At 44.5% G+C, this 59,757-nt stretch overlaps 2 protein-coding genes across 3 annotated transcripts in view; both read left to right on the top strand.

Moving 5' to 3' along the window:
* The window catches only part of LOC119457775 (aprataxin and PNK-like factor), a 31,177-nt gene extending 23,105 nt beyond the window's left edge, over nt 1-8,072 (top strand). The window contains 1 exon segment of the mRNA XM_037719472.2: nt 1,094-8,072. Coding sequence (XP_037575400.1) covers nt 1,094-1,302 — 209 coding nt within the window. The 3' untranslated portion in view covers nt 1,303-8,072.
* A 4,186-nt stretch (nt 8,073-12,258) lies between these two features.
* Nucleotides 12,259-57,318, top strand: LOC119457773 (calcium-independent protein kinase C). 2 transcript variants are annotated; one of them, XM_037719467.2, is made up of 16 exons: nt 12,259-12,983; nt 17,739-17,790; nt 22,557-22,722; nt 24,242-24,273; nt 25,115-25,197; nt 26,204-26,336; nt 28,117-28,250; nt 34,627-34,662; nt 37,654-37,756; nt 38,904-39,103; nt 41,149-41,322; nt 42,125-42,279; nt 42,389-42,527; nt 43,150-43,338; nt 45,173-45,319; nt 47,715-57,318. In XM_037719467.2, the coding sequence occupies exons 1-16, from the start codon at nt 12,621-12,623 to the stop codon at nt 47,892-47,894; spliced, it is 2,286 nt and encodes a 761-aa protein (XP_037575395.1). In that variant the 5' UTR covers nt 12,259-12,620; the 3' UTR covers nt 47,895-57,318. The 2 variants fall into 2 exon arrangements, with proteins under 2 accessions (XP_037575395.1, XP_037575396.1); XM_037719468.2 differs by lacking the exon at nt 34,627-34,662.
* The last annotated feature ends 2,439 nt before the right edge of the window (nt 57,319-59,757 follow it).

Raw genomic sequence — 59,757 nt, forward strand, 5'->3', positions numbered from 1 at the left:
GTTGCTTTGGATACACTATGTTTATTCCACATTTTTAAAAACATTTTGTTGTACAGATCTATTACGCTGTCTAAAAGACTTTTAGTTTTACAGGAGCAAAAGCTGCCAAAATGTGAGCAATATCGCATTGGATTCCTCCAGTTACCTGCACGGTGCAATATATATTCGACCACTACTCCAAACTATTGGAAATCCAACGTTTGAAAATGGAGATTCCTGACATTGCTGTCCCGAAGCAAAGCCAACCTACCTCTGGGCACTTGCTTTCCTGAAATAACGAACCTATCGCCGTTAATTATGGCATTGGCTTACTATTATCACCTGCCTTCCATGCAATACCTCCATTCTACTCTCACGGCCGTACTATGCAATATACACTGTGCATCACTTTGGAACTATTGGAAATATCACAATTCGAAGGATAGAGCACCCTTATATGGCTCTTCTAAAGAAAGGCCTTTGAACTTTGCACGCCTCCATTTCTTGGCCTCCAACCTGTGGCCATTGACAGTGCAAACAGGTTATCGTTATCTGGATCCATGCGGAGTACGAATGCTTAAGAAAAAATATTGCACGAAACAGACGAAGGCAAGAAGGGAGAGACACAGACTAGCACTAACTTACTTACGGCTTAATCGGTCGGAGGTCGTCAATTTAAGCACGTTACCGCACATGCCCAATGAGGCAGGGCCAACTCACTATGAGAGAATAAAAACTGAAATATGTAGAAAATGATAGTGCCACTGCAGCAGTACCGTTCAAGAACCTCGCCTCACTACCAAAGCATCACAACACAACTAGCCCAGTGAAAAGTTTTTCCAAGTACTAACCTCTAGTGTTGTTTTGTGGTGCACAATACATCCACAATTGGCTCGAAACTTGATGACATTTTTTGTTTCAAAATGAAGCCTCCTAACATCGATGACCTAAGGCAAAGCTACTGCACTCAACAACACACTTTATTTGCTGGGAGAACAGACCTTGTTGGCATTGATGGCATGTTGCTTTGTCATCAACAGCCTCTAGTGCATCAGCATGACTTTATAGAGCCGGATTGCTTAATGCCAGAGTGTGCACCTTTTGCCTTTGGCAGCTAAGTCCCGAGGAAAAACCAAAGGCTCGTCTGAAGATGAAGAGGCGGAAGAGGAAGCAGCATCGGGCGACGAGTACGAATGGAAAGATGATGACGATGCCGCCAAGAAAAGCAACGAAGAAGGCAGCAGCAGCGAACAAAAGAAAGCAACGCCTACCAAGCGGAAACGTGCCGCAGAGCGCCTGGCCGCTTCCGCGGCTGACGACTGAGAGTGCCCCGGATACACTGTTGTGGTGTGAGTGGTGTGCCCCTGTGTGTAGCTCCGCAGTGTTCTCTTGCAGTTACTTTTTTTTTTTTTTTCCCCGCCTTGCTTCCTTTTTTTTGTTCATCCAATGAAGTCCTGCGACAGTCACGCTTCTTCAGTGGTGGTGTAACGTGCTTCTAATGTCTGCCTGCCCTGTCTACCTTACCTGCCTTCACGGTCTTGCGTAACGGAACTTGTCGAAGTTAGTCCTTTGCAAAGTTTGGACCAAGGAAGTGCCCCCTGCATGGTTGATGAACTTGTGCTTCGGAAGAAGAAGAAAATGATGCAAGCATTCAAGCGGTAACATTGTTCACATCTGTCTATGCTTTTTTTTTTTTATCATTTTCATGCCCTTGCTTGTATCATAGCTCACCATTTTCTATCCTCTTTATTTTTTTAGGTTCGAGTTATCATCCGATTTGTTTTGCTCACCCATTGGTGTTTCTAAGTTCACATCAATAAAAGTTTATTATAACTTTAGAAGGCCATCATGACTGTTCAAGGTTTGCTCGCAGTCAGCTAGTAATGGAACCATTGTGCGATTGCTTGCCAGGGTGGTTGTGGCTAGCCTGGTTGCATAGGCAGGGGTCTTCTAAAGTCAAACCTTGATATAACGAGTCCGGATATATATAATGAATTATGTAATGATATAGGTAAATAAAAATGTTTTTTCCCAATATGAGCATATAACAAATACAGTGTAGACCACTTATAACGTAACCGCTTATAGTGCAGGACCGGATATAGTGCGGTCTTTTCAGACTCCCATTAATTTTCCCATAGCACTCCATGTATACACATATCGCTTATAGTGCAGTTGCGGGAAACGAAATACCGGTTACAGTGCGGCTGCCTGGGAGTACGGAAGTCAGCGGAGACTGCGAATGCTCCCCTCAAACGGGCGCCCCAAGGAGTGCTCGAGCAAGAAAGAGAGATGAAGTGGAGGAGAAGGGCACGTAGTGCGAACGAACAGCCAGTGAGGCTGAAACCAGAATCTTGAGTGCGAGTCGTGAAATATCACGGCGCGCATAGCGAGCGAGCGCCACGAAACTGCCAACGCCGGCCAACGCTCGCTTCACGATAACGGCAGTAAACGAAACTTCAGGGGGTGGGCGGCGCCGGCACATCACGGCGAAGGGCGCACGCAGACACCGTGGAATGCGAGGGAGGAGGGTGGCAGGGAAGCGGATTTCGCCTCCCTCGTAGCTCCCTCACTTTCGACTGTCACCGTGCGCGCCCGCCGCCGTCGCGCGTGTAGGCGCCGCCGCTCCAGCCGGCCCGGCGCCAGCTCCCCGAAGTTTCGTTGGCCGGCCTGGGAGAGCGCCGCTGCTTCCCTCTGCGCCGTAGCCGCAGCGAGCAAGGTCAACACGTGACTAGAAAGTAGAGGAAGCATAAAGGAGAAAAAAGGGTTCACTGCCATTTTGTACGCGTGGCTACGGTAGTGTGGCTGAGACGCGCGCGACATTGAGGGGTCTCTCCTAAGCTTTTACTCTATGGCGGTGCCAGAGCAATTGCCGGTCGGAGGTGCCGCCGCGTGGATTATTTCGAATTAGCGAGATTTGACTGTAAATTGAATGCAAACGTTCTAGCCGCATTCCTCGACTGTCGCATACGCGTGGCGGCTCGGTGCACATGTTTTGCATATGTGCGGGCCTTGAAAATTGTTGCTTTGGTTATAGTGCGGTACCGCTTATAGTACGGATATTCGCGACTCCGGCGACTTACGTTATAAGCGGTCTACACTTTATTAGATATGATAACCGTATTTCCATGTCGGATGTACCAGCCCTGTGGAATACAAATCTCTTCATGTCTGCAGCCATCATTAACATGACAAACAAGGCTAGTTAGTCTTTGTGTTTCAAACTTCACTGCTCAGCATTTGCACATAAAGCAACTGTTACAATCAAGGATGACAGACGTCTTTTAGCAGAGAGTTTCAGCCAATATGCTGCGTACATCTCATCATTACTGTTTTACTGGTATACTGGGACAGATTTGCAGACAGCAGTGTGGGTGGTGACACCTTGTGGCACCTTGCTCAGCTAAACTGGATGGGAATGGGTGCATCCTATATCAGCGTACTCTTGTCTGGCGGTGTAAAGGTTCTCGTGGTGATGCAAGCTTCCCAATATCGTACTTTTCCCTCCCAAGAACCATCGTACAACAGAACAGTGCAGTCAATTCTGGTTTGCACACACTGGCACTACATGTCATCACCACCACTACTGTTCACGTTCGCATCTTAAAACTGCAACACTAACACGTATAACCTTCTGGCTGAAACTCCCTGTGGTAACCCTTGCTTTACGTTTAATTCTGACATGCACAGTGAACTTTTAGAAATAGGTGGATCTTCAAAGTTATAGGATGTTCTATGACGTCAAATGTGATGCCTTGTAGCCTTGCGGGCTGGTCAGTCTTTCTAAAAGGGTCCATCCTGAGAGCAGGTTTGCCACATTTTCCGAATTCCAAGGTTGAGAATGGGAATCGCTGTGGTCAAATTTGAAATATGAAAAGCATTACAGGAGCAGACAAGTTCAATAAGTGTTCCATGAGGATGGACAGCTGTCATGCTCGGCAGGCAGTAAATATATATATATATATATGATTTTTTGAAGCTCCCGCTTTTGCATGTGTTGACTGTTCTTTCATGTAGGCCTGTTGTTTTGCTGAAGAGGGTTGAACCTTGTCATGTGGGATTCATTTGTACCATGTGGCCATTTATGGCATCAACCTTGAGGAAAACATTAAAAACCTAATTTGTCTATGTAGGTGGATATTAAAGGTATTAGCTGTGATAGAGCTATGCCTTTTTGGAACCAGACCCTTTGCGAGAACTTGGCTCAATCTTATCAATCTTTTTTTTTTTTTTTCCCTTTGGGACAGTAGCTCCATTGAAGTACCAAGCCAGATATCGCTTGATTGAGGGGAAATGTCTAAAATGTCAACGAGCAAGATCATAAAAAAAAAAAAATACTATATTGGATTTTTAGCAGGTCTTTCACTTGACAAATCAAGCGTTTTTTTAGCGTTGTAAGTCATCGTTTCCCACTAAATTGCTCTTTTATTGTTAAAACTTGTCCATTAGCACGTTAGTGCTAACACAATGATAAATTCACACAAACATGACACAGATGTCTGTGTGAAATATTATAAGCCAGTACTTGGCAGGGCAGACCAGATTCAAGTGGCAAACATGGAAGTAGTACATGGCACTAAGAAAAACTTGTGGACGCTTTGCATCTTTGCATTTCTTAGTACTTGGAAAGTGCTAAGTACTAACCAGTTAGCCAAACTATGTACTATCGACCAAAGAAGTTTGCGGACCAATGGATCTGACAAAAAGCTGAATATCTCTGCAGCCTCAAAAAGCAACCTGGTATTCCCATTTCCAGCCTCTACTGGTATATGCAAACAACATTGTGATGTACGGTTTTACTGGCTACTTTTAAAGGCTGCTCGGATATTTAGCGTTTTCCGAGATCTCGTGGTCCGTAAACTTTTTTGGCCGATAGTACATCGAGGTCTGACAAGCATTCGTATTTCCTTGAAATCGTCCTGCTTGACTCATTTTGGTTTCATTGTTAGCTGACTGTCATCAACCCATTCTAGCACCAACTTAGTGACAAAAAAAAAAAAAAAATGCGCACAAAGCAGCGACAAATTTGTATGTAGATAGTGTGGACTGGACCATATGTGAAGTGGCACAAGTGAGCACCGTGTGCACGCAGCGCAACTTCCGTTGCCAAAAGAGTCACGCTGTCCGCATCATAGAAGGAATCACTTTTCACAATTTTTATCCACGTGGAAGTGGGAGTGATGTAAATAAGTCATGGGGTGATGCAAACACTTGTCTGTAAAGAAGGCATAGTGAAATAGTTTTTATTTATTCTAATGTTTCACAGGCTGCTTTTTTTTTTTTTTTTTTGCTTTCTTGGCGAATCTGCGCACAATTTTTTTTTTTTCTTCCTATAATATCGTTTTTTGAGAGAGGCATTGAGGAAGTGTTTTAGAAAATGGAATGTTTGTGTGTTCACTTGTCCGAAAATTCCGAGTGACTGTCAAGCCATTGACTATTACCATTCACCACTGTTACCATGAAGCTTTCCGTACAGGAGGAACTTGATACGAGTCTCTTGGGTACCTCAGGACTTCATGTCAACCAAAATTTGTGGTCTAAAAAAAATGTTTGCCAAGCTAAATACAAAATGCTCAGGTATTTGCTTTCTAATTGGGACGAGAGAATTAGTATAATTCAGTCTTTTTGGGTATCTTGATGCTTAACACCATTTAACTGCACTAGGAACAGCATTGGTGCAGTCACTACTGTAGTTGTGGCTTTGCAAATATTTTTAATCAGTAGAAAACATTGAAAGCTTCTTGTATGTATATAAAACTGGGGCATTCATTATTTGAGTTAAAACAATTACTAGATAACTTGTGGTGATTTTTTGCCATCCAGCACAGCCCTGTATAACATATTCACTGCATCCCAAAATGTGACCTTTCGGGCGAAAGATATCTTGGCCAAGGTTAAGAAAATATCAGCATTGATTGTGTCATTGTGAATCTATTATTCATTGCACTATTTCATTGACGTATTTCTCCCCAAATTGAGAGTACCTGTGCCTGCTTTTGATCATATGCATTGCTAGAAGCCAACATTGGTTACGTAACTTGGCTCCTTTCACACCACGCCTGCTTCTAGGGTGCTTGAATGACGGGACAGCTTGCACAGGTGCCCCCTTTGTGTCATTTTCATCTATCTAGTTGCAAGGGTAACAGACAGCATCATGCACCTGATGACAATGCCGCTCTCTAGTTGTTTGCGGCATGTTTCATGTCCATGAAATTTCTGAGGGAAGAGCGTTTTACAGACTTTTTATCTTTTTTAATGTGTGTATATATGTGACATGGGTAACCAGCAACATTGGATTGTTTTTGTTCTTGTGCAATTCTGTCAGAGATGGCAGATTTAAGTTCAATGCAAAAAGTGTCTGGAGACCTCAAATGTGACTACAGTAACTGTAGAAAGTATATGCTTGATGGCCCATAAACAAGGAAGACAAGTCTATGCAGTCGACAAAGTCGCACGGGATGACTACAAGGCATGTAGCATTAGTGAGTGCCTAAAGGATAGTAACACTGCTTCTTGTTAAGCATGTAGCCTTTTCCAAATCAGTGTGTGAGTGTCAGCTGGAAGTGTGCTGCATTTTCGGCTCCTGTGTTGTCACAGAGCTATAAAATCGAATGTGCAGTCTGTTCTACTTGTGAACAGAGACCCAACTAAGTAACTTGCCACCTTCTGGCCAGCCTTGGGCTAGTCTGCCATAAAGACATATGGGTTGGTTGACATGGTAACGAAAAATAACTTGGAAGGCACACACTCGACAATAAAAGCGAGATGGCATTCGTGTCATGCCTTCATTTTTTGTCTCCACCCCTTCCCCGTTTCTTTTGGACGCGACAGTTTACCTTACTACTACCATGAGGTGCATGTATTGCACTTAATGGATGATGAATTCGAAATATGCATGCCTGTTGCGCTTTTTTCATGATAATGCAATGTTCGTAACAATCACTGCAAAGTTATTTCTCTTGAAATTGGTACCTGGATGCCTCTGCAGCTAGCTTCGCTATGCATTATTTACTCTAAGGAAATGGCCGCTTGTAAAAGCATGAGATTGAGGATGCCCTAGAGACCACAAATGTTTCTCTTTGCAATTTTTTTTTTTTCTTGCTGTCACTTATGCGCTATATTCACTGGCATCAAAGGCAACGCAGCTTCTTTCTAAGGGTGTACAACACCGCTGCTGTTGTAGAGAGTAGCATAGTTGATGAGGATGTAACTTTGAAAAATAAAGTGCGGGCAACCACAGTGCGTGGTTGGGACATGTCGTTCTGTCTCGCATGGCACAGGAATACTGCTCGCGAAATGTCATATTTTGTGGTTTGTACCAAACTTGACTGGGTGGCTACGAGCAAACATGTTGATAACATTACGATGTGAGGTTTCGAGAGGACACCAAACTGTTCGCATTGTGCATGAGCGTCGTAGGCACATCTGGTCACTATCGAAGCCTGGCAAGGCCATTCCAATACCTGCTGTAAGAGTTTCAGTAGTTTTGGTTGGTGGCTAGAGTACACAATGAGCCAGTGTGAAAGGGAACACAAGATTTGCTTTCAACACCTGTTTTTCTTTTACGTTGAAGCCACTGAAGTGCCACAGCACAGATTCTTCATCACATTACCTGTGTTGCTGGTAGTGGCAAGTGACGTTTGAACTTACTTGACTGTAGGAATCATTATTTGATCTTGGATTCAGTGTTCCTGTTCATTTTGCATTGGTGCAAAATGTACAAACTGCCATATGCAGTGTTGGAGGGACACAACCTCTGGCTTTTAGCAGCCATCAGCAGCACAAAACAAAGATTACACTTTATTCAACCTGTAGACGTGTTGAAGTGTTTATTTGATTGCCCATTTCAAGTGGCTCTCTATGGTTCATATGTTAGTGCTGCAAAGTTGACGTCATCGTCCTCATTTTGTTTTTGGTTCCTTATTGAGTGTGAAGGGTGCTTTCTGTGGCACTTGAGAGCTGTTCATCATTGCTTCTCTCCCGGTTCTCCCGATGTTGAACACTCACCTGTAGCTTATATACTGGCAGTAGTGGCCCACTGTGACGACCAAGTGATGTGCGCTATATGTGTTTGTTTTTTTTGTTTTTTTTTTGGCACTGACAAAAACTTGGTAGAACTTCCCTTACACCCTGCAATTGGTAGTTGAATCTCCATTCTATATATATATATATACATATATATAGAGAGGGGGCATGTTCAAATGCCACTTAGCGCTTATGCAAATGGTGAGTGCATGTATGTCTGTGCGTGTGTGTGTGTGCGTGCATCATGCATTTGTGAGATGTTGCACTTCCCGGGACATTGGTGGTGTTATGTATAGCGCGACTCGTACCCACACGCATGTTTGCTTTGTGAGGATGAATCGAAGCAAGTGCATTGCTGCCGCAAACTCGCGTGTGTGTCTCTTGGACAGCACGTGCAGTGGTATGGAATAAAGATATTTCTGCATCCAAAACTAAACTGGCAATCAATGTCTTGCTGTCGTCTACTTCGTTTCCAGGTAGGCATTTGGCCTTTTCTCTAATGACTTGTCACGTGTAGCAGTTTCAGATAGAGAAGGTACGCCACCTGGCCAGTACGTCTTGGTAAGACGTACTGGCCAGGTGGCGTTCCGGCTATTTCAGCAACGTCGAGGAGGACGCTGTGATAACTAGAAAAGTGTGTATGCGCGTGTGTATGCGTGCATCAGTGGCCCACCGACGGGGAGGGTTTCGGGTGTTGTTAACCCCCCCTTGAGGCCGAGTTAACCCCCCCCCCCCCACACACACACACACGCACGCGTCCGGGCAGCCCCACCAGTCGAACATGTACCTTCAGCCCTCTGTTCACATTGTCCTTACAATCCAGGAGGTGGCTTGAGGTCGAATTTTCCTGATTAACAAAAACACTCTATCACTGTCTCGTATTTATTCATTCACTCTTAAATTACTTTGAGCATTTTGATGGGGGCGAAATGCAAAAACATCCGTGTGCTTAGATTTAGGTGCACGTTAAAAGATCCCCAGGTGGTCCAAATCTCCGGAGTCCCCCACTACGGCGTGCCTCATAATTAGATCGTGGTTTTGGCACGTAAAACCCCATAAAACATTGCAAATTACTTTGAGTTAAACACTGAAGAAATAAACATCGTCATCATCCTTGGTGTCATTATTAGGCATTTTAGTTGCTGTGGAATTCCTCTGGCTAAAGCAAGGAAATCGCATATTATGCAAAGTGCTTGCTTCACCCCCCCACCCCCCCTCCTCTCTGGCAGAAATCCTGGGTGCGCTACTGGCGTGCGTGTGTGTGTGTGTGAGGGGGGGGATTAACGCTGGTTAGAGCATCGTGAACTCGCGTAATGTTTGTTTTCTGCAAGATATGATTCCGCCGCTCGCTAGGCTATGTGACCTGGTGCTGCTGTCGGCATGGAAATTTAGCGTGTGCGTCTGGTGCCCATGTGGATGGGGGAATGCATCATTTTACTACCCTACACCAAACCTCGAAGAGTTGGATCGGTAAAAGTAATTTACGTATTGAAGTGAACCTTCATACATGCCACAGCGCTGCCGATATAAGCAGTGATTGAACTGCAGCTTTTCGAGGTGCTTGTGATGCTTCAAAATGGCGCGTCCGCGACATATCGCGTGCCATTCGGCTACACAATTCGGCAGCGTGTGCGATACACATTGCAGTAGGAGGAGCCAAAACTATCTGCACCGATCCTTAAGGTTTGATTTCTAGTGCTGCCCAAATCGTAGGTTTTTTAACTCGGCGCATAAGCGGTATAAATTCGTAGCCGTGCGGCGGGATTACGGCGGTCGCATACGCTGCGCCAACGCATGGGTGCGCGTACGTCGCCCTGACGCTCGCATCTGCTCAGTTGCGGTTTCGGGCGTTAAACGAAACAGACTCATCGGACCGCAACTGCACAACACAACCTTCAGACGCCACCTCCACACGTGTCCCATTATAGCGATGCCGCCAGCCCCGGTCAACTGGCCTCGTCTCTTTATTGTGTTGTGGCGCTTTAACGTGCCTGCAAGGTCGTCTATGAAACCACGTAACGCGTCCAGCGACGAAACAGGAAACGGGCACAATTGGCGCCACGATGTCGCCGCACGCTCGACGCCAGGACACCAATTGTTTTAACACAATTGCTGTGAGAGTCGAGACAGATTTGACCCTCGCGGACGCAAATTACATCGGTGCGTTCAGGGGAGAGCTTGTTTTAAGCTGCAGCGTACAGCGGCACTTTCAACCAGAAGGCACGCTAGCTGTATATGTGTCCAAGATATCGCGTTCGCGCGTACCAAATCATGATAATTGCGCAACCGCTTCGCACCTCCGTCATTTGTCGATCCCAAATTACATAGCTTGACCGCACCGTGCGCTATCTTCCATATCGATGCAAGCGCCTAAGCCAACAGTAGCCACCTACGATGGCAATTGTGAGTCAACCGTGGCCAAATGTCTAGACGACGCAACAACGCGGGAACGCGTTGACGCGCCCTAACATTGGAAGGCTCGTATTGTAGAAATATTAAAACGGTATAACTCATGTGGTCATTGTAGGGAATGATCTAAGCGTACGCCAAAGAGAATGCGTGAATTCGCTTTCGCTAAGCTGCCATGACGGCGCTGCTCGGTCTAGGAATGCACTCGACTAGTACGCCCGGGCGATCTTTCCGCGCTTATTTGTAACGTTTATCGACCTCGAATAAAAATATGGTTCACTCACTCTAAATATAGATGTATTATTTCTTTCGTGTGGCATTTTACCTGGAAGCGCGCGTATTGTCCGTGAGGCAATTGTTACATTTATTTCCGGTGGTGAAGTCACCACTTTCTTGATAACGTGCGCGTGCGTCATCTTTCACACTTCCTCGGCTATGACTCGACGGTGCAAACATCCTCTGCGTGTTCTGCTAGATCGCGTTTTTTACCAACATTCGTGCTTGCGAACAGGCGCGTGTTTTTTTACCAGTAATGTATATTTTCTGGTGTTAATTATATATACCTTATAATTCCAAGGTACCGAAAACAATTAAGTCAGTTTGAATTATTCGATTACCACCCTGTAGCTGACTTTTTGCTGGTTTATAATAACTTCAAATGGTACGAATGTGTGTGTGGGACGATGATTCGCCTAATTAGACAGGTTGGAAAGTTTGCAGTGCCAATTAAATGTATTCGAATATTCGACACGCAGTGTTTTTCTGTATAGGAAAGAAGAAAAAAAGTACTGAGATCACGTTTCCTTTTCTTTTTCCTCGTTCGATTCCAAATTTCAAGCACGCTCATATATGTTCGGTTTATTGAGCGACGGTTTATTGTTGCTTCCAATTGCTTGCACGTACCAGACGCGCGATATAATTAAGCAGATATACGTTCCTCTTAAAAATAGTTGTAATAAAGTTTTATGCAGTCTTATTTGAGTACGTTTCATACAGGCCTGTGTTCGTCTTCCTATTTTAAATGTCGGCTTATTGTCGTTTTAATTACGTTGCGTGCAGTCGCTGTACAGCCAAACAGCTCGCGCGAAAATAAGATGAGCTCCCGCGGTACCGCTTTCCCGCACAGTTCCGGCGTCACGCGGGGCAACTCGCTTTGGCGAGCGCCGATGTACTACGCTTGTTGATAGCTTGTCGATCACCGGCCGAAAACCCAACAGGTATATCACTGTCGCGCGCGTAAATCGGTCTTGCAAAGGCGCAGAAACCGATGACAACGCCACGGCTGCCGCTCGCCTTTGTTGCGGTTGATAAAAAGGCGGCGACCCGGCTTGTAATGAGCAGCCGTGCCTAAAGAGTTGACGAGCAGCAGACGGCTCAAGCGAAACGAGGCCTAACGGCGAGATCGGCGCTTTCTCTCTCCCTCGAACAACGGCGGACGCGTTCCGTTCTTCGCGCACCTTCGAGCGCGGCACATCACAAAAACATCGGGACTGACGTCACCACCATAACGGGTCTTAAGAACGCTTCAAACGTAATAGTTGCAGACACCTTCGCTATTTCACCCCTCAAAACACAACCTAAATTTCTTACTTAAAAAAGTAACTCAGAGACTGTAGCGACATCTAGTGTTACAAAAGAAAGGTAATTTAATTGTATACACAAAGTAATGTTAAAATAAGGTTGTTTAATGCGTTCATAGGTGGCGCGATAACGCCTAAGCTTTTAAAGTTTGGGCGCAAGAGAGTGTAATTTATGGCAGAGTTTCGCGGCTGTTATTTCAGCAGAACGCCGAAGGTTGCGAGAGCGCGACTCCGCCGCACGGTTTTCTTGGACGAAGTGCGCGGCGGTGCGCTGTCAAAATAAAGGAGCGCGCCCGACGACTGCGGCTTCGCGGACACATTGCGCGTGCGCCGCGGCCGTTTTTTCGCGCATTGTGGGATAGCTGGCTTGACCCGCATAATTAGTCCTCGCGAAATCGGCCGTTTCGTGGGGGCCGGGAAACGAAGTAATTCGGCGGCGGTCTTTGCCGATTTCGGGTGAGGCCGCGGGGACGTCCGAGCCGCGCAGCGGACGACGAGCCGGGCGTCGGTATGCGCGGATCGCGGCGCTACGAGGGCCACTGAGCCCTGCGGGAGAAGAACCCACCGCCGGCGCGCAGAGAGGCCAACCGAAGAGCTCCGGAGAGAGAGCGAGTACTCCCCGCAGACATGCCAAGCTTTACGGGCACCGTCAAGCTGAAGATATGCGAAGCCGTGGAACTCAAGCCGACAGACTTGACCACGCGGCACGCGAATGTGGTCGGCTCGAAGCCTCAACTGATGCTGATAGACCCGTACGTGTCCATCAATGTCGATGATATCCTCATCAGCCGATCCAGCACCAAGCAGCGGACCTTCAAGCCCGTCTGGAACGAGTACTTCACGGCCGAGGTGCACGGCGCCCAGAACCTGGGCTTCACCGTGTTCCACGCGGCGCTGCCTTCGGACGACTTCGTCGCCAACTGCAGCGTCTCCTTCGACGAGCTGGTCAACTCGGCCAAGGAGCAAGGCAGCAACGAGAACGACATTTGGGTGAGCGCCATTCCGGGGGGCTCTTTTTCAATCGCTCTCCTCCCCTTCCCACCCACCCCCCACCACCGCTGGCCGCGCGGCCGCTCCGATCCCCGGCGCCGGCGGATAAATCGGGAAACGTTTCGGAACGCCCATTCACCGCTGCGATGTCCACCCGCACCGTGGTCTCTGGCCGATCGCGCGATACGTGTTTGTGTGTGTTTGTGCACCGCGATATATCGGCCGCCGCGCTACGCGTTGTGGAGTGCGGTCCTCGGTGCGAGCGATCGGCTCGTCGCTCACCGCCGCACGGACCCAAAATCGCGAGATTATTGTTTACCTTTGCGACGTCGAGCGTCTCAAGGTCTCTCCCGTGCTCGAGGCGGCAGCGGCTTCTTGTGAAATCGCCGCCAGCCCTTCCCCCGTCCCCCCTTTTCTGCCCCGTGTTTATATACTCCTCGCAAGGCACCGAGGCCGTTCTGCAACGGGCGGCCGCAATTAAGAGCGCGGTGTCGGCCGAGGCTCAACCGAGCGTGCTTGATTGCGGTCAATTTGTCGGGTGCGCGACGGAGCGCGAAAGATCTGGCGATGCCATTGTCTCCAGGCGATGGCGTGTGACCGATATCCCGTGCTGCGCCGCCACCTCGTAGTAATTCGAGCCGTGTAGTGCGCGTACGCTACGCCGGCGGCGTCGAGTGTACTGCATGCGCGGCCTGATTCTTCCGAAGGAAGGCTTTCGCGTGTCGCGTCGCCCATTCGTGGTTTCGCTTTTACGCGTCATGTGTGTATGCATATGACACAATTTTCTGTCATGGGCTCCTGATGTTGCGTAAGTGGCAGGCATGTGTCTTCCACATAAAGACTCATTTCATTCTAGCACTGCATTACATATCTCTGGGAACGTGTGGGGACATATATATATTACCATCTATATTGGCTGGTATGCGCCATTCACGAGCCATGACACGCACAAAACGGTTGCAGAAGTCGAGCTCTGGCATTTCTGAGCAGTGAGCTAATGTGAGGCTCTTAAAGATGGCACTAAGTGTTGCCCTCCACAAGAGGAACGGGTTTTGTGACGCAATGAATTGGGCTCCGAGGCTGCCCGGGTAAAAAAAAAAAAATGTTCGAGGGCATATCTGCCCATACACTGCGTTACTTTTCTAGCTTGTGTGCTGCTGTTATACAAAGCTTCCTTCGCACGTCAGCTGGAGAAACAGAGCTTGTTGCAGATAGCTTGAATTGAGCGTGGATGCTTGTTCATAACATCAAAAGTGGCTGCCAATTAAGAAGGCACATATTGCAGCATGGTCTGCCTATCACCGTGAAATATAGGTTGCAACAAGATAGCAGTTGACCAGTCTAATGTTTTTCTTGTATGTGTGTGTGTGTGTCTTTCTACAGCTTGCTGAATCTGTCAATCCGGCAAGGCCAGCTATATTTGCTACTATTGTCTTTACTCATGTGCTGACCAACCCTGCCTCTCAAAATTGAGTCTTGAAAACAGTGGTGGTCAGCTTGCTGAAGCCTCTGAGTCTTTCCCTCGTGAAACAATAAAAAAGATTGTAAGAAAAAGATTAATTTCACTACCTCAGCTTATCACAAATCTGGTACATTGATGTGTTCATGGCCATGAATGTTGATGCTTATTCTGGCCTTCATATCAGACTCAGTGAAAACGGGAGACATTTCTAGCACATATTTTGGCCATCTGTATATGGAGTACTTAAAGGTTCCCAGCCCATTAAAGAAAAAAAAAATAATAATAACATGACATTGTGACCCAAAACTTGCACTGCATGCATTAAATGTTCAGCGCAAGCTATCCGGAACTTAATCAGTTCATCGATTCCTAAGCTTCCTAGCACCTCGGAAAGAAATTTTCATGGTTGGTCATTGAGGTGCTGCCTTGCTGAGAACCTGCAAAAATTCCATTCAATTTCTTTTCCTGGTTTGCAATCCAAAGAATTTCAAAGAGAACAAGACAATATATTGTAGTGCAGGTGAAAATGACCCGAGTTCTTTGAAACAGCAATGTTCTTACCATATTTTGAGCACATTGTCATCCAAAGTGCATATCTAGAGCTTTCTTGCTGCTTTCCTCTTAGAAACTCCTTTATTTGAAGAGCAATTTGTAGTAGTAATTGGCACCCACTGTAGTAGATTTCTGAATATTTTCATCATTAGAATTAGTTTACTTGTGCATAAAACTGTCATCATGTGACCATTGTGGATGAGCTTTGATACACACGGATTTCCTTTGTAACAGACAACTTGACTGTAGTAACATCAGTGACAAATCTTTCATCAACAGCGGTGAGCAAGGGCCCAAAATTCTGACAAGTTTTTCTCGAATTTCTCCAAATCAACTTCAAAATGTCCACTGCACACCACATTGTGTCAGCATTAAGTTATTTCAGCACCTAGTTTCGCCAGTAGCCTCTAGCCTCAGTTGCTCTACAAATTTTAACACAAAGCGCTCTCCAGATACGTTTGATGTCTCGTCATGTGACATTCAATGTTGTGCCAGTGACATGGCATCAACGTTTTCTATAGATGAATACCGAATAGGGCCTTTTAGACCTTGCATCATTTTTCTACCTGAAAGTTATCAGTCTAAATTTTTCACATCATTTCTTTAATGTAGGCTATGAAAGGCACTTGTTGCTAGATGTTTTTGTCTCTGAATGATAGATCACTTTCATAATTTGTTTCCATTACAAGGAATACAAAACAGCCTGGAGTGATAGCAGTATTTGAACAAGGGATGTCTCTGGAAGCTGCGTTTAGACAAGGGGACTTTGTCAGGGGGCAAGTTCTTTGTCAAAACATTGGCTCCAGCATGAGACTTGATTATGATGATAATGGTGATGATGGTAACCTTTAAGGCAGTGCCACTTACTAACTCAGGTGGATTGGCCAAGAGTCAGGTGGATTTCATAAATGTATTGGAGGGATGAATTCAAAGATATATAATAATTATAAATAAATGATAGGGGCAGGTAGGGTAGAGAGATCTTTTTATTTAACAGTCATTCTATATGAACAATAATAAAAATGTTTAAAAGAAAGGATGAGCGAAGGAATAAATGAGCAACGAGATTAGTAAGGAAATTGATGAGATTCGTGAAGGAATTTCTCTGCGGCGATGCATATATCCTGTACGAGTGTCCCAGCAGAGAGGCCACGAAAGAAAGAGAAACAGTCAATGGCAGGCCAAGCTGTTGCAGTGTAATTTGCAAACTCCTTTTTCTCGGGAAGAATAATGAGCAACAGTACAGTAAGCAGTGATTATCGATTCTAATTCCTTGCAAAAGTGGTACAATAAAGAAATAACCAGACCAAATCAGTACAGGTATAAATTGAGGGGTGGAACTCGACATCACAGTCTTGTTGTAAATTCTAACTCGCATGTTTTACAAACTTTCCGACTCCAAGGGAATTGTAAGGGCTGGAATTCAGTAGAGGATTCCTCGTTCGACCACTGTTGATCAGTCAATCAACCAATCAATCAGTCAATTTCAATATTAGGTACACTGGGTGGGTACAGAAAAAAAAAAACCAGCTAACAGACTTCAAGCCTCCATCTTCCTGTGAACCTCTTGTCTTTTTAGATAATATTCTGGAGTGCAAAGTGCAAACATTTGAGATTTGCTGACACAGCTGTGTGCATTGTCGCAGAACATGAGGAAAAATTGTGACATCGAATACCTAAACACTGCCATACAAAAAAAAAGAGAAAAAAAAAATATTTTTCTAAATGTAGTAAAGATATGTTTTGAAATTTTTTTAGAAATGAGTAGTGCCAAAAACGTTCATTTTTTAATGGTGTGTTAGCTCGTATATTTTTTGTAGCAATGCCACAGTAAGAAAAGTACAAACACCATAAATAATATTTACTGCTGCTATGCTGCTGTAAAAGCATTGCTGCTCTGCTGTGAATTTATGATGTTTTTTTTTTAGCATGATCATGCTGTTTTTATGAAGAGCTATGTGGCCTGAAGCTTGCATCATCAAGCAGCTTTTGCACAGATACAGGGTATTTCAGCGAACACTCTAAAACTTTTTAAAGGTTGCCTGTGGCAGACAGCACAGTTCTAGTTCATGAGCTGGTCTACTTGAAGAGGTGGACATTACTTGCACAAAAAATTGAAATGCATAATCTACTAATTAACAAAGTTTGACTATAATTAAGCTTTTAACTAATTGCTTTATGGCCCATATTGCAGTTTACAAATTCTAGCAAAGGAGTTCGCAAGGCGGATTCACTTGGAACGAATTCTCAGGATGACACCAGATTCGAGATAATAATTCCCGAACTATGTGGAGAAATGCATTGGCGCTACAGTTACTTTCTTAACAAAATGTAGTTTTATGCATTGAAGCACAAAAGTAGCTGGAATGCCGATGCTAATATGTCGAAACTCGTGTCATCCTGAGAATTCGTTCCAAGTGGATCCGCCTTGCGAACTCCACGGCTAGAATTTGTAACTTGCAATGTGGGCCATAAGGTAATTAGTTAAAAACGTAATTAGTGAATGTTTGTTAATTAGTCGATCATGCATTTTAATTTATACAATTAGTAACATTTTCTTCTTTTTCACTGTTGTGAAAGAAGGCAAAGGGTGCAATGATGCAGTCGGCCTCTATTCGCATTAGTTTGTTTTTGTGCAGATAGCGTTTTCAGCCTTGATTACTTTTTAATTCAGTTGCATAGTGTGTGTTGGGTCCACAAGAGAACTATGGTTGAAAAAAAGATATTGTTGCATTTGGCAGATTGACCTCGAACCCGGAGGCAAGATCCATGTGGTCATCGAACTCATCTCAGGTAAGTCACGAAAGAATTAATGTTTTGCTATTGCATACCGCCCCCCCCCCCCCCCCTCCTTGTTTCTGCTTTTCTTAAGGCGGTAGGTTATTCAAGGAGTTCGTACAGCGATTTAATGTTGTGGAAAATTCGGCAAGATAGTGTATTTGTTGCCAACATTTCCATTACAATAAATAAATACATATATATAAATCAGCTCATTGGGAAGCTTAGGGAATCAATTAATGCATGTGGGAATTTCTATAGACACTGTCTTATGAAATCATTTTTGCGCTGCTCAATAATTACACACTTTATGAGCTATTTTTATGGTAATTGTGCAAAATCTTCAAAGAAATGTTTGTGGCCTTCCTAAGATTGATGTGGGAAACATATGGAAGGCGTATGGAATTGACTGCATGCTTATCAAAGTAGGCTTATCAAACATATCTAGACTAATCACAAAGAAGTGTAAAAAGTTGAAAAAGCTACTTTCAGTGTGCTTACAGCTGTGTTGACTCATCCGGGATGATGTGTTGCTGCACTGTCTGTCGGAATAACAGTGATTAAAATATGATTGGTAGCAAGCCCATTATAGTTGACTTGCGATGTTAGCCGAGATACAGGTGATGACTTTATGTTCGCTGATAGTTTTTGTTTATATACGTTTCTATGTTTAAAAAAAAATGGCAGAATGTATAAAGGAAAGGTTTGTCAGTTTGCACTTTATTGTGTGAGCCTTTCTTTCTGCTGTCATGCCTGACAGTCCTATCACGGAAATTGTGGCACGCTTAAACTGCACGGATGTCAGACCTGTCACTGCTTTTATGTACAAGCCATTCATGACTTCCGACATCACGTAGAGCATGCCTTACTTCTGGAAACTGGAACAGCTGTTTGGAAAAAGAAAACTGAAAGATTAAAAGAACATTTGATTGTGTTCAGGAAATGTTTAGTATAATCAGCAATTTGCAGGAATCTTTCTGATAAACAAAATGTTTCAGATTTATTTCTGAAACACTGCCGCTGCTATTTCATAGAAGTGCCATGCAAGAAGGCCAATTTAGAGAGATTTTTGTGTGTTTAAGGAACCTCAAATGGCCAGAATTTATTTGAAGCATTTCATTACAGCTGCTCATAGCCTGGATTTAGTTTTGGAACATGAAACCAAACCTGACCCTTTCAATCTAGTCAATCAATCAATTAATCAATACTTGTTAATGGGAGCATTGAGCATGGTTCTTTGCTCACTGCTACATGAGTGTAGTCATAGCTTTTCATTTACTTCTAATTCGGGGCTGTCCTTGGTAATGATAGCTAAGTTAGCAATGTTATTTTTTACAGTTGAACTTCGTTATAACAAACATGGATATAACGAAGTCAGGAAATTTCGTTCATCATGCTTTTTTTCAATGGAGTTATTTTCCTGCTATAATGAAATTGGAAATGTGGGATCTGACACGGTATCGGTTATAGCAAAGCAAATTTTTGTTGTACATGCCTTAAGATATATATTTTGGTAGCAAAAATGTTAAATGGAGTCGACGGCTGGTTTTTTAGACACCTGATTTTTTTACCTGCGCAATTCCTGCAGCACCGCCACCTAAACCTATAACACGATTATAATGGCAATAACTGAAATTTCAGACGTTGCACGGTGTTTTGGGCATGAACCGTGCGTGCAATGCTGCAAACACGGCAGCCACAAACAATGTTGCTGCCGTGTCAATTGCCACGATACTGCAACTTCGGTTACAGACTTCTGACGAAGCAGTGCTGGTTAGGCCTAGCAGCCTAAGCAATGCGGCCTGTGTAGTGGTTGGTGGCAAGCTGTTATGGGAAGCTCGCCATGAATACATTCACACTTATAGGCATTATTAGCGATTGAGCCTGAGATGAGACGCCTGGGCTAGACTGACAGCTGAAATAACCGAGTATGGATCCATGTATGGTCCCCCCCCCGTGTAACAAAAGTCTGTTGGCAGCATATGCATGTTGGCCAGTGGCTTGGCTTGTTTGGATAAGTTAGCAAGCCAACGTATTGATTCCATGTGATAACACCGGTTGCACGGTTGCATGTCCGTGGTGGTGCAGAGCATGCATACGTAACTTATTGTTGTTCCCGTACCTCGTATCGCCATGGCAATATTTAGACTAGCTGGTCATCAAAATTCCAAGGAATTCCGTTATTGGCCCTTCGGGGGCACCCCGCTTCATTTCTTTCACATAGACCTGATTACGTTCTTCTTCTTCTTCTTCGTTTTTCTTTTATTGTCGATATCTGTGTAACGATATGTGCTTGTAACGATTATCAGATATAACGAAGGTATTTTTGTATCTTTATATAACTTCATAACTTCTTTATAAGAAGGTTCAACTGTACTAGTTTTGACATGCAGATCCGCTTGGATTTATGGTTTCAAGGACCAGGATAAAAGGGCAATTGAAGTAGAAGTGTGGTACAAAAGCAAAGCATGGTGCATGCACCTGCAGAATGGTCATAAAACACTTTAATTGCTCTTTAATGAGTTTGAGTTTTGAGCACGGGAGTATGCCAACTGCTGCACATTTCTGAACGAACAGCTACGTTGTCCTTCGGCGTGTACGCCATAACATGGTCTCCTCTTTCTTTTGGCTTTCCTTGCTACTATATTTTGTTTCATACTTAGCAGGCAGTGCTTCGCAAGCTACGCAAGTAGTGCAGTCATAGGTGTCTCACTGCACCTATTTTTGCAATACAGTGAGCTCCAACGTTCACAGAAACATGTCACTGCCCTCATTCAGTGGTAAATACGTTCAGATCTGCAGTGCCTTTCATGTAATAATTACGCCATAGTTTGCGACTGATACATGGTACTTAATCTTACATTGAATTAGATGATGCGTACCTATACAGAGTGTTTCAGCGAACACTTTCAAAAATTCTTAAAGGTTGCCTGTGGCAGATAGCACAATTCTAGTTCATGAGCTGGTCTACTCGAAGAGGCGGACATTACTTGCACAAGAAATTGAAATGCATAATCGAATAATTAACAGTAATTCACTAATTAGTTCTTTAACTAATTACCTGATGGCCCATATTGCAATTTACAAGTTGTAGCCGTGAAGTTCGCAAGGCGGATCCACTTGGAACGAATTCTCATGATGACACCAGTTTCGGGATATTATTTCCCGAACTTTGGGGAGAAATGCATTGGCGTTCCAGTTAGTTTCTTAACAAAACGTCGTTTTATGCATTGAAGCACAAAAGTAACTGGAACGCCAATGCATTCCTCCTCGAAGTTCTGTAATTAATATCTCGAAATTGGCGTCATCCTGAGAATTCGTTCTAAGTGGATCGCCTTGCGAACTCCATGGCTAGAATTTGTAAATTGCAATATGCCCCATAAGGTTATTAATTAAAAACTTAATTAGTGAATTCTTAGTAATTAGTCGATTATGCATTTCAGTTTTTTGTGCAAGTAATGTCCGCCTCTTCGAGTAGACCAGCTCATTAACTAGAATTGGGCTATCTGCCACAGGCAACCCTAAATAAATTTTGAAAGTGTTCGCTTAAACACCCTGTATATTTCTTTCATACGTGATGCACTATTTTTTGGTCGCAAACTTGAGCAGTGACAGAAGTCACTCTGGCCTTTGTAGCATTGCCTGCTATGCATGAAATTGAGTATAGTGGTCTCTAAAGCTTATCACATGAATGCATATGTTTTGGGGTGGGCTGGTGTTATGTATTCTTTTAGTTCTCTGAAATGTCTAAAGGTGCAAATGCTGCTGTGTGCATGGGCGTATTTGTGTGTGTGTCTGTGTAAGCATTGTATTGCTAGGATCTGTCCTTTTAAAACTGCTGGCATTTCCATGTTTGTAACACCACAGAAGTTAGGCGGAATCACAGTAATAAAGTTGTTCATGGTATATGTGCTACAATTGGGAGTGCAGCACTTTTAGTCCCCAATAAAACTGCAGCACGAGGGTCTTGACGCATTGTGCAAAGCTTAGGTGGTCAGAGAAAAACTGTCATGCTTTGCTTGAGTAGTCAAACAAAACTAGTAAGCCTTCATTTGTTTTGTGAAAAAGTTGCAGAAAAATAGCCCCTTTCTCCCCCCCTTTTTCCTCATCGAGCTTAAAACTAAAGGACATGCTAAGTATTCCAAGAAAAAAAAAAGAATCTAAATTCTCAGCATTATGTGGCCTTTATGGCGTGATATTTTAAAATTTTTCATCCACCCCTATAACATTTAGCAAAAAAGTAAAGTGTAGGTTAAGGCTGGCAATAAGGGATATTCAAAACACTTTTCCACACCATCAAGTTGACCTACACAAGATGGCCAACTTTCCGCTTGTGGCAGCATTGAGCTATAGGGTAGACTTGCAAAGGATAGGGTATGGAAGAGATGATGGTGAATTCGCGACACCAGCTCCTGTGCTCCTGCTTTATTTCTACTTCTAAGGTGACGTCACGTCCGCCATCTTGTGTAGGTCAATCAATGTGTGGAGAAATGCACTTACATTTCTCATATCCCCTATTAAGTAACGATTCTTTTCGCTCATTCTATTCCTTTCTTATCATCCACTGTTCTTGGCCCTGTGATAACATGGGCAGAGTGCTGCTTGCATAACTGACCAAGCATGGGAAGGAATAACATTGCCATATAATCATAACTTGTCTGTGTGCTGCTGGTTGCACCAATTTGCAAAGAGTTCTCGAGTAGCGGGCGAGGGTTTCACCCAGTTGCTACTGCCACATTGAAGTCTGCGTTGTGAAACAGTGGCCACTAACCGTTGTGCAGCGGAAAATGTGGTGGCGGAGAAGCCGCGCGAGTTCAAGCAGCGGCAGGGCCTCAACCGGCGCCGTGGGGCCATGCGGCGTCGGGTGCACCAGGTCAACGGCCACAAGTTCATGGCCACCATCTTGAGGCAGCCCACCTTCTGCTCTCACTGCCGCGAGTTCATCTGGTGAGTAGGGTGTTGACCCTAGCAAAATAGCTGTCGTCTGCTGTTAGTGTGTCGTCTGCTATTAGTGTGTCGTCTGCTATTAGTACTCATGCCTTTTGGGAAGGAGGAAGGCGAGGATGTTGCGAGGGAACGAGGCTTGTAACAGTGTATAGTAAAGGAGAGATAAAAATGACAGTCTGAACCGCTCATCTTTCTGCATGAAGGCCTGCGTTGGCCCCTGCGACGAAGCTTGTTCCACTTCAATTGCGACCTCCAACCTTCTCATGAGGCCGAATGACACAGTGGTGCTTGATACCTTTGTTCGGGGCATATGTCATTGAAGTGTGATAGGAATTGCCTGTGCACGGAGCAAGACATGTACAGGAGGTTAAGGTTTTCAAATAGAAAGCTGTGATCCACCTGGAAGGTGACAGAAAACTAAGTTGATTTAGGAGGACTTGTTGCTGGGCAAGGCGGTGCAGTTTTCTGTACATTCTTTTCAGTGGCATGAGGCCGACAACACACAGAGGATGGGAAACACACAAGCACTTGTGTGTGTCCAGTTGTTTGTGCGTTGTTTGCTTCACACCATTGGTAAGAATTATATGGGTCTGTCGCAAAGAAAGCTTCTTGGTTGCAGAAAACGCCATACCCGTCTGGTGAAATTACCTGACACTATCTCCTGTGGATCCGCAGTGATGGCGTAGTGGCTTTGGCGTAGCACTGCTAAGCTTGAGGGCGCGGGATTAAATTCTGGCTGCGGCCGCAGCAGCATTTCGATCAGGGCGAAATGCACAAACATTTGTGTACCGTGCGCTTGGTGCACGTTAAAGAACCTCAGGTGGTCAAAATTAATCCGCAGTCACCCCACTATGGCGTGCCTCATAATCATATTGTGGTTTTGGCACATAAAGCCCCAGAATATAATTTCAAAAAAAAGTTACCTGTCTGATCTGAACTAACCAGGAAGCCACCAGGTGGCAGGGCAAAAACAAATTAATCTTCAACTTGATTCAAAGTATTAGAGCACGGAGTAAAGAAATAAGGTCTGTAAAAAATCCACAAGGTTGTGGAAATCTTGTGAAAGGCAAAGTTGTCATCCAGTTTCAGGTGATCTGGTTTGGCTTTGACTTTTGTGAAGCTGGCTCCCAGTTGCAGATTTCCGCAGAATTTGTTTGCTTGAGCAGAACCTACATCGGATTCAAGCATATGCTGGTATCCAGATAAAGAATGAATGTTAGGAATAGAGCCATGATGTGATTGATGATGAAATTGGAAGTGTGAGCACAAGTGAATTGGTTTTTTGTTGCTGCTGTAAACTTGTTGCCTCAAGATATGGAAGTCTCACATTATTTGCAACTGGCACAATATTAAAGGGGAATTAAAATGATGCCTTAATCGCACCGTATCAATACAAAGGATTTATTAAGAATCAGCACACTTGGTGGGTTAATGCATTTATGTGTTGCCCAAGTGTTTTAAGAGCTTCCTCTTGAACATTATAGTGAATAATAGTTGCTTTCTTTACTTCCACTTTTAGGGGCCTAGGCAAGCAAGGGTACCAATGTCAAGGTAAGTGTGGCTTCACGTGTGGAAAGATTTTATCTTATTTATTATTTTGAAAGCGGGAATCTATAGAAATGTTTAGATTAGCATGAAGGAAACGATGTGGGCCATGTAGTGACATGCATCTTTGGTTGCAACTGCGAGTCAGTCTAGACATTGCTTGCTTCGGTACTAGCATTTCCTCTAAAATAAGTCATTTATCCTCCTCTAAAGCAATGTATGCTTGCTAGTTACATATCTTCTTTAGGAAATAATAATCGGAAATAGTGCTACGTTTCAGCTTGTACAGGTGAATGTTTGCATAACTCCTACAAAGGGATGATTTACGCGTATTGTTTGGACAGTTTGACTTTAGAGAGAAACTGGGGCTGAGCGACCCATTCCATTTTCCATTCATTTTGCTCCCTGTCATAGGCTTTGGGCTCTGCTTGTACGCCACTGTACCATGCGCTGAGAGGCCAATACCAGCTATAAAGGAGGGCGTAAGGCAGCGTTAGAGCCATATCAGTAACATTGATGACTGAGCGAAAAGAATGGAAAACGGAATTAATTGTTAGAAACTATAGCCCCGGGGATTGGCTTCCTGAAGCCTTCATCGTTGAAGAAAATGCCCCGCACCCAGAAGCTCCAGCCAACTTTTCAGTGCCAGGTGTACACCGACCTTTATTGGTGCGGGTGTGGCTTTTACAACGGCCAGGCGTAGTACAAGTAGCTGCTTCTTTGTCTGTCATCTCTTTTCGTTCTGCTGTTTGATGCTCTTGCACCAAGTAGCTCGCTACCGTCGCTTCAGTGTATGCTGAGCTGGAAGAGTGACCACTGACATGCCTGGTGGCTGTTCTCCACGCAGTTTGCACGTGTGTAGTTCACAAGCGGTGCCACGAGTTCGTGGTTACCAAATGCCCCGGCATGAAAGACAGCACCAACGATGAGGTAAGTTGGATGCACATTTTGTGCATGCAACTTTGGAAATATCATTTCACCTCGAATGTTAGTGGCACCGAACATCAGCGATTTTTCTCCACATAGTAGCATTAGCTATATACTAGGTCACCTACTGTAAAATTCCGAGCAAGCGCCCCCACCCGTGCAAGAGCCCCCCCCAGCTTCACTGTTAATTTCAAATTTCCACGCTGCTCCGTTTCACTGTGGACATGGTTTTTAATAAAGTGAACATTACGCGTCACTTTACCCTAGCGGTCATCATTTTGCCTGCAATTGAAGCTGCATAACCAATGTTCGTGTCGCTGGTTGTGGCGACGCGCCGGTGCAGCGTCGATGCGCTATTTCTGCAGTTCTTTCGATGGCTTTGAGAGTCATAAACAGCACTAACAAATGTTTGGTTTAATAAAGTGCATGTTGAATAAAGTTTGCATTCCATTCCCACTGCATTCTTTTTTTTTTTTTTTTTTCTGGCAGGAAAATTTTTTCGTCACCGTCTTAAATACTGGTGCGGTTGCGGGATAGCGCCCCCCCCCCCCCCCCCCCCTAACTTTGCCGGTAATTTCGACTTGCTTGAGGGGAATTTCGACTTGCTTGCTCGGAATTTTACGGTAGTCTCTCAGATGCAACATCTTAGTGTACAGTCTGACATGACATTAGCATTTATTCTAAAGTAAAATCGGAAATTCTTTATACATAATTTTAACTGGAGTCACTTAAACAGGTACTATTTGTAGTTCGTTCCTTTCTGTAGTCTCCTGTGTGTTGTTTCTAATTCTGAGCTCATTACTTCTGACCAACCAGCATATTTGTGTTTTATTTTCGTGTTGTGCACCATGTTAAAGGTGCTAAGCTGTTGATGGTCACTCGTACCAATAACATATAAATATTTAAGGTATTTTGTGAACATGCATTTTGTTTAACTATTTTCACTGTACTGGTGAAGTGGTGTGTTGTCTGTATGGTACATGTTTGTTGCTTTCTTCGAACTCTGCAGCTGGCAGCGGGCAGCCGGTTCAACATCAACATCCCACATCGGTTTGTCGTCCACAACTACAAGCGGCCAACCTTCTGCGACCACTGTGGTTCCATGCTGTATGGCCTGTTTAGACAGGGCCTTCAGTGTGAAGGTGGGTCACCGTTCCATTACACATGTCGCATTCGGCCTGAAACAATTGTACATAATTTAGTTGAGGATGTTAAATGCGCTGGCCATATTTGCGGGGTGGTTGGGATCCCGCTTCTGACACCATGTTGTGCTGCGTTGTTGTTGGAGAGAGCTGTACGTGGGACCAGCCAAGCAGTGTTGCTGTAATTTTTTTAAGTGTGTCGCTAAAGTGAGACAGAAAAGTCACTAAATTTCGGCTGTGAAAAGTCACTAAATTGCTAGGGTGTTGTTTGACCAGTTGCTAATTAAATCACTTGCAGTCACGATGTCTTGTTAAACTGTTGTGTGCACACATAATGCGCATAGTCATGCACACTGGGTTACATAAGGCGTACAGAGTTACCCGGTGGACACAGGAAGAGGAGGATTGCAGACTTGCACAAAGACTGTTTTGTGGTTTCACACTGTACTGGCCAGTGTTGTAGAGCAGCCTTCACACTTGCATGGAGTGTATGCGATAGCAAATCATGCGCTCTGCTATACAGTTGAGCGGAGGGAGGTGGGCAGGTTTGGGCAGATATTTGTACCCATTGCTCACAGAGTGCAAAGGCTCTTTAGTTTTGGGTGAGCGAAAGCTTGCACATTCTACACACCTTAAACAAAGAGAATTCTTCAATGTCAGGAAAGGCCAAAGCCAAGGTCGCGTACATGGGGGTCGTGACACAGTCCAAGTCCTTCTTGTGCCACAGTCTGTCACACACAGAACACGCAAAGCCAAACGGGTTGTCGATGAAGTTCGGCTTGAAGATGGCTCTCGCAGCCATTGCCAACAGTGGACTTTCCTCGGCCTTGCGGTGCTGCTATGCAATGTCTGCAGCTAGTCGGGCTTATCGCTGTTCATCTGTTTCGGCAGCGCTTGGCATGATTGTGTAATATTTCATTGTCCAATCGCTTCTGTCGTTCTTTGGCAGTTTCGTTGGCATGTTTAAATGCCATGAATTGTATTCTTTGTTGCTGCAGTCGCAATCGCTTGGCCACATCTTTTTCGACGGTCGACTCCCACTGCCTCTATTGCAGCTCATTGTTGTTCACTGTGCTTGGTGCGACAAATCTCTTCTTTAGACATTCCCAACAACGATCCCAATTCACCTTCCAAATTTATTTTGCACGTGCGCACACAGGCGTATGTGTGAAAAGAGGATGCTCTGCTTGCGAAATGCGTGTATGAAGAGGCTTCACACAGGCAGAGGCAAAATCCAGGTTGGTAGGCTAGTAGTGCTTTCGCACTAAAACAGCTGTTTACTTAGATTTAGGTGCACATTCAAGAGGTAGTCGGAATTAATCTGGAACCCTACTCCACTGCACTTCTCACAGACCCAGTGTTTATTTGGGACCTTAGACCCCTTGAATCATTCAATCCATCTCACGGGAGTCACTGTAGCTACACTGAGGTAGTACAGCTGGACTGCATGAAACTACATACGTGAGATCATAGAGTCCACTTTTGTATGTGTCTGCAACGAAACTTGAAGCTGTGGCCTAGCATTGTTTGCTTAGAACAACTCGGCAACTTTATTTGATAAGATGCGCGATTTTCACATAACTCTTTTCCAAAGGTAAACATCTATCATTTCTTTCATGATCTTTGGTGGTGTTGGCAAGCCATGATAAGCCATCTAGCCCAACAATGTATTTTTACCAGTGTCATGATGCAAAGTGCAGTGATTGTTACAGTGTGTTGTTATAGCGAGTCTTTACAAGTTTACTTGATGTTCATTGTGGCGAATGTTAATTTGTTGCAGCATGCAACATGAATGTACACAAGCGCTGCCAGAAGAATGTCGCCAACAACTGCGGCATCAACCCGAAGCAAATGGCCGAGATCCTCAGCGCCATGGGTATCTCCGGCGACAAGCTTACCAAACGCAAGAAGAAGGTGAGTGAACTGCATGCCAATAACTCACCCTTTTCCTTTATATGTTTACTTGTTTTGTTTTTATTATTCATTATACTTCCTTTTTGGCTATGGTAGGTCGCAATTCAACCATAAGGTTCTCCTCCGAGGTCAGCAAAAATGTCGAAGTCTTGCCTTTACGTGCCCTTTAGTTCCAAAAGAAACTTGGCTTTGAAAAGGATGTTATTCAAGTCAGCCGGATACATTATCATGATTTCAGTGCAGGTTTTTCTTCTTTGCAAACAGGTGCGGTGGTGGTGCATTTGAAATGAACAATATAATTAAATTTCATGGCTCTAGGTGTATGTGGACGCATCATAATCTGTCAGCAGAACCAACTAGAATCACGGCAGAGGAACTTGGAGATTCGATTGATAGATATAGATAGATAGCTAGCTTGATAGACGTATAGATTGATTGGTTCTGGATTTTGTTTCATCTGTATAAGCCAAGCAAAATGTGAGATGCCACAAGCGCAAGATAACCGTGAACTGCCAGCAAAACTTGCCTGCTTTTCTTAGCTGCGTGTCCCTTTTGTGCAGAAGAATAGCTATGGAGGTCCTAAAGTTCAGGCTTTTTGCGAATTGTTAAGCCTGATCTGACTTGAATTGACTAGCCATTCAATAATAACGGTAGACTTCTCTCAGCCACTCTTTGCCATAATTTTTGACATCACTGAGTTGTTGCAGGAATGTGAAGATGGTGTCCCCACTTACCTTTCGCTTTTATATTGTCGACTCTGAAGCCTAACGTCTGTATTTTCATGACTATGTTTTAAAATGTTGTTTTTAGAAGTTTAAAAGTTCTTTTCGTTGGGTCTCTGAGCAGTATGTGTTGGTTATGCCTTTTATTCCCGTTTCTATATTCCAATATGTTAGTCATCAAGATGGATCAGTCTGTGGCTGCTATGCTAGCCTTAGGCGTACAATGCCATGTCTCTTATGTCATTAGTGTACATAAGTGTGCCCCTCTTCCTTAACATTTACACAACCACACATTGCCTCGTGTGTATAAGTACCTTCATTGTTTGCCAGATGTGAACAATTTTAATGAACTTTTTTCGTACTGCATTTAATTTTTTTACATTATTTTGCGCTTTAAGGAATGTAATTGGCCGTCATGCTGCATGGGTTGTGAGCGGCCCGTCCCGCGTTTTCTTGGAAAGTCCTCTCCCGTAGAGTTTGCCCTAAGCGGTGCTTGCACTTCGTAGTATGCCTTTTTGCTGCATTCTGGTGACGTGCATAGAGCAGATGAACGTAGTAGATCTGTGATGGTGCAAAGGCTGCAGTAGTTGCTGATGTCGCATGTGCGGGTTGGCCCGTGTCCTTTCTGCCCCGTTGGTGACCCGTTGTCCTTTTTGATGTTTTTGAAGCCTTTAAATAATATTTTAAGCGCTACGGGCCCCACGCGGCAATTTCATTAATTGACGGGCTGCTTTCTGAGCGCCCTTTCAAGCAGCTGACCCTTAGCAAAGCAAATGGAAGGAGAGATTGAATCACTGCTAACATTTCTGCCTGTTTTAATGGTGCAACAGTTAGCACTGCCTTATGTTGAATTCCAATGGCGGAGCCGGAGCAGCCGACGGACTCCGCGAGCGAGCACTCGACTCTGGCGTAGAGCAACGCCTCCAAATCCGCGAGTGGAACACAACCTGCGCCGCCGGAGCAAGGCGGAAGCGGAAGTTCTATCCTTCGGGCGCCAAGTTACCCAGGATACCTTGCGTGTTGTCATTCCCTTCCGCTGTTTGCTCCCAGCACCGCCGCACCGGTCACTTGTCTTTTCAGCGCCGTTCACCCGCTGCTTAAAACTGCAAAATGGATATCTTGCGAATTAAGCGTGCAACAGCTTTTGTTTGCTATGGTGAGCACACAGGATGCGGAGAAACATGGTAGGTGTCTTCGCAACTTGAAGGACGTCCTCGATGAAGCTCACTACTTTCGACCTCTTCGCAGGAATGCGGAACATCCTGTCGAATTCCCGCTCATAAGCGGCAGTTTTAGCGTCGCTGGCACTATCCGAGAAATCGCTCGTGTCGGAACTTGAGCTTTCCGACTCGGAGCTGTCACTATCGAATAGCAGAAGCAATGCCGCACGCTCTGCCAAACTAGCCGAGCCGTTCATGTCGTCCGCCATTACCATCGCGAGTCGCGACCGGCTGCGCCCCCCGGCAGACAAACGTGGTAAAGGAAATGCGTCACGCAGAGTTCCGGTCCACTCCGCCGATTTTGGCGGAGCATCTTTTCCTGCTCCACGGAGTCACTCCCGCTCTGAATCCACCCCGACTCTCTCATTGGAACATTTTACTCCCGCCCTCACTCTGTCATTGGAACAAACTTGCTCCGAAACGAGCAGAAAAACTTGCTCCGACTCCGCCATTGGAATTCAACATTAGCCTGCAGCTGCCAGTTTTGTAAATGCGTTCCTTTGGCTCATAGTGCATTCATTTCATTTAGTCGCTGGTATGTCTGCTGTTCAGCAGCTAGTATTTAATGTAGGTTGGTCCTGTATTGCAAACATTAAGTACTTCTAAAAAATCAAGGTAAGTGAGTATTGTTTAGCTGAACTTGGCTTAGCTTGGCATGAAGAGCGTCTATACGTGCAGAGGCTTGGTGGACTGCTTGTGATCTACCAGCTGGTCGCAACGGTACAACAGAGACATGTGGTACATAGCGTACCGATGGGTCATACCACACAGGAATAACAACCTTAAAGAAAGCTCCCGCAGTGAATGGGTTTAAGTAATGAAGGGAAAACTTTCATAATTTGAGTACCGATCTCCATGATAAGTGAGTGCCTGTCATGACGCACAAGAGCACAACAATATGGGCTTTGAGACTGGCTTTTACGTATTAGTGTTAGTGTAGTACCAAACAGCATCGTGACACAGTCGTCAACTGAATTATGTTGAAAACATTCTTGTGTTGCATGGCTCTTCTTGTCAAAGGCAATAAAAAAAAAGCAATAGATAAATTCGCAAAATGTTGGTGCCAACATCTTCAAGTTAGAAACTTAGTAGAACGTGGTTCATTGCCAACAGGGATCTGTCCAAGTTTGTTCAAACACAGCATCACTACGTGCTGTCACCTGCAGCAGTGTGGCCATTTGTCTCCACTACTCCATTATTATAGCAGTAATGGTAATGAATGGCTAGTGGTAATGCATAATATTTGTAATGACTACATCAGATTAAAACTATGCTGTATGTTATCACAGGTGCCGGAGGTGTACTTCACCATGTTTTGTGGTTTTATGGTAGTGTCCATAGATTGACAAATAGTTCAATCACTGCTGTAGCTCTAGATACTTGTGCCTTAGTGGTGTGACCTACTTAACCGAAAATAATTGCTATTGCAATGAAAATTCACTAATATCTTAGCAGTCATCAGATTCATTGCTGTTTTGTGAAAGGCCCCTAGCACGGAAGGGAAGGCTGCATCACAACACACAACATTGAGAGTGCATGCCTGTCTACGGCTTGCAATGTTGTTTGAGCTTTTGATTTTTGTTATTTAGAATTCTGGCTTCCAAACTTCACCTTATCGTGACATTTGATTTTGGCGATCCATTGTAAAAGCCTGCCAGATTTTTAGTGCGCGGTTATGATAGTCAAGCAAGCTATATGAACGAATGAATTGCTTAACCATTTTTTTTTTTTCCTTCTTTCCTTGCATTTAATAAATAGGTAAAAAAGAAAAGAAAAATGCTGCCTTTTCTTGAAAAACATGAGTGGCTCACATAAGCAGTACAGTGCAGTATGTTTACAAGATGGCTAAAAAAACATGAGTCTTCATTCCACTATTCATCCTGTGCAAAGATGATTTTTTTTTTTTTTTGGCTCAGCTCGCATCTAGTTTCCGAAACTTTTGAAGAAGGCGTGAAAGGCCTGCTATTTCTCTTTCAGCATTATGCTTTGATAAGTTGCCAGTTATGCCAGAATTGAGGAGGCCTGTCCTTAAGAGGCTGCCTACACATTATCTTGCAGTGCAAACATTAGCTTCCAGTTTTGAGTGCAGTAATAAGCTTTACTGCACCCCAGAAAAAGAGTGGAGCAATTTCGTTGTGATCTTTAAAAATGCAAAAATTCAAGAGCATTATCTCTTGTTCTTACATGTGTCAAAAGTTATCTAGAATCAGCTAGGTGAGGGTGCTTGCTAAATCTTCCTTGTGTTTTGTACATTGTCTCTTGTTCCCAGCATACATTCTGGCGTGTGTGTCATTGTTGCATTATGTGTGTTATGACGTAAGTTTTGGTTGCCATGTTTGTTTCCTGCATTGCTGCATGCCTTGCTTGCCAAAAGGACACCGTTTATTATTGCCTTTTGTTACTCTCGAACTCTGTTCCTTTGCTTGGGCGGCAGTTCACCGCTTAGTTGCTCTGATGAAGGCTCCTGCTTGCCTGACAAGAATGAGGAATGTGCTATCCTCATGGATTGAAATGCAGCAATCTAGCCCTAAGTAATACATGTACTGCCATTGCTGTCGTCCCAATTTTGTGCTACATCAGTGTAGTTTTAGCTCTTACGTTCTGTTCAGAGGTCATGCTACCTTTTAGGTGACTAGATGCACAGCGGCTGGACATCGCACTCTCGAGTAATTGCACTAATTAGGTATTCTACTTCAAAATTTTACTGTCACGTTTCATTTCGTGAGTATAGTACCTCTTACCAGTTCTGTATCCTCCAAGCAACATAATCGCAGATATGCTTTCTGCGTGTTGAGTTGTTCAGATTGCAAAAAAAAACTGCAAGTTTGCTTCTTGCAACAGGTCTGTTCATAAATTACTGTGCAGCACTGGGGCGCTAATATAGGCATATGTCACAACACATAATTACTAGCATTGTGTAGTCTAGGTGGCGTTGCTTTTAGTACCATCGATATGTTACTTAATTCCAGAATGTTTCAGAAACTTCCCATTCTTAACAAAGACAAATGGCTTATCTATGTAAGTTCATCTAGGCTGCAGAACTGCAAAGTTGGTGGGCACGCAACTGTTACTTTGAGTGCTTTGCTGTAGCACCGGAGAGCACTGCCAATGCGTGCTAACTTTTTGCACGATCGTCAGCTTTATTATGCATGCAATTTAGACATTAAATACTTCCTTTACTTTTGGGCCTTCTCGTGTTTTGGGTTGCCAGCCCAAGCCTGATTGCATTGTGTCGTGCTTGCCTGGGTTTGCGGGATGTGCCACTGTGCTTGCAGCTTCAAGTAATCATTGCCACTGCAGATTATACATTGTTAGCTATTGTGCTTTTGTAAAGCTTTTTATGAATCTTGTATCAGAAAGGATGTTTGCTCTACTGCAAGTACTAGTGCCTCGCATCTCTGGGTGCAGTCAGTGTCGAACCACATTAACTAATTTTAATTGAATGCTAGGATCCTGTACCTAACATGGAAATTGAGACATCCACCCAATTGTAGCAATTGCTACAAAGGAAACACAACCCAAGGGGTAGATGCCTCAATTTCCTCTCCACCTAGCGGGTTTCCGCTGAACTATTACGTCGATTCTGTACCTTCTTCTTTCTTTTCTTGAAAAAGCTACAAATTGTGAAAAATATATATATTTAGTAATGGTATAGAAATTGAACTTTGGTGGTCGAGACAGTGAAATTAACCACCAAGTATATTCACAGTGCTGCTTTCAGGCTTGGCCTGCTGTATATTGTGAGGCTATGTTAACGACCAGGGTAGCAGCTCAAGCTAGTTGGTCAGTGGGAAACAGAGCAAATGCCCTGAGTATGCATTCGCCTGCATACTTTTAGTGTTACATAGTTCTGCACAATATTGACCAATTTTTGTGTGTGCACGATGATTTCACGCTTGCTGTGACCGCACCTCTTTGTGGGATTGCTAGCTTCGTGGAGCTTATCGTTCATGCATGTTTGTTGGCACGTTTGCAATTTGGCCTTCCTATTGCTTTAGTTTTTTTTAATAATTTTTTTCTCAAGAACATACAGAAGACTCCCTTAAAGATGAGCTCTGCCGGGACAATTTCTTCATTAAGCCAAGCAGTTTGAGTGCCCTTATTTAGTTCCTGCAGACTTCGTGAATCTATGTGAAGATTATGTTCGTCTGATAAGATCAATAGATTTCCAAAGTCCTTCTGTGTTCTTCTTAAAGGGAGTTCTTTGTCGCTCGGATTTTTTTTCCCCCTCTTCTATTTATTTATTTAATATTTTTTATTTTGCAAACACATTGTACACTCGGGTATTTTTGTTTTTCGTCTGCGAAGATTGCGCTTTCTTGCCATGCGTGATTGTGTGTGCGATTGGTCGTTCACAGCATTGTTGTCTCGTCTTTTTTATTATTTTTTTTCCTTCCTGCCTCGACCCTGCCCTGTCTTGTGTCCACTCTTCAGCAAGGAATATCCCTCACCCAAGAGATATATAACCAGGTGCATATCCCTTTTTATATCTCTCTTTATATCACCTCTTATATCTCACTCTCCCACCATAGTTGCACATACATCACTCGCTCACTTCTTCAGCACTCTGTGCAGTGCTGCATTCATTTTTGTGCAATGCCCAGGGAGTGATGTTACTGTGAAACGTGCACTCCACAGTCACCCTTGATGCACCAGTAGCTCACAGATTCTTCAGCAGCTTTGTACTCACCATAGTGCCCAAAAGCCTAAAAGATAAGACAAAGAAGACATTGCTTCAGATATGCCTGCGCTTCTTTTGGGTACATGCACTAGCTTCTAATGGACCATCCAGGTGTTGAAAATGAAGCCTTTAGGTTCCTTCGTAGTTTACCTGGTTAAGTCTCTCTCTGGTCAGGGATAGTTATGGCGTGCTTACGGCCATGTTCGCAATCGCACCTTAACTCTGATCTCTTATTCAGCTTCACCAAGTATTGAATAGCAACGCCTCTCAATGGGAGAATTCACTGCCCTTTGCCAAACTACTTGACGATTCCGGAGGTGTAATTTCATTATCGGGCAACTTCAGCATCTACTGGAAGGAAGTGGACTAGAAAGACTTATCTTAAGCAACTCTTTGTATCAGTAATTACCGAGGAGCTTAATAAATGTTGCATAAGTCGGAGTGCCTCGTAAACACAACCCTTGCAGCTAAATCATTGGCTCATTCGCAATCACGCAGAGGTAGAATTTTTTGCGGTGCATGCAGTTTAATACCATCTTTGGTGGTTCCACTACATACCTTCCCCATCCAGAATGAGCCAGAAGTATGCATCATAGCAAACTGCATCAAACGAAAAATGCAGATTTTGATGAAACGGAACAGTGGCGCCATCTTCCACCGTAATATTGAAACGTGTCGCATATGTTTTGCCTTAACATTTGCAGATATTGCCACCGTTCTGTTGATGCGAAATTGAAGCTTTTTTCTTCTATCCCTGATATGCACTGTCTGCGACAGTGCATATTTCAGAACTATTGTGGACAAAACAAGCAAGTAATGTGCTCAAACACGGTATTAAAGACTGTAGTACAGAACTAGAAGTACAGGACGGACAGGACTAGAGGCACATGGTTCTGTCTTGTCCGTCTTGTTTTCCTCGCGCTGTACCCATAGGCACGAACAACCAGCAAGCCCAACTTTTCATCCCAAGGGTATTAAACAGCACACCACTTTTGTGTGAAATGCCACCTTTGTGGGAAATTTGAGCTAAAATGAGTTAGTGAATTAGCCAAAAGTGTCAGGTAAACTTGGCGCTCCTGTTTATGCAACAATTTGGTATTTGAAAGCCAGCTACTACATCACTCGACGCATAGAGCTGCCTGTGGATTCAAGAATGAGACTCCAAATTTAGCAGTAATGCAGAATTTTAATAAATTGCCAAGAAAGTGTAAAAATGTGTGTCACTGATGTGCTTTTGAATAGTATGCACTATTAAAATACGAATTTCACTGTGACCCTCTGCAGAAGATAGGGATAAAAAATATTTTTATGCTTCAAAAAATACCCCAAAATATTGGGGATACCTTTGTAGAATGCCCTGTATAGACAACTGTACCAGTCAGCATAGCCCATGTTTGCAAAGGGGTACCTGAAACTGTGGGTACAACTTATAAATTGACAGTAAATTGACTTGTTTATATGTGAAGGTTTCCATGGTTGATCCTCTTAAATATAGAGCACACTTGCTAATAATAGCAGTTTTAGAAATTAACAGCTTAGCAGTGCCACAGCAGCGAAAATTGTTAAATATGAGAAAGGAGTAAGGTGTGGGGCTCATTTTATTTTGAAGAGGTATCACAGTACTTTACAAAATCCTAATTTCAGCTTTGCTTCTGTCTCGTCTTGCTTTTTGAACATGTGTAAAATGCCTTTATAAGTTTTGCTTATTGAGCCTCAGCGTACAGAATTGCTTCTCCTTGTCGTATTGGCTTATATCTCTATGTGGCTGCTTTTGCCCATTTTATTAAAAACGGTTAATAAAGGAGAAAGAACATGACACAATTCTTAGTTTTGTTCTGAATTGCTTTATTTCAGTTCGGCCTCCTTTTGTCTTGCATAATGCCGGTGTTCTACAGACAGGACAGCTTAAAAACTGCAATTGTATGTTGTTCATAAGCTGGGCATTGATTACAAGGATAGTTCAGCTTCTACAGTTATAAACATTATCACGTGGAAAGAGAAAAAGGCAGGAAGCCATTGAACGGTACAAATGATGGTTGATGAACACCTTGTCTAGTCAGGTACTAAATACTTGTCAAATTAAAAGCAGGAAGGTTCAGGAAGGGAACTAAAGAGGCATTAATTACAAGTTTTAAAAGACATCTTTGGCATCCGTATGGAAGCATTGCACACTACCGCTTTCATGGAAGTGAAAACATCAGTCAACATTTGTTAACATTGCCTTTTTGGTTGACGTCCTTTTTTTTATTTTGGCAGCAGTTGTCAAAAGGTATAATAATGAGAAAGGATATGTAATGTGGTATGGCTGTAGTGGTTTTGTGCAATCTAGTCTGCTGACTAGTCTGCTGACTGGGAAATTCGGTCACTGAAAATAAGCGCATGTATAAAGTGTTGCAGCGTGAGGAATCAAAAGGGGGGGGGGGGGGGGGGTACGATTTTGCTCAGTGCGATTTGTAGGCCATCAATTTCAGCATCACTTCAGCACCATTTATGCACTCGGGCATGTTCAGCATGCATGGAAGTCTAGTTGAGTGCACTGCCCTTAGGTGTAAAACCTGTTCCACATTAGTCGAAAAACTTCTGCAATGTTTTAGCAACCACTTGCGACAATAATACAATGCAGGTTTGTAGGGAGCATGCACCAGAATATATATATAAAAAAATGAAGAAAGAAAAGAAAACTCGAATGGCGAAGTGTAAGCCAATGCTGGTCCATTGTTCTTTTTGTTTTGTTTTTTTTCCTTCTTCTTCTCCTGTGTGCGTGTGCTGCCCCAACACAGACCTCCATCAGTGAATCTCCCAACAAGTTGACGCAGTCCGTGTCCGAAAGATCACACACGTCCCCCCTGCCGGCCACTGCGGATGAGGAGAAGGGTGTGCCGGGTAAGCGGACAAACTTTCCTTTCTTTCTTTCTATTTTTAGGGCGTTTTAGAAATAGCGCACCCAAGCGTTTCTTGCGTTCATTTGCAACCTAAAACTTCCTATTATTATTAGTGAGAGCAGTTTGAGCTTGTTGGTACATAACGATAGAGTAACAAGCGCAAGAACGAGACATGAATAGAAGAGGCGGTTGCTTGTTCTTGTGTGTCTCGCCTCCACTCTTCGTGGCTTATTATTATTATATTGCTCTGTCTGTTGTCATTATCGTTATTATTATTGGTATTTTGTAGTTAATTATGCATTTTGCGCAAATGTACAAAACTCGAAGAGCGAGAGGCACTTTAATGAAAACCGGAGAGGTTTTCATGGCAGCGTGCTTAGCATGCTGCACAAGATGGGAACAATGAGAAGCAAAATGACGTGCATGGGTCATACTTTTGATTGAGGGCTTCCATGTGATGCTGGATGTACTTGGTACAGTTATTAGTTTATTAGTTGGTTGGTTGGTTGGTTGGTTGGTTGGTTGGTTGGTTGGTTGGTTGGTTGGTTGGTTGGTTGGTTGGTTAGTTAGTTAGTTAGTTAGTTAGTTAGTTAGTTAGTTAGTTAGTTAGTTAGTTAGCTAGTTAGTGTTTTGTGGCACAGCAGTCATGCCTGGCTATAATGCACCAATAGTCATAATTCATGTATACTTGAGTAAAATATTGTTTGCCATGTGTGTAAAATGTTAATATCCTTCAAAGCTGGGTGGACCTGGCTTGGTCCACCAAGTCAGAATATAACTCAGTGTATGACATGACAAATTGTAACACAAGAACACATAGAAGATAATTAATCATGAGCAAATCAGTGCATGCAATCTTTAAACGGGAGGGATCAGTAAGAAACACTACATTTTGAGGCAGGTGTTTCCAGTCATTGCATGTTCTTGGAATAAAGGACTCGGAATGAGTTTTAGAATGAGTTTTAGTTCTGCATTTGCAAACATCCAACCTCTGCACGTGATCAGTGCGAGACTAAAATAAGACTCTGTAAAGTGAATATAGTTTTTTTTTTCTCTCTCTTTCTCTGTTCTTGCCTTGTGTGTCATCGTAGCGAACAACAGTTGAGAACACGCCATTTACGTTCGGGAATGGGGTGTCTCTCTTGCAGGCATGAGCTTTGGGGCCTACGACATGCTGTCGCTGACCGACTCGTACGGGCAGCTGTCACTTCAGGTGCCAGACACGGGCGGCGAGCCTGTCGAGAAATTCTCTCCCACACCGAGCAGCCGCGACAGCCGGCGGCCGCGCAAGTTTGGGTTGGAGGACTTCCTCTTCATCAAGGTGCTCGGCAAGGGCAGCTTCGGAAAGGTGCGCTCGCCAAATCATGCTTGCGGTGGGCTGTTTTCTGCACTGATAGCGTTCACTTGCTGTAGCACTGCGCTCAATTCTTTTACGTTGTTATTATTGTCACGGCTGTGTTTATTTTTATCCAAGCAACCTCTGTCATACGGACCTCGTAACTGCGTTCATAATGTCAGCATACACCACTTTTGTAGGTTGTTGCTGTAGTTGCAGCTTCACACCAGTGATCATTATCATGTCAACATGACAGGGGTTAAGAAGTCTACGAGGTGTGTTAAAAACAAAAAAAAAAAAAAAAAAAAACGAGCTTTTGCTATAACATCTTTGCTGGCCCCTGACACCAGTGCTGTATAACACTAGTGCTGTCCCCTTCAACGTAGTCCCCTCTGCTGGCAATGCACTCCTTCCCATCTTTTCTTCCATTTTTGGAAAGCCTCCTGAAACGCACTTTCTGGAATGGCATGCAGGTCTCTTCTCGCATTGTCCTGGATCTCCTCTACGGTTTGGAAACGGCGTCCTTTCAAGGTGGTTTTCAGCTTGGGGAATAGAAAAAAGTCTACTGGGGCTAGGCCCGCAGAATATGGTGGGTGGGGCACAACAGGAGTGTGGTGTTTCGCTAAGTAGCTGAGGACAAGCAGCGACGTCTGAGCCGGGGCATTGTCATGAGGCAAAATCCAAGCCTGATTTTCCCAGAATTCAGGCCTCTTACTGCGCACAGAATCTCTCATGCGTGCTAGGATTCCCTGGAAACCTTCTTTGTTTACCATCTGACCATGTGACACAAATTCCTGATGGACAATACCTTTGCAATCAAAAAACACAACCAACATCACCTTCATTTTTGGTCGAGAAGAACCTTTGGCCACTCGCTTTCGTTTCAACATCATAGCCATAAACCCATGTCTCATTGCCTGTTATGATGTTCTTAAGAAAGTTTTCATCGTCATTGGCAGCAGCGAGCAGTTCCTGGCTGATTTCAACACGGGTCTGCTTCTGTTTGTCAGCCAACAAACACTGCACGAATTTTGCACTGACACGACGCATCCCAAGTTTGCCGCTCAAAATTTCATGACATGATCCTACGCTGATACCCACTTCGTCGGAGACTTCTCGAACAGTCAAGCGACAATTTCCACGAATCACAGTTCGAACTCTCCGACGTGGTCATCATCTGTGGATGTGGAAGGTCGTCCAGGCTTTGATCGTCACCGACCGACATTCTTCCGTCTTGAAAATGCTTGAACCAATCATAGCACTGCGCGCGACTCATACAGTCTTCCCAGTATGCTTGGCTAAGCAACTGAAATGTCTCTGTGAAAGTTTTCCCAAGTTTGTAGCAGAACTTCACACACACACGCTGTTCTTCCAATTCCTTCATTGTCATTTTGGCACCAATCCGAAGGGCAGCTTGTTCGTGTGCTCACTTCAGCGGCTGTAGCTCGCCAACTAACGGTCAGAGCGAAACACGGCAAATGGCAGTTTGTTGTCTAAACCTGCCGCTACATGCGCTCAGTAGCCGCAGCGCGCTCCCTCTGCCGGTTGGCGCGCTATTTCAAAAGTTTGGTTTCTTTTTGAACACACCTCGTATATGGAAAAAGGATAAGACGTGCATTTCAGTTGGAATCCAACCCGGGACCTTGCCTTCTAAGATAGATGAACTTGCATGCACAATTAAGACAGTAGATGTGTCTGTTAAGAGGTGTGTGCAACCACGCGATTTGCAATTCATTGCCAAGTGCTACAAAGCAGGCACTAAAATCCCACAGCTACAGCCATAAGGAACTTCCTCTAGTGCTTGAGCTTTCCATGTTTTTCAGGTGGCGCTAGTGTAGGAGTGCTTGTGGCATGTCTTGTTGTAGACATGTAACGACAACACTTGCTCCCGCACTTTTGTGTGTGTAATGCGTGGAAGCCTAACATTAGGAGACGAGAGTCATGCGGGGAAGACCAATGTCAGGGTATGCGAAAGACAAGTGTCTCTGCAGGTGCTAGCACGGTTTCACAGGAAGGGTTCCTTGGTGCTTGAGACACACTGACTTTTTCTTGCCCAGGTCATGCTAGCCGAACGCAAGGGCACGGAAGAAGTGTACGCTGTGAAAGTGCTCAAGAAAGATGTCATCCTGCAAGACGACGACGTTGACTGCACCATGACGGAGAAGCGCATTCTGACGCTGTCCGCCAAGCATCCGTTCCTCACAGCCCTCCACTGCTGCTTTCAGACTGAGGTGGGTTCTGCACCTTGTGTTCATTAGAATGGCGCATCTTAGATTTCTCGATTCACAGCTGATGGTGCAAAAGATGTCACAGTGGTCATTAAGCTCTTGTGGTGCCAGCCTTCCAGGAAAGAAAACAGGGGTCTTTGTATTCTCAACCAATCATTTTTAAAAAAACTTTCCCTATTTTATACTGAGATACCTCACCAATGCAATCAGCACTGTTTCCATGCATTCAAGGATTGTTCAGCAGGAAAATAGCAGGAACTGTGCATTTCCTTTCTTCATAGCCCTTTTTTTTTTGACCGCTTAGCCATTGAGCTCACGCATGAAGCAACATTTCAGGAAACTGACCCATGAAGCATGCAACCCTGGCACTTTTCTTTGTTTTCCAAATGGGAATATAATCTGTATCAAATTTGAAAGAGCAGCGCCAATCAATCATCTCAAATTCTGTTCTCCTGCATGTCTCAGAATATTTGTACATTGTATAAATACAAAAAGAAAGAACATTTACACTTGAAAAGGCATTATTTCGTGACAGAAAAAAAGGACTACATACAGAAAAATATTGCAGTGCTATTAACCACCTTTCCTCTTTCTTCAGCATTGTAATAAAACAGCATTCAAAATTCAGAAATGATCGTTGAGGTAGATGTCGGTGCAATCACTGAGCAAAACACTGAAGAGACGATGTTCCCAGGAGGTTTGCTCTCATTTGTCTACGCTGAAGTGCTGGCTGAGGGCTCCTTACTTGTTATGGCATTGTCTAAACGTGAAGGTCCTCATTTCGTTCCTCTTTTCTCTCCACTAGGATCGGCTGTTCTTCGTCATGGAGTATGTCAACGGTGGAGACCTGATGTTCCAGATTCAGAAGGCGAGGAAGTTTGACGAGCCGCGAGCACGATTCTATGCAGCCGAGGTGACGCTAGCCCTCATGTTTCTACATCAGTATGGAGTCATATATAGGTGAGCTGCCATTTTGTTTCTCTACTCGCCGTCGTGTCTCGATGACTGTCGTTGTGCTGCTGAGCTCTAGGGAGCCTACTCACACTTTGATGCTTCACTCCTTGTGCAGGGATTTAAAACTAGACAACATTCTCTTAGACACGGACGGTCACTGCAAGATCGCAGACTTTGGCATGTGCAAGGAAGGCATCAAGGATGGCGTCACGACGACCACCTTTTGTGGTACACCGGACTACATCGCTCCAGAGGTACGTTCGTGGAACCTCTTGCACTTTGCAGACTGCCATTGTGAAAAGTCACCGCATTTGCATACCTTCGGGGAACCCTCTGTTACTATAGCTGCAAAGTGATGGTTCTGAGCAGTGATGCCACCTGATGTGATGCCAGTGAGCTTGTAAAACAAAGTTCACAATGCAGTCTCCATTGATTTGCATTTTACATTATTTGCAACTGCTTACGTCTGCTTGTGACATTTCAATCTGCCACTCGGAACTTGTAGCGCTTCAAAGTGCTTGTGACAAAAGTGGTGCAACATGTACTGTGAGACATCATGGCAGTATGGTTTGAACTACATCTGATGTTTTCACACTGGTTGATGAACATATAGTCATCTATAAAACCAAATGCAGTACCCTCATAATACCATCAGCCACGATTTGTTTCTGCATTCTAATATTGCCTGAATAAACCATTGGTTTGTAATGCTGTACAGTCATAGTTGAAAGTTTATGGGGCATTTAGCCTGGCATTCAGATTTACTATCTGCACTAGTGTATGCGGCCAAAATAGCGTTCTTGCTCTTGGCTGGAGGCTGTCAAGAAAACTGTGCTTACCTCATTCCGTTTTCTCTGTGGTGTTCGTCTCCTGCAGATCCTGCAAGAGTTGGAGTACGGCCCATCGGTGGACTGGTGGGCGCTAGGTGTGCTCATGTACGAAATGATGGCGGGCCAGCCGCCCTTCGAGGCGGACAACGAGGACGACCTCTTTGAGTCGATCCTGCACGACGACGTCCTCTACCCGGTCTGGCTAAGCAAGGAGGCCGTTTCCATACTCAAAGGGGTGCGTGCAGGTGTCTAGCATGACATTGTACTTTTCTTGTTCTATGCAGGGGGTGTTAGTGGTACTGCATTGTTCCAGTCCATGAGTTGTGGGGTCCCAAATGTGCTCTTGGAACAAAGGATGCAGTACACAGTAGTGGAATCAAACCAAAGGGCATTTATTGCACTTTCTATAAAATAGGCAAGCTAGTGCATGGTGCATATGAGTTGAACAAGTCCAGGTTTGCCCTGAGGACACCTTAAGGGGCGAACCTGGACCGGGGTTCTTGAATAAAATTTGTTCTCTCTATCTCGGCACGGTCCCGCAAAGTGCCCCGTCGAGCGTGCGCAGTCCCATCTGCATGCATTGAGTTCCCGCAGCCAAATAGAAGGAAGCTCTTTCCTGTCGCACCCAAGTATGCGCACCGTGAGGTGGCGTTAGCAGTGAAACACTCATGCCATTTCTTCTAATACTGTGCAACTACTGACTACTGGTGCTGCATGTGCTATGTGGGGAAGCCGGATTCCAGCAGACATGAGAGCCATGTGAGGAAAAGAACAGGGCATGCAGGATAGTTGAGTGTCCCCACAGAGTATGTGTGTTGATGAGTGCACGTGGATGCGATCGAGTGCTCACAAGTGAGAGATGGCTTTCTAGTCGAAACTGGATAGCGCTTGAAGTCGAGCTTGTTGTTTGAACATATTCTAATATGTACAGCCCAGAGCAGAGCAAGGAAGATCAAATTAATATTGTTTGAAGTCAGCGTAGCGTTCATCTTTTCGTCTTTTCATTGTCATCTTGCTTGGTGCTGTTCAAATCGGAAGCTGTTCATATCAAACATCTACCAGGCTGTAGGCCTGGAAATGCTATGTAAGACACAATGGTAAAGATGAAATGACCAGCACAACAAGAACCCTCTTGTGAATTTAACCAACACTAGTGCATTCACACTCATAGCTATCTACAAGGTCTCATCAAGTCCAAGCTGCCACAGGAAGGCTGAAAGTGCAGTCATTATGCGCAGTGTGCAAGGGGAACTTTCCTATGAACCCCTAATGTCCTGTAGTCATGGGCACAGCTCATGATGGATGACCAGTCCTTACACAACCTTCAAGAACTTTTAGTAAAAGCAGCAGCTGCTGTAGACACAAAGGACATAGAAGTCTTCTGGAATGTTGCACGTTATGCAAAGAGTGATTGTCGCACTGGTGAGCTTCATAGCTCGGCATTATCATTAGCGCACTCACCCACATTACAGTAATACTAGAGTCGTGCGTGTGCGAGCGTTAGTGACTCTAAGTGAGTGTACAGCTGAAGCAGTTATTGGTGAGTGTGAATGAGCGCTTCGTAATTTTTTAGGAGGTATTTGCTTATTTCTTTATTGGTATGTGTGACGAATAAAACCTTGTGCCTTTATCGTGATGTCGTGTAAACGACATACAAGTGAAAAGCAAGTGGACATAGGAATAAATATAGAAAACGGAGACAAAAGTGCTGCAGCACACAGTGATTCGAATGACAAGCCACCTGTGACGACAGCCATAAAACATTCCTGGATGTGTCCTTAATCGTTATTGCAGTGTTGAGGCTGCCGTGAGGAACGTTAGATTTTGGTGAAGCATTGTAGTGAAGCCAAATCGTCTGGGCCACGTTGGCAAGAAAGTTGCACAAGCCTTGCCGACGGTGTATTGCATAGTCGTGAAGAAAACTGGGTGAAGAAGGGGAGGGCTTCTTGCAGTAAGTTCGGATGTTTAGTCGACATGCACATTGTGCCTATACCAATCAAGTAAATGTTGCCTGCAGCAGAGCAGTTCTTTTTTCAGTAAGATTGATTGATTGACATTCGGGCATGCAGTTCATGACCAAGAATCCTGCCAAGCGGTTGGGCTGCGTAGAGTCACAAGGGGGTGAGCAGGCCATTCTGAGCCACGCCTTCTTCAAGGACATTGACTGGGAAGCCCTGGAGGCCCGCAAAGTCAAGCCGCCCTTCAAGCCCAAGATTGTGAGTATCCCGTGCACGTGCAAACATGCCACGCTTTGTCGAGCTGTCATGCAGTCTGGGTTGCCAGCAACAATGGCCTGGCATAATGTATTCATTCTTCTAGGCTCGATTCGATTCTGTTCCTGCTATCTATTACCGGAGGAGCTGGTTCTGGTGATAACGTAACCGAGGCGAGGCAGTGCTCAGGCCAAGTGATTGCAGTATGAAAAGGAGTGCAGTTAAACCTCACTGTAACGAGGTTGCATCAGACACAAAAATACCTTCGTTATGTTCTATTTTTGTTGTAAGCATACACACAGATGTCGGCGGAAAAAAGATTGCCATTAGAACTATGCGAAAGAAACGTAAGTTGGTGCCTCCAACAGGCCAGCAAAGGGTCTCCTGTGCATTTTTATGACCTGTCGACGTCTTCCTGTGCCGATATAGAGCACAAAAACAATAGTAAATTACATACCCCTGCGAATACACAACCATGCTGTTGGTTTTATTGCATGGGATCGGCACATTGGCTTACCGACTGCAGTCAAACCAAGCCAAGCTGCTGGCCAAAACAGTGCACGCCACCAGCAGACTTTTCAGACACAGAGAGGACCAACCGTGGGTCTCTACTCCCTCACTATGACCATCAGTCTAGCCCGCGCATATTGTCTCTCACTCACTCGCCGATAAGGTCTACAAGTATGAACATAAAAATGAGTGTGCCATCGACACGGACTTTTCGTATACAGACAGGACCATGCATGGATCCGTGCTCTGCTACTATGGCCATCAGTCTTTCCCATGTGTCTGATATCTTGGGCTTGATTGGAGATAAGGTCTACGAGTGCAAACATATTGGCGGCGAGCTACCTGTGGCGGCTTGTCACCAAGCCACTCTGCCGGCTGCACTGCATGGTCATTAGGCCTAACCAGGACTTTGTCAGGAGTTTATCAGGTTGCAGACTTTGTCAGGACTCTGCAACCAAAGTTGGGGTCAAAGGCAAAGGTTCTTTCGATGCGTCGCTAGCTACCGTAATGTCATGTGCCATAACTGTGACTAGGAAAGACGCACGGGGAGCCGAGACCGAATCGGAGCAAGCAGAGCAGGGTGTGCCCTGCTTTCCCATCCGGCTTAAAAGGAGCAATAAGGAGCCCCCTAACGTGTGCTTGATCGCATTACTGCACGCTCACCTGCACCCCCCACTAGGACACTAGGCACGCAGGAGAATGGCACGCTTTAAGCCACCATCCTTCTAGGCTCGCCTTAGTTTGAACTCCATTCTATTCGAATAAATTTCCAGTCCCCTTGGAGTTGGAATTAACAAGATTCTATTGTATATGTTTTATAACTGATGTTTGTAACTGTATAACTGTAGATGTATAGTTGTAACTGATGTCGTGTCAGATCCCACATTTTTGATTTCGTTATAGCAGGAGAATTCTCTATTGAAAAAGTATGACCAACCAAATTTTATATTTACTGTGCTATATCTCTAATTTGTTATATCCGTGTTCGTTGTATCGAGGTTCGATTGTAGAGTTGGAGTGGTATCATTAAGAATAGAAGTGTGCTGGGATCATTAACGGCATCACATGCCATGTTTACAACAACTAGATGGCTCCACTTCTGTTTCACATGGCGCCATCCTGTCTCCGGGTTGCAAACTGCAGCACTTTGCACTGCTGCCTTCTATTGACTACCTCTGTACCCGCTGCTCATCGGCACAACTGCTCTCTCCTCTCAATTGTAATAGAATTGGTTCATTATTCCTGGCCATGGAGTTGCATTTCTCAGCAGATCCCAATGACCAGAGCTAAGCTGTGCATGATTGCGGCCTGCCCAAATCATACTTCGATAAGTTCAAGGATGTCATTTCTACATACGTGAAAATACAGCAGCCTTGAGGTTAGCCTGTCATGTTAGCAATTCGTTGCCCTAGATATGGTTCAGAGCACAGAAAAATGAATCGGGCTGCGTAGTGCACAATTTATCAGGAGTGTTCAATTCAATTTAGTTTATTACTCTTTGAAACAGAAGGACTCATTGAGAGATAAGAGATTTGGAAAGTGGTCCTGAGGTATAAACTTTTGTTCAAACTTTTTGTCAGCAACATATGAGTGAGTACCAACATCCCCATGTATGCACCAGGGCCAGCCCCTGCTGCCTCAATCAAGTTAATCCCTTATCAAATAGGCAAATAAATGTCTCACATACATCTGTAGGATATGCGAAATGGTGTAGTTATTCAAAAGAAATAATCAGCTATAAAAAGTTGTTTTTGAAAGGGTGCGCATCTCCTGTTCTCTTCAACGTCTCGATTTATGTGTCCACGCTTTTGCGCACGCGCTTGCGTACCTTTGGTACCAAAGTTGCCAGCCCACTTTCACACACTCTCCACTTTCCTTGTCCGCGCAGAAAACCAAGCGGGACGTGAACAACTTCGACCAAGACTTCACCAAGGAAGAGCCGGTGCTGACACCGGTCAACCCGGAAGTGTTGCGCAACATTAACCAAGAGGAGTTCAAGGGCTTCTCCTTCGTCAACGAGGACTTCAATCCGGCCAGGTTTGCGGGCGAGGGCGGGCCCGCGACATAGTGCCTCCTCCGCACGTGACGGGCCGCCCTTTCTAGTCACGCCCCGCGCGCGCGCACACACCATCCACCATCACTCCGTTCCTTTCCCGCCTTCCCTCTGGCGGCTGCAGTGCCTGGCTGGCCCATTCGACCTTTCTCCTCTCGACCCCACACTTTCTCCCGGTTTCTGTCCTCCGTTACTTCTTTCTTTTTTTCCCCCGACTGGTGGTTCTTTTCCAACCCCGTGTTTCCCTGTATGCCGCGCACCAGGCCACGCCCTTGGTGGCACCCTCTTCTCCTCCCATAGAGGCACTGTCGCTGCCGTCATGCACGGACTTCAGTTAAAGCGGTTTCTTTTCTCGCACGCAGCGACGACGACATTTTGGCGGGCCGTGTAGCTCTGACGGTAGTAGCCTTCGGGCGGGGTTGTGACAGGCAATTCGCAGACCCCGACCCTGTTGGCATTTCCACGTAGACGAATTAGTAGCCGAGACACCTGTCGACGCACTGCCGAAATCTCGCCGTGTCTCGTCGTAGTGCCGTTTTATCGCTCTTCCGTTTAAAGCCACGGCGGCACTCTTCGAACTACCCCTCCCCGCTGCCCTTTGAACTCCAGAATGTTACGTGAGCCGGGTTTGCCGGGCAAGACGTCTGCACCGTGGTCGGAAGCAGCAGGCGGAAAAGGTGGCGCTCGGGCACCCGTTTCTAGTCTAGTCCAGAGCCGATCTTGTTTAGTGCCATGTGCCCTGGGCTGCTACGACTGGCCGAGCCGTAAAGGCTGGCCTCTTTTCACAGTTATTTTGTTTTTCATCTCCTTGGTTTCTCTGCAAGTATTCTTCATTGCTTTGCTCGTCGTCTGAAATCAAGCATGTGTGCATCTTCTCCATCCTCCGCAACATCTCTGTGTTTCGAGGGGAGCCTCGAATAGTTTGTCATCAACTCGGTGTCATCTCCGGCCAGTGTGTTTCCAGTAAAAACGTTTCTTGTAGGCGGCCATGTTCCTGAAAGGACATAGTGTAGTGTTGGTTAATTAGGCATCTTATTACATGCATTTCTAGGTTTTATTTTTGCTTTTGCTTTTCTCCTTGACACCACAGTGTCGATGTCTTGTTCCCACCGTTCTACTGTCAGGTCACTCCATCAAACCTTATTGCTAGCCGCGACTTGTTTTTGCTCTGTGTTCATGATGCATAGTATTTATTTATTTATTCTCTACAACTTCCATGGACTTTGGAAAGGAGGGGCAATCTCGCTAGATGTGCACGTTTTATGTCTGCAAGCAGCGGTGAGAAGGTCTTGTTTGTTTTGTTCATTTGTTTTGTTTTGTTTCATCCATCCATAATTCAGCACATCGTGTTGGTACTGCTACCAGGCTAATCTTGCACATCAGTCAAGGCCCACGTCTGCTGTTCCCTGGAGCCATGAAATTGACAGTATCAACTCGTTTCCCGTCTGATCCAGGCTCTCTTAGCAAGCACTCGTGCCGGTCAATGTAGAATTGGCTGTGAGGGAACACAGAGAAATGGCCAGATTTGTCAGTTCTTGATACAATTTAAAATTGCACTGAGTGGCTGAGCCAAGCTTGTTTTATTTATATTTCTTTAGATGGAAGCTGCGCCTTTGCTATTTGGCCACAGTTTGGTTGTGCAGAAGAGTACACTTTGAGTGCAGGTCTTCTGCTTGTCGATTAAGTGGTATACGCTACACTTAGGAAGTTGTGCTTGCTAGATTTTAGCAAGTGGATCTAAGTCTTTGCAACAGTAGCAAGTGGGGTAATCACCTGCCAGTGAATACCTGTGTTTCAGGTATAAATGGCTGCAAGTTCCTTGGGAATGTGTTTAGGATGGCTTAAGGGCAAGAGAGTCTGCCACCCGTGAGACATGCTAGGTATGTAAAGAGCATTGTTGATTCCCGGTCCTTCGAACACACAGTTGGTGAGATGATGCTATTCTGTGGATGGCAATAGGCCACCCACCACAACAAAGTAAATGGAATTTGCCCTCTTCCCACTGAAAATATTCCATCCTCTAGCTTGTCTAGAAATCTTCTCTGTGTCAGGAAATATTGGCTTTCTATTGCGCACGCTTAATCAGTGATAGGCTTGTCAGGCAACCTTACTAGTCAACTTAAATTAGGTTAGCGGCTCCTAAAATAATTCGTACGTACAGCCTTTGTCAAAAGAAACAAAGCCACTGCACACATGGTCATAGCTGACTCTAAGATGCCTTGTCAGCTGCCTATGGGAGCGGGTTGAACTCTCAACCTTTTTGATTTTCTAACGTCAGAATGTCTGACAGGCACAACATGACGTAGCTGGCACACAGCAACACTCGGTCTAGACTCCCTGTCACATTTTTTGACGAAGGCTGTACCTAGCATTTGTATCGAAGTAGCACATTGGCCCGGTTCGTCAGTGAGTGAGCGTGTACGACACACCAAAGAAAGATAGATGCTCGTGCCTTCATAACATTTGGCACACTGTAACTTCCAGCTGCACGTCTGGTCCCACTGGTCTGTCGGTCCCACTACGCGTGTTGCATGAGAGGTTCCCAAGGACAGAGATGTTCTTTGGCTTGATCCTACCTAGGAGTAACTAGCACCACATCAGCTTCGTCGCATTTAGATGATGGTTCAAAGCAGGGAATTTGTGTTTGCAGCATTGTGCCACTGCTGTTTGGACAAAGCTTGCATGGGTCGTCCGACATGTGTGTCTCGTTCCAATGATAGCCTCAGCATAGCTGTGATTACGGAATCAACACATTGCCCGTGTGTCAATTTTTTTTTTCTTTTTTTTCTTTCTTTCTTTCGTGACTCGAGGGCCCCTCGCGATGTTGTGTTCCACGTTGTGTTCCACTCTGTTCGAGGTTTTTCGTTTAGTTTCTTTTTTTTTTTTTTCTTTCATGTAGACCATTGACTTCTGCATCAGTATTTATTATTTGTCGTCACCAGTTCAGCCATACATGCCCAGTGGCTTTACATTTCAGCCTCTTTACACTGGCAGATGCGCCCCCGCGGTGCATCGAACAGCTCGTGCGTTTTGCACTGTCCAAAGATTTCGTCTTGCCCTGCTGGCAACTTTGTGCTATTTTGAAGAGCATGGAGGTATTGTGCTTTGCTTAAGTTAGTACTAAGTACCGTGCAGACTGCTTGCATTGTGCGTTTCTGGTACTGAATTGTTATTGTTTTTTTTTTCCCCCACCCCCTTGGATATGTGGTAAACTGAGCCTCACTCCCTGCATCGTAAAGCAGATGGCCGATCCAGATTTGCTGTAACCGTGTGTGTGTGGCAAGTGTGAGCGTTCTGGTTGCTGTGAGCAGACCAATGTTGTGCCTGCAGCGTAACGAAAGTACCGTTAGACTCGTTTATGAAGTAACCAAAGCTTTGTTTATGTTTGGCGCTTGGAAGGCAAACCTTGTAGCCACTTCAGTTCTTGTCGAAGAGGTTGATGATCATTTCTTTGGGAAAGTGGCACATTGTTTGTGAAGTAATATTGCAGAATCAATGTAAATTTTTTTTCCTTATGCCTTGTATCATAAAAAAAAGGGAAAGAAACTTGCTGAGCGCATGCGTTCTTGATGTACGTGTCACAATACCTGCGTTAAACGGTTACCACTGCTGAGCAGCTATTGCATTGTGTGCAGCCACTTGCAGAATTTATTGGGAAGCGGGAGCCACATTGACAGTTAGTTCTGTTGCAGTCTAGGTATGTAGCCTAGAATCTAGATGTGCATTCTGGAGCTTATGTGCATGAGCATAAGGCGTGTGCCTTGGCTCTCGGCTGTATGTTTGATGCATGCTAGAAACTTTACTTTGTCATGCTTTCACTGTTCCGAAAACTTCTGCGAGCATCCGTGCATGCAATTATTGTCAAACCTCTCATTAGTTCGCCGGCTAAGGAGGTTGTCGCATACTGTCAAGCTATTTCAACTGCAATCTCGATTTGATTGTCTGTGTGTCATTATAACTGCACTTTGAGGAACACCTGTTTCTCTATGTTCTCACGTCATACAGTCGACTTTTGTCAGTTTGACATCTGTTTACACGACCCACCTTTTTAATTCATTTGCCTTGTAAAAGCCATGAAAGGTGGCATTTTAAGCATGTCCGTAAATTTTAATGTGGGTTGTTTGAACTACTCTCTTCGTGTGTCAGATGAAGAGCGAATTAACATGAGCTAGCTGTGTCTGCACAACTGTATTGTTTAGTTGCGTTGATTTCACGTGTGGTACATCTTACTGGCCTGATATTACAGCATGAATTGGCACCTTTTGTGTCCCATTATAACCAGTGGTTGTAACCATTTACAGACGCGCAGTCAGTCGTGTAAATGCGAGTTCGCTGATTCATTGGGATAAGTTTTGATGCAGTGCTGCTGTAGTGGGGGTTAATTGCATTGAATTTACGTTAAAATAATGATAGTTTGTTTCAGTCTTTCTTAACAGTAGTGCCCCTCCAACTCTCAGCATTTATGCCACATCACTATAGTAGCTGCTTGCTTTGAATGCTATGTTGCAGTAGTTGTCATGTCCATGTGTACACTGTTTCTCATTTGTTTCTGTATCGAGGAAATTGTAAATTATGATGGCTGAGCATCTTTTCTTCCAAGTTTTCTTTTTTTCTTTTTCGGTGTAAAAGAAGACTGCCGTTTCACATAGCGAAATACTCACGTGCACACATCAGCGAGTGCATCAGACAGTGCCAAACTGTTTGGTGCACATTGTGTGCACATGTACATAATGTAAATGTAAGTTGTTGTTGGTCGATGAGGCATTGCTGTCACTTTTCTTTATGACTGCTTTTGTCTGCCTTATTTCTTTTCAGTGGATTCCTTTCTTTTTTTCTTTTCTATCTTTCTTTCTTTTTTTACATGTATGCGAGTGGAGCAGATAGAGAACATACGTAAACTGAGCAATGTGTTTTGCCAAGGTGTGGATATTGAGTATAAATATGCTTGTTGTACAAGGCTTGCTACTTTGTCAACCCTGGAAAGCACAGGACTGTGCACTGCGGCTTTCGTGAAATTGACTCGCTTACGGATTGACCTTTCTTTATAGTTATATGGTTACAAAACGCAGCTAAAATCAATTGCGGTTGTGGGGTCGAGCGTGCAGTCAAAGACGACAGCATCCAAATGTGGTGCATGTTCAGCACCTGCAAAGCGTGCTTGCTTTTGTAAAAATGGCCACTTTGTCTCCATCCAAGCAACTGCGTTGCAGTGCATGAAGTTTGCTTTATAAAGTTTTGTTCTCACGAGAGTGAGGCGGCAGTGTGGAGAGATGTTTTGCAGTGCTTGTCTTTATATCGCCATGGTGATAAGACGAGCAAAACGAGGACAAGGTGAGAGCAGGAGCCAACGTGTCGACAAGTGGACTTGTCTTTTTCAAAGCCTTGGAAAAGACAAGTCCACTTGTCGAAACGTTGGCTCCTGCTTTCACCTTGTTCTCATTTTGTTCATCATCTTGAATTTCCATCTCCCGCCTTCCCCGTGTTTTCCATGGTGAGAAGACTTACTGTTCGGTGAACACTGTGTGCAAAGGTGTTTTTATGCTATAAATCACAGCTCTTGGTTCCACCTTGACACTCCAGTGATAGTAACCTTCTCTTCAGTTGTAATGCGAGATGCTTGCCCATTTTTTTCATCCCGAGGTCATACCAAAGCTCAAATTAAGATGCTTGCCCTAATTTGCCAAGCATAATTACCTGACACCTGCTTCTGAGTCTGGTTGTATCTGCACACTGAAGCCTGCTTTGTATTTTTGTCATTAATTCTAGCTGCTGATTTGGGAAGGTTTCCATTCTATAGAGATGCTCCACAGCATTCATTGACACTTACCTGAGCTCTCAGGGTTCAGGGAGATCGCTTCACTGCAACTTTGCTGTCTGAAATATTACGCTATGCCTTGTGCAGCCTTCGTCAAAAGTATAGGTGCCATCGTGCAGTACAGTTACAGCAACCAGCACACTTGTTGTCACAACCTTAAAACAGCTACTTTGAAGTCGTTGAATGTTTGTTAGCACTCGAATCTTGCATAGGGTATGCATTCTGCAGTCTAATTATTTGTATAATATCGCAATTGATCAACCTTGTCTTCGACCAAGGTGCCCAAGAAAGTGAATTCAGCCTGCCATGTGGACAGCTGTTTCACTCGTGCTCCATGTGACAGGAAGATAAGCGACTGAGGTTGTTTGTACACCGGCGTTGAAGACAGCCCACTTGGCTGGCTGAAGTTGCCTTTTAGTGCAGGGGCCATAGATGACAACGGACTTTTGTTTCTGTTGGATTGACCGAGGAACAGTGTTTCTAACTTTCTCTCAGATAAAGTCTAAGATGATGCAACCTTAGATACGCTTATTTTCAGTCAAAAGTTGCTATGTGATGGCGATTACTTGATTAGAATTGTCTTTTTTGTGTTTTAATTGTGCCTAGATGGCTTCGTTATTTTTTTAAACTATAACTTTAAATTGCATTATGCGCTGGCGAGTCAACAGTCGGAATTTCAAAAGGGAAGATGACCACCATCTTACTAAAACTGTGGCAGATCTCAAGATTGTGGCTTGCCTAGAAAAGCAGCTTTGATGCTGACCCACATGGCTGACCAATAAGATCGATGGGTATTTAGAAGTAGCTACAAATGGAACCCTTGGAATAAAATGTGTGAGCGGCACTCAATTTAGCCAAAATCCCTTGAGGAGTTTTACCAGGGCAATTTTATGGCTATTTAAGTCGCCAAACGTGCTACTAAAGAAGTCGCCAAGTCTCCAAAAAGGCAAAGTAATTGTTTAAGTGAATAAAAGCTTCCTAAATTTAACGGCATTCTTGGCAAGTTACCAACACTGCTGAGGAAGCGCTTCGCCATTGCTAAGCGTTCGCTTGTGCAAGCAAGCTGTTCTGCAGAGTGCACCCCTGTCTTGGGATTTGAGCACCAATGAGCAAGTGGTAGACACAAAAAAGATTTTAGTGCTGTCAGAATAATTACACACATAGCTGAAGTGGAGCTCCTTTAGCAATCCCAGTTCCTGAAAGCTCCACGGGTTGAGAGTAAGGATGTGCGAACATTCTAAAACTTCAAATAACGAATCGAATTTGGTCCTATTTGGTTTGGTCCTCCAACCGAATAGTCACTATTCGTAAATAAGAATATTTTTCTAATGGTCTTTGAATACAGTGGTGCCTCAATGAGCAAACATTTCGTAGAGTGAACGAGGCTACCTCGCAGTTTTGAACTCGCAGAGCAAATTGGCTTCCTCTGAGCAGAACGGATGCATGCACGTGTAGGCGTGCCTGTGCATTTCCTGGGCTTCCCGTGTTCCTGGACCATCGTTTTCCCTTGGCTAACCATGTGATGCTGTCATCACACCTTCACAAAACTGCTCGAGGGAGAACCAGATGACTTTAGATCAGTTCTTCTGCACTGATTCTTAAAAAGGTTACCAGGATGAAGACAGGAGAATGTTTTTCACAGCAGTGTTTTCCGCCTGATCTTGCTGAAGGAGGCGTACTCAGACTTATCAGAGAAGTGTTTCTAAATGGGCAGATTGGTGTGAACACCGGTGCAAATATAGTAGCTCTTTCTCCATCGATCTCGAACATCCTCTGTCCTTGGTAAATTGTAATTTTTTTGTTTAATATGTTGTAATCTTCGCATTCTCGCATCGATAACTATACTAAGGGAATGCATTAATAGGCGTCCCACAGGAAACAGTGGCAAGACATGTCCCACGGAACAAACCCACCCACGAAAGGAATTAAGTTCATTCTATGAGGCACCACTGTATTTCAAATCGCTAACTGTGCGCGTCAAGCACAAAATTAGGGCAAGAATGCAAAAAATTTCATCCTCGCGGCTGTAGTGGATGCAAAATGCACGAAGTTTTATAGTGTAACGGGCTACATCGCTCAGGGAGCCAGACCTTTTCGGCAAAACAATTATCATTCGCCCTCAGTAATGAGTCCAAAGTCTGCGAATAAACTGCTTATTTGCTCCTAATGCTCAATTTGTAGTTTTAAATAAGCAATGCTTCATAATGTGCAGTGCAGTGGCAGAAACTTCCTAACATTGTGGATATGAAGATTGTTTTATAGCAATGGTGAAAAGCGCTGTTCATTAGTTAATCAAAAACTATTGAATTCGATTTGGTTCTGCCACTGTTTAATTCGGTCTCAAAAACTGTTATTCGCTGACATCTAGCTGAGAGCAATAGCCGCACTCAACCCGTTAAGCTTTTAGCCACCGCGACTCGTAGCTCTTCAGTCATACTAGTTGTGAGACTCTCCGTACGACCGATGTTTTAGAACACAAGCACCCCGATTGTACAAAAGTGTACAATGGGGGCTTGATACCACCTGTAAACAAAAAAAAAAAAAAACAGCTACAAAATTGCACGACTTTCCAAGAATTACAAGACAAATAGAGTTGCCCTTAAGGAAAAAAATAGCAGTAAGCATAATCAAACACCAGCAAGCTGGGCAACTTAAATCGCATTGTTTCTTTAGGTCTAAAGAACTAAACGGCACACAGTATTGAGTGTTCCGTATGTTGCACTAGTCCTAAACATACAAACCTAATAAACCGAGTTTGCAATTGGTGGTCCTTTTTCCGATGGATTTGGCATGTTGAGCACTTTTTTTTTTTTTTGAAAAGTATAGCTAAGCACGCACCAAAGAAGATTAATTTGTTGCTCACTAGTGACACGTCAGTCAACTGTACGCCTGCAGTTTCGCCTTCTACTATACCTGTAATTCAAAGTCGAGTTTCGGAACAGACGTGACTGAAGATCTCTGGCGTGAGTGTTGTAGGAGCACTGCCTCGTGTTTGGCGACAGCTCTAGTCATGTGCGCCGTAGCACACTTGAGGTGCCGCTCTATATGTGTGGTATCTCAGTGTGGCAGCCCACATCGCCGTTTATTGAGTCAGGGATAGCAATGGGACAGTGATAACGCCGTTGAAATGCAGATACAATACAAACTTGTTGCACGTGAGCTAGGCTGTACCCATTGTTCTCGCAACAATGTTCTTCACTAATCATTTTCTTCATTTGTGAGTGAGTCGAACAGCGGTGATGCATCTCGAGTTTCAGTGACATGGTCTTTTAGTGTATAATGAGTGAAGATCCTTTTTTTGTGTGTGTGTTTTGCTTCTAGTGAATGGCAGAATGCTTTATCTAATGAACTCTTCTTTGTTGCACAGCGTGGGTGCGTTTTTAGATTTCAGCACCTTGTAAAAAGTGTACAGGATGGTTGCGACAATTAGGTATTTCTCTAGTTTGTGCTTGCTCATACGCGGCTTTCTTTCGTCTCGCCATGGTACTTACTTTATTCCATGTTGCCATTTTCTTTATGCAGGGTTGCTTGTAGTGTTCTTTTCTATGCTACTCTTTATTTTGTTTCTCGCAAAACGTCTGAGCAAGTGATACTTTGTGGGCAGCAGTGTTGCATGTCAGTCAGTGCAGGGTAGTCGTCAGTCTTCAACGTGGACGCATGCATTTGCCATTTGTCATAGGGGGGGTCCCAAGCAGCGACTTAGTTGCTCTCCGATGCCCCCCCCCCCCCCCCCCTCGTTTATCCTCCAGCCAAAGATTAATTGACGCACTAGCGGGGATGGCGTGCCTAAAGTTGCCGAAAACTATCTTTGCTTCTGGGCAAGGATTTCCTTCTCACCACCATATGCACAGAAACTGGTGCCGCAACGAATCATAGGCAGCCCGCCATCTTCACGAGTGCCGGGCCTTCTTCTGCCCACATTACCCCAGCCGTACGGCTTCAGCTCCCGTGGTTTCGGCTTGAGATACAGTCCCGAATCGTGCTCCCACGCCACCGCAGCTTTTTGCGCAGAGGTAGTGGTGCAGCGTAGCTGTCCCGGAGAGCACCGCATGCCGTCGGCTCTGGATGCAACTGGAGGGGGCCGTTTAAGGTGCCCCCTTACCCGTCAGACAGGTGACATAGCACCATATAGGCACGCCAGTCATTGTTCTATCTCGCAATGTGTGGAGTGTGCGTGTTTGTATAGAAAACAAGATGCAGCAGCTTAGAGCAAATGCACCTTTAGATCTGCACAATCAACTTGTTGGTTACCTAGATTCCCCAGAGCGTAAGCAGCAACAGCAGTGGCAATGTAGAAGTAAACGTGGCAGCACTTGACACACTCCTCACACCTTGTTCAAACCTTGCCCCGTGGTGCAGTGGAGCCAGTTCACTCTCGCTAACCCAACGACACCGGGAACTCCGAGAGTACGAAACTCGCACGTGCGCTTGTTTACTTGCCAGGCATGGTTAGCGCGTCACCTTCAGCCTTTTGTTTATTTTTCTTAGCCGTTGTTCCAGAATGGGATCTCAATGTCGTGCAGAACAGAATGCAGAGCGTCAATCGGGACACAAGCTAGTCGACGAGAGATGCCCACGTTTTGTCCTGGCACTGTAACTGGCGTGGTGTGTGTGGTTATCGTTGTCTTCTTCCTTGACAAAACTTTGGTCCGTGAGCAAGTTTTCACCGCCGAGCTGTGTTTGCGCTGTGCAGGGTTTGGTCGCGGGGCTCGGTGGTCGAGCCTGCGTGCCTGCTTCGCTTGTAAGTGTTCACATTTGCCCCCCTCCGTTTAGGAGAGGAGGACAGGAAGACATGCCTCGTTTGGATGGCGTGGTTTGGAAGAGGACTTTTCCCGACTTTAGTGGCGATCTGTGCGGGCACAGGAGATGCAATTTTTGTCACGGCGGTTTGCGTGACGACTCCTGCACGCGACATCATCCTGCCTCCCGAGCCATTGGAAGCAGAGCAATGGCCTCTGTAGTTTTCAGACAAAGCGATGTAGCGACAGAGCAAGCGATTTGTCTAGGCACACTCCACTTACACACAAACACACACAAACATGTTGGCCAGACCTGTGTGTGCTGGTCGTCATCACAATGAAGATTTTAGGATGGGGAAAAGTGCAAAAGGATGTTATAAATATATACATAAAGTTACTCACACAATATATGTATATAAAATAAAGATATTGACAAAAGGATTGGTGTGAAGTAGAAGCATTTGTAAACTCTGTACATTCAACTGTGTCTGTTTTGAAAGCATGGTCTTTAAAAAGAAAGAAAAAAAAAACTGCAACGTGCTGGTGGCACACAGCAGCCCTCAACCATAGGTGTTAGGCTCCTGAATCTGGTGCTGGCACGACTGTTCTGATATATTTTGTCTGTGGTTCTCATGCCCTTGTGGACATTGCTGCTAATAAACTCATCTGTGATGCAAAGAGAAAAAAAAAGAAAAAAAAAAGTACAGCAGAAAATGTTGTTTCAGTCCTTTCGGTGAGAACAACACTGACCACTACATCTTAAACCTTACAGTTGCCTGGGTGGTCTCAACCTAGGCAGCATAATCCGATGGGCCCGATGCAGTGGAGTTTAAAATGCACTGCGCTGTGACCTGGTGACGAACGGCGAACTTGCAGTTGCAGTTCTCTGCATCGAGTTTTGGGGTCATCGGACTGTACAGCCAGTCTCGCTTGCTTCGTTTGTGTGTTCAGGCTACACTTACTTTATTTGGGTGCTTAGTACTGGAAAAGGCACCTTTGTTCACTGTCTCTCATCTCGTCGAGAGCATGCCCACTTAACCATGTAAAAAGCTCAAGCAAAAATGCAGTCGAGCCTTTTTTGTTAATTTATTTAAAGCTGCCACGCACAGAAATTTACAGGACTTAAGGAAATTTTGTATGGTGAAGCGGCACTGGTAATTACAGAAAAGCTCGTAGAGCAGTAGCAACTGCTGCATAACACGTTGCTGAGAGGACAAGAGAAACAATATTGACTGACGTGGTACAGACAGCCAGTTTCAGCATGAACTCAAGGGAATGTAGGTAAAAAGTAATGTGCAACCGGTCAGACTCGGTCGCAGTGGTA

This window comes from Dermacentor silvarum, chromosome 7 (assembly GCF_013339745.2).
Source record: "Dermacentor silvarum isolate Dsil-2018 chromosome 7, BIME_Dsil_1.4, whole genome shotgun sequence".
Taxonomy (NCBI): Eukaryota; Metazoa; Arthropoda; class Arachnida; order Ixodida; family Ixodidae; genus Dermacentor; species Dermacentor silvarum.

Coding starts and splice junctions, on each gene's coding strand:
- LOC119457773 (XM_037719467.2), top strand. CDS start 12,621: ATGCCAAGCTTTACGGGCACCGTCAAGCTGAAGATATGCGAAGCCGTG. Junction 37,757..38,903: donor TGAGGAGAAGGGTGTGCCGG/GTAAGCGGACAA, acceptor TCTCTCTTGCAG/GCATGAGCTTTGGGGCCTAC. Junction 39,104..41,148: donor GCAAGGGCAGCTTCGGAAAG/GTGCGCTCGCCA, acceptor TTTCTTGCCCAG/GTCATGCTAGCCGAACGCAA.